Source organism: Phoenix dactylifera, chromosome 2, assembly GCF_051530095.1.
Source record: "Phoenix dactylifera cultivar Ajwa chromosome 2, Ajwa_hap1_PhDact_Kaust_v1.1, whole genome shotgun sequence".
In the NCBI taxonomy this organism is placed as follows: domain Eukaryota; kingdom Viridiplantae; phylum Streptophyta; class Magnoliopsida; order Arecales; family Arecaceae; genus Phoenix; species Phoenix dactylifera.
Genome location: NC_143191.1, coordinates 52,116,889 through 52,184,429, shown reverse-complemented (window position 1 = coordinate 52,184,429; position 67,541 = coordinate 52,116,889). Strand labels below are relative to the sequence as shown.

The 67,541-nt window shown below is 38.1% G+C and overlaps 5 protein-coding genes, 1 long non-coding RNA gene, 1 other non-coding gene and 1 pseudogene across 14 annotated transcripts; 3 read left to right on the top strand and 5 right to left on the bottom strand.

The window, feature by feature from the left end:
• Positions 1–17,705: 17,705 nt before the first annotated feature.
• Positions 17,706–17,812, bottom strand: LOC113463630 (small nucleolar RNA R71). The gene has a single exon (XR_003388252.2). It is a non-coding gene; the product is annotated as a small nucleolar RNA R71 (small nucleolar RNA).
• Positions 17,813–27,229: 9,417 nt separating this feature from the next.
• On the bottom strand, positions 27,230–38,189 carry LOC148714905 (zinc finger BED domain-containing protein RICESLEEPER 2-like). Of its 8 annotated transcripts, none has more exons than XR_016399554.1 (6): positions 37,641–38,189; positions 37,009–37,077; positions 29,969–31,106; positions 27,779–28,111; positions 27,589–27,672; positions 27,230–27,497 (listed from the first exon to the last, which is right to left on the bottom strand). XR_016399554.1 is itself a non-coding variant. In XM_089929177.1 (5 exons), exons 3-5 carry the CDS (start codon positions 28,644–28,646, stop codon positions 27,484–27,486), a joined length of 966 nt encoding a protein of 321 aa, XP_089785303.1. In that variant the 5' UTR covers positions 28,647–30,023; positions 37,009–37,077; positions 37,641–38,008; the 3' UTR covers positions 27,230–27,483. The 8 variants fall into 8 exon arrangements, 1 of the variants encoding a protein (XP_089785303.1); XR_016399557.1 differs by having other exon boundaries at positions 27,779–29,606; positions 29,969–30,023; XR_016399558.1 differs by having other exon boundaries at positions 29,969–30,023.
• A 1,118-nt stretch (positions 38,190–39,307) lies between these two features.
• LOC148714904 (mitochondrial import receptor subunit TOM20-like) lies at positions 39,308–43,476 on the bottom strand. Its single transcript, XM_088716901.2, has 6 exons — positions 43,212–43,476; positions 42,921–42,999; positions 42,635–42,804; positions 42,513–42,560; positions 41,363–41,437; positions 39,308–39,722 (listed from the first exon to the last, which is right to left on the bottom strand). The coding sequence occupies exons 1-6, from the start codon at positions 43,308–43,310 to the stop codon at positions 39,600–39,602; spliced, it is 594 nt and encodes a 197-aa protein (XP_088573027.1). The 5' UTR covers positions 43,311–43,476; the 3' UTR covers positions 39,308–39,599.
• Positions 43,477–45,957: 2,481 nt separating this feature from the next.
• Positions 45,958–48,517, top strand: LOC120109197 (leucine-rich repeat extensin-like protein 7). Its single transcript, XM_089929344.1, has 2 exons — positions 45,958–47,418; positions 47,692–48,517. The coding sequence occupies exons 1-2, from the start codon at positions 46,013–46,015 to the stop codon at positions 48,395–48,397; spliced, it is 2,112 nt and encodes a 703-aa protein (XP_089785470.1). The 5' UTR covers positions 45,958–46,012; the 3' UTR covers positions 48,398–48,517.
• A 2,000-nt stretch (positions 48,518–50,517) lies between these two features.
• LOC149768395 (uncharacterized) lies at positions 50,518–56,471 on the top strand. Its single transcript, XR_016399552.1, has 5 exons — positions 50,518–50,755; positions 50,873–50,929; positions 54,251–54,437; positions 54,734–54,842; positions 56,328–56,471. It is a non-coding gene; the product is annotated as an uncharacterized LOC149768395 (long non-coding RNA).
• LOC148703105 (uncharacterized) lies at positions 52,834–53,965 on the top strand. The gene is made up of 5 exons (XM_088724175.2): positions 52,834–53,005; positions 53,110–53,202; positions 53,289–53,390; positions 53,477–53,794; positions 53,906–53,965. The coding sequence occupies exons 1-5, from the start codon at positions 52,910–52,912 to the stop codon at positions 53,963–53,965; spliced, it is 669 nt and encodes a 222-aa protein (XP_088580301.2). The 5' UTR covers positions 52,834–52,909.
• A 3,308-nt stretch (positions 56,472–59,779) lies between the features above and the next one.
• TSPO (TSPO(outer membrane tryptophan-rich sensory protein)-like protein) lies at positions 59,780–60,600 on the bottom strand. Its single transcript, XM_008777364.6, has one exon. The coding sequence runs from the start codon at positions 60,514–60,516 to the stop codon at positions 59,965–59,967; it is 552 nt and encodes a 183-aa protein (XP_008775586.4). The 5' UTR covers positions 60,517–60,600; the 3' UTR covers positions 59,780–59,964.
• A 5,139-nt stretch (positions 60,601–65,739) lies between these two features.
• On the bottom strand, positions 65,740–66,480 carry LOC120110265 (protein RALF-like 33 pseudogene; annotated as a pseudogene).
• Positions 66,481–67,541: the final 1,061 nt, after the last annotated feature.

Sequence of the window (67,541 nt, the reverse complement as noted above, 5' to 3'; positions counted from 1 at the left end):
AAACTCAACTAGTATACAAAAATCATGCGACTGTAATTGCAAGCTCGCTACTAATTGATTGTAATCTTTAAACTTAAAATTCTCTAGCACATCTCATTGTTGCTTATCCTCTAATCTAGTTTATAAGAGCCACCAATTTCACGGACACCAAATTTACCAATGTAAATGTGATTATTGTTGTTACATATAGTATGAAATATATTATTATCATAATTGATCATATCGCCAACATTTTTTAATTTATTTTTTTCATTTCATGTTTATTTTCACCATCATTTGCTCACTTATATTGATGATTAAGTTTAAAATCATCATTTTGATTATTTTCAGAACATCAATATTTCTTAAATTAAAGTTATTTAGCCCATTATTTTTCTAATATTCTACTTATAGATAATTTAATAATTAATTGAAGCTACCAATATATACTTTTATCATTTTACTACCAGTGGTATACCCAACTTCTAAATTTGCCTTATTACTAGATATATCATCTAGTAAGTACTTAGTATATAGAAAACTATGGACTAATAAAATTAATAAATTAAGGATTTTTATTCTTCAATTTGTAGAGATATGGCTAGAGAATCAGAGCTATTCATGTAAGTGATATTACTTTGATATAATAATTCAAAAAATTATTGTTTTACAACATAAGAATAAGATGCACAATGCTTTACTGATTGACATATTAGCTATTATATATAATAAATGTGATAAAAGTGTCAATTTGAATATAGAAATATGATAAGACATGAAAGAAATTTTATAATTGGATAATAGAATCAAGTGATGATGTATCAGCTAAGATGATAAGGTTGTCTTGAATAGAGATCTAGAGAGGCCTCAACACTAGAAGTTTATTAACATGAGTTTTTTTCTTTTCTAAAAAAAATGATGGCTAAAAACTATATTATATAGATAGATATCATGAAAATGGATAAACTAAGTAGAGTTAAAGAAAGAAGTTATAAAGAATTAGTAAAACAAAATATCATATCAGTTTGAAATTAAAGAGAAAATATTATGATTAAACAGGTAGACCTTTGACTTTGTATAGACCAAAATATTTAGTTACAATGAATTAGCATAATAAAACCATAACCAATAAGATAAAGTGGAATAAAGAAAGGCAAATTGTAAAGATTTGAGCAAAATATTCTTGAGAAATTATAATAGGATTTTAAAAATATTGATGAGAAAAATTAATTAAATTAGTGTTTATGAGTAAAAAATATTAAGACTTAAGATTATATAGATACAACAAGCTAAAGCGGAGTTTGCAAAATTTAGCAGCATTAAAGAAGAATAGTAAATGATAATAAATAATGAAAAATGATTTACATAACTAGCTTTAAAGTTGCGATAAAACTTAATGTGTATGGTTATGATGGTTATTGTTATGTAAATGTATTAAACATCAACCGTTAGATATAAGTATGAATTTAGAGAATAGAGCGAACTTGGTTGAAAGTTGCAATATTAATTGCTTCAACAAAAAACTTAAAAAGGAGAGATTAGTTTTTCTTTAAATTTTTCATACTACTTGTCTATAGTTATTTGAGATAGTAGCCATTTGTAGTTCATTGAAAGAGATATTTTATTCCATTAGTGTTTATCATGCATAAGAAATTCAAAGATGGTGAACTTGGATGATGACAAGAAATTTATGCGAATTGACTTGGTAAAACTCTCCTTATGTTCATATAATTTGGAGCATATATTGAAGTCATGAACAAAATATCCATTTGAGATTTTTGAGAGTTAGTTTTTTATTAACAAAATAAGTGGATCCTGGATATATGGATACATAGAATGATGGAATTTCATGAAAAATAAAACCTAAAGTTTAAACTATATCGGTTTAATTCATGGGGCTGATAAATTATTTCTTCAGCTTAAATCATGGAGACTTTGAATATAAGACAATGATCTCATATTTTTTATTAAATAGATCTAAATTGATGTAGAGCTCATCTTTCCAAATTAGTTTAATTCGATCATGAATGATGCAAAAGAACTTTAAAAGAGGCATGAAAGAAAATAAGGAAAGAAAAGAAAAGAAAGGGTGTTATAAAATGTGCAGAATATTATGTTTTGGATGGTCATATCATCTAAATGTTCCTTCTAAAAATCTGAAACTAAAATTATAGATCGAATAAAAGGAGATTTAGAATTACAAGTGTGGCCTATGTGTATTTAATAGCTAGAACATAGACAGACACAAAAGGGAAAAAAAAATATGTGTAGTAATTCATTAGACGCATCATGATTTGTTTAAAAGTCACCATATTTGATTCGCAAAAGGACCTTCAAATATAATATGCTTTCTAAGAATAAAGAATACCAATAAGTTACCTTTTAGCACATCAATCAAAAATTTAAATTCAAAGCTATTATTATGAGCATGAAAAGGTTGAGGCAACTTTATGCAAGAAACATCAAGTGGGTACTATATTACATTTAAAATATAAGTTTAGTCATGAAAAATGAGAGGTTTTGAATGAGGTTTATGATATGTATGGCGGTGCATGATAATGGATGCAATACCAACATCTAAATCAACAAGTCTTGTTGCTTTGTTCAAATTGAAACTTGATAATTTTTCAAACATTAAAAGAGATAGTACTCAAGCATGTATTAATTGCAGAGAGGTGCAACATCAGAAAGCTTGCTTCTTTCATACAGTTTTTAAATATGAACAGACTTTGACTTACTCCTAATTAGAATTTTTGAGATAATGAGAATTTCTAGAGATGAAATTTTAGATGGAAAATGGTTTTAAATATTTTTCATAGTCTAGGATTTGATCACAAAATGTGGATTCTAGATGTTAGCTTCATTTTTCTATTGTAGCTTTGGGAAAAACCAAATTGAGTTTGATGAAAAAATGGAACTATATAAATAGTGTCTAAGGGAACCACTAGTAAAGGTAAAATGCATGTTGAATATTTGTCCATCTAATACTATCGGGCTTAACTTTAAATTTGTCGTAGGATTTCCTTTCTTCTTCTTTCTTTCTTTTTGGAAAACTTTTGAACATATATGTGAGGATATGTATGGGTATGTATTTAATCCCACATTGGCTATGTACTAGGTAGAGATCTTGGATACTTACAAGGACTAAAAAATTCGAATAATACCTTTCAGCGAGCCTTTTTGAGTGAAATTCTGGGTCATAATAAATAGTATCAAAGCTAACCCATTTTATAGTCTATGTAGACAAGGAGACATTATAACACGGATCCATTTGGATTGATTACAGAATGATCGTGATGTTTGTAATTGTATTTGAATTGATTCGGATCCTTAGCCCGACTAAGATGCTAGGACTTGTGTGGAAGTGTATTTAGTCCCACATCAGCTATATACTGGGTAGATCTTGGATACTTATAAAAGGCCAAGGAATCCAAAAAAATATCTTTTGTGCTAGCATTTTTGAGTGAGGTCTTAGGTTGTTATAATCTATATATATTGAAGTGGGTTGAGAAATTATTCCTAGTGACTACCTTTACTTGAGTAGCTTTTTTTTTTGATTAAATAAGTAGCTTAGATGTTGGCAGTAATTAGACGGCTGATACACATATTAGATAGATAGCTAAGTTTGGAGCTACTCATTGTGGGGTCTCTGGTGTGTCATAAGTTGTTAAATTTTAGGGTGAATGAGGAGTGATAAATGATGAGATGGTGCGCAATAAAAGGAATCTAGGCAAGCCTAGTTAAGTGATTAGGATGGGTACATCTATACTACGCTATATATTATTTTTTTGAATTTAAAAATTATTCTACAATCCTATCTATCATTTTTTAAAAAAATCCCTTCCACCTCTCTCGAAATAGATAATTAGTTCTTATTTAAATAATTTTCACTATTTGAAAAAAAAGAGTCAAATAATCAAAACTCCTAGCTTTTAGAAAATGAAAGAGACTTATACATTAGATTCTTATCACTTTGCTAACGGCGAGAACATAAGAAAAATGAGAAAAGTCCATTTTTTCTTTAAAAGTCAATATATAATATAAATCTAAAATTTTATAGTGTTTTTCCTTCTTGCGCATGCATCGCTCGTAATAAGATGAAGACAAGACTCAAGCCTAGGCCTTTGAGAACAATGATCGAAACAATTATTGCACTTGTTTGACGACCTCAAGCAAGGAGGCCGATCCAAATTTAATGATTGCCAATACCTAATTTTCAAAGACAGAGTGCACATGGGTGTAAGATGGCAATGTTTGTAGAAATTCTTATCCACTCATGATCATGTCCTCCATCCAAAAGATCTGACCACCTGGAAAAGCTGCCCTCTGTTCAGTTAGAACCTATAGTAAATATAAGAATCAAACTATTCCACTAGAGGCCCCATGTAATAGTTTGTATCATAATGTAGAAGCATGAGAAATAAATCTGAAGGGTCATTCTTTGTGAGCATCATTTGCTCCATAATGTCACATAAAACTTTTCCCATCAAGTATACCAAATCATTGCCCATTCCATTTATGGGAAAGGAATCTTGCATGTATGTGTCCAAATAAAGTAGGCATATTTCACTTTCCTTGGTAAACTTGTCTCATACTAGCATGATGATGATGTATATGGCTGACCTGCTCCCATTAGCCCAGGGGTTATGGCCCCTGAGCCTAGGCTTTTACATGGAACCGAGACAAAGCAAAAAGTTCAGATAGCCTTCATTAAAAAATTTTTCATGTGGGCTATTGCCTATTACGACTGCTTTGATTGTTCTGTGGGCCACCACACAACAAACTTTATATAAGAAATGCATAAAATTTATTATCATGCTGTCCGTTCAAATATCAACTCTTGATGCATACCAAGAGTTGCCAAAGTTTATGCACCACATAATTAATACCATATTCCAAAAAGACAACATCAAGCAGGCATATGACTGTGCATACATACATAAATATATGTATGTTATTAGTCCGACAAAGGTACGACGGATAGTCTATTCTAGCCTATAGCCATTACTAATGTATCCCATACATGTACGGTGGCCGTCATGTCACTAACTGTTGTATGCAACTGAAAACATTGATATGTAGGTCCTTCGTGCGTATCGAAGCATGATCGGTCATTGTGAGTGCATAGAACGACCGGTCAACTAAAAAAAGGTTACATGTATGGATCATATCAACACGAGTCGGAAATTTATATCCCTAGCTGCCATCCTACATTGGTCCAAAATGTCTGACCATAAAGTTCGATCTTATTTTAGGAGGAGAAATGCGCGTGCAATGCATGCGCAATTTATCCTTAATGACGGTAACATAGTCGAAAGCAAACGATATGATGTGAGTTATAAATGTGGGACCTAATCAACCACAAAGATAGTGCGAATTTGCTATATACCTCAAGCTATGGCATGTGATGATCACAAATGTGGGACCTAATCAACCACAAAGCTAATGTGAATTTTCTATATACCTCAAGCTATGGCATGCGATGGTTCAAAGTAGTTTGGAATGGAGAAGCTAGTGGGCTGGCTTTGAAAGAGATGGATGGCACTTGTCTGAACCCTGACCTTGGAACACATGGCAGGAATTCTTTGAAGCACAACTAGGAGGAAGGATTCCATTCATATTTTTGGGGATAAGGCTTGCAGGCTCGGCTGGGAAAAGACCAAGGCAGGTATGAACTAAGGGATCCACTTGGTCTCACAGCCTTAAAGGCTAGACAATTGGATCGAGTGGGAACTCCATGCATGTCGGCAAAGATAACGATATTTTTTCTAAAAGAAAGAAGAAAAGTTTGTGATCTGTGGAGTCACCCAAGTTGTCTATATGCAAGAATTTTACCTTCAATTTTTTCAATTGATTAATCATCAAAGTGATTTTGTGCTAACTACTCTTTTACTTTCATGATTAATAATTAAAACCATTAATCATGATGCACTAAACCGAGGATTTTTTTTGAAAAAAATGGCTGCGAATGGAGAAATAGTGAGGAGTAACTCTATTAAATTTTACGATTTTATTATTTTTTCAATTTGGGGCAATAAGCGAGCGGAAAATAGAAACATTGTTTAAGAAAATCCCTATATCGACTTCGCCATCCTAACGAAAAATTGCAACGTTTTGTAGAGTAGGATATAGGTTATTTGTCTAAATAGCTTGGGGCATACATACATACATACATACATACATATATATATATATATATATATATATATATATATACACTATTGCTAATTGGCATACAATGAGCATGCTGCAGCTAGACCCAGTTATGGGGTAGAAATATGAGGTGACCTTTATAGTTATGTTGAACATTTTATCAACAAATGTAGGAAACCATTAGTTGAGTTTCATATCTGGGGACCATAACCACCTCCATCAAGTCTTTCTCCAACTAATGTAAAGTAAATACTAGAGTTTAGCATTTCTATTTTAATATGATAAGGAGACCATAGACCCTTGAATTGAAGGGTAAATCTTTGAAGACAAAATGATGTGGATGTGAGTTGGCCTTCATCCTTATCACCATGTTACTGTCGTTTTCCGTACCTTTGGCATGTATGTCCTACTATAGATCCAATAGTTATTGTTCTTAATAAAAATCAATTTATAGGCGCAAGAGTTTGCAACCTCATCAAGATCGACTTAATTAATTACGGCGACCGACTTCCTAATTAACTGTCACGCCCCCGGCCCGAGATCGCGAGCCGGGGGTCCACGCCAACCGCCGCACACCCGTAGGAAACTCTCCCCACGAGCATGCAAGGCATCTTAACCAAATCTCAAAAATGTAACTAAATTAATTCAGCTGAAATAAATGCAATCTTATTCCATCGACTGGCCCAAATTATATAGTTTCACAGTTCTAAATACACAGTGGAACAATAAAGATAAAACATCAATTTAAATAAAGCCTAATATAGGATAACTTGTGCTTCAGTTTTTCTTGTCGCTCTCCCAATTTAAATCCCCGATAGGTTAGTTCTCGGAATCTGTAAAACAACAAGAAATTGTATGATGAGCTAGACAGCCCAGTAAGTAATAAACACCTTAACTAGTCAATTCATATAATACATAAAATATAAATACAAATTACGATGAATCAACATAATAACATAATCAATTTCTTTTCAAGCACAAATTCATTAAAATTCGTATTTTTTAAAATATCTATATACATAATCATAAATCTGATTCGAAACAAATCACATTCATCACATCAGCCTTTAACTACGACCACACTTATACCCTGTGGCTAGGCCAGAAATAGAACCGCACTTATACCCTGTGGAGTGGGCCAGAATACCGCACTTATACCCTGCGGAGTGAGCCAGAATACCACACTTATACTCTGTAGTGGGGCCAGAATTGCCAATGCATAACCCCCTATTGGCAGGGTCCGGAACATAGCCAGGCTGAGAGTTTTAAATCTGATGCACATCAAAATTCTTTTTGTAACATAATAGATATATCATAGTCCGATCTAAATATGCATACACGATGCAAGAATAGTAAATATATCCGAAAAATATTATTCCAGTTCATATATCCATTTTTCATTCAAATCATCATCTCGTAAAATTCATAAATCACATATAAATTCATTAACAATTTATTCGATGCAAAAATAATATTATATAAATGAAGAGTCTGGAGAAGGCAGTTCATTACTTACATTGAACGCAATCTAATTAATCTCACAAATCCCTCGCAGAACCTAACATCCAAAAATCATATTTTTCTTTTAAAATTTATCACAATATATATATAAAACTTAAATCTTAATATCCTTCCATGGCTGGCCCTGCAGGAGTGCCTAGCACCCCAAGTTTGGGTTCATACCCACAAACCACCCTCTTTCTTTATTATTATTAAATTATTTTCCTTTTCTTTTCTCTTTTTTTTCTTTCTTCTTTTCTCCTTTCTTTTTCCTTCTTTTCTTTTTCTTCTTTCTTCTTTTCTCTCCCGACTCCCCTTTCTCCTTTGGCGAAACAGGGGAACCGTGCCCCCTGCCGCCCCCTTCTTCTTCTCTCTCGGTCGATCCGAAGGGCGGCCGCGATGGCCGGCCCTGGCAGCAACAGGAGGTGGTGGAGCAAGCCCAGTCACCCCCGGCGACTGGCGGCGGCGAGCATGCCGACGGCTAGAGCCGAAGCCGTTTTGGACCCAAATCCGACGATTGGCCGGCTCCAATACACAACACGTCATGGCCAAGCATCAAAAGAGGAGGAGAAGAAGGCGAGGGACTCTTACCTCAGCCCCGACGAAGATCCGGCGCCTCTCTTCTTCTCCGGCGGCAATGGAAGAAGAAAGCCACTCAACGGCCCCCCCCCTCTCTCTCTCTCTCTCTCTCTCTCTCTCTCTCTCTCTCTCTCTCTCTCTCTCTCTCTCTCTCTCTCTCTCTCTCTCTCTCTCTCTCTCTCTCTGGCAACACGAATAAGAATCCCCCCCTTCTCCCTCTTCTTGGTGTGTCGGCTCTCCTTGGTGGCCTTAAGGAGAAGGAGAGGAAGCCCTAAAAACAGGGCTTCCTTCTTCTTCGGGATGGAAGGAATTCCATCATGTTGCCTCACGTGCAACGGGACTGGGCCCGATCCAACGCACGTAAGACCAAGGTTTGGGACTGGGCCGGTCAAATGGACCGAGCCCAGTTCCAGGGTCTCACATTAACCAACGATGCAGCGACATACTCGGGTTTGAGGATATGCATTTTACAATAACAATCATGGCACAAGTCATATTGACTCTCCGAGACTCGATTTCCTTTGATTGCAACATGGTTTACTTTAATACAAGACATATCAAAAGCTAGGTTTTGTCCTTACCCAACTAAAAATATTTTGCTAGGCATATATATACAATACATTTGATTCACCAAATTTTCAAGACAATGACTGCTATCAAGCTGGGTGTTTCTTTTTGAGATATATCAACAATCATAATTTCTATGCATTCCATCTAGATGCATGACTCAAATCTAGATTTTTTTTCCCCCTCAGTGTTTAAGCTTAATACATTTTGATTAATTTTTGGATGCCTAGAAGATTTATGACCAAGCTATGAAGAACAGGCAGAACTACCTTAAAACTCATTGGGTTGCTTAGTAGGTATGAAATATGGGAACAATTAGATAATTAACCATGCAGTGGCATATGACAAGTTGCCAAACTAGTAAACTTTAAAATCCTCCATTTGCATTGTGAGCAAGGTTGCATAGTTTTAAGACAAGTTTTTGCTCTTTTTTCTCTGGTTTGCACAAGGGCACCAGCCAACATGGTTGGTATGCAAGGCTTTTCAATGACATCCATGAAAGATATTTAGGAGACACGACAAGTACCCTCTTTTGTCATTCTTAATCGGTTCTAGCAAAACACTTTGACTGCAAACCTTTAGGTCAAGTGAACTAGCAAAACTGTAAAGAGTTTACTAATATTATGGAACTCCTGTTTGCGGAGAAATCCATCAACGTATTATATATCAATTGACAGAAACATGATAAAATTATATCCTACATGGCATGTACCATATGGCCATGCATGCTGCTAATTACAGCCGCTCGTTCTTATTCTGCTAACTAAAAAAACGAGCGGTTGTGATTGATAGCGTGCACCTCCATATAGTGTACACCCTATAGGATATAATTTCTTCAGAAACAATTGGCTACGCTGAAATAATAGACGAGGCAGGTTCCTCCTACCACGAGGTTGGCTATCCTCTCAAATCATTGTTTTGATAAAAATATTGTTACTCACACCTAACATTCATGCTTCAAAATTGCCCCAAATTATTCTGATAACAAATGCTGCACCATTTTCGGGCCGGAGAACTAAATTTTCCTTCCAAATTGAAAAGGAAATTAAAATTTCAAGACACTAATTATGCAGCATCTAGTTATGGCCTACAAGGATGTAGCAGATCGAATATGAATAATGTCATAAATTTTAGTTACCAGCAAAATCATTAAGACATTTAATGGTTTGCAACTATAAAGTTTAGATCATATATCATATTTAAATGGAAAACAAATATAATGTTAAACAAATAAGTAGCAAACACAATTACACTTTGACATAGTTGCAATGCAAATAGCGATTGTTATAACCACAAGATAACATCACTCTTTTGTTCACAACACAGGCTTGATGACCATGAACAGCCCTTAGAGAGAGAGAGAGAGAGGGGGGGGGGGGGGGGGGGGGGGGGGGGGGGGGGGGGGGTTAACAAGGAGCACACATATTTGACCCTTGAAAGGACCACATGTTTATCATGCTATGCTTTTTATAACTCCCCTTTCTTTGCCAACTTATTAATCTATTCCAATCCCCTTGACCCAATGATTGGATTGAGACCCATGCAGTAGAAAAATATTAACAAAGAACCGGGATGGAGCAAAGCAGCCCTTCAGTTGGACAGCCATCAGTGTTATATGTCGACATGTCCAAATAAAAGTTGTGGCCAAGATTGGAGATTAGTTCATATTGGATTAGAACAAAACAGCTAGTAGAAGAGTCATTGGTGTCCACATTCATAGGGAGACATCCATAACAGTGGACAAGTCAAAGTTGGATCCAGTCTAACTTAATCCAGAACAACGTGGAACAGGGGGCTTTTATATATATATGTGTGTGTGTGTGTGTGGTTCTCAGATGCACCACCAAAATTTAAGAACATATAAAATTATCTGATGGTGAAACATCCTGACTTTGTTCATCTCCAAATAATTCTATCCTGATCAGTGGAAGGCACTAAGAAGCTAAGAATTTCCACCAATTCCCTACAATCTACAGTAAGTTCATCAGATATTGTCCTTCTAAACTTTAACTCCCAGTTGACACCATTAAGTTCTAAAGCACATTGATCTCATTGAGAAGAGAACAAGACAATCATGTATTCATGTACGACCCAGCCCTTTAAACAATTGGGCCTGGTCCATTTGACCGGCCCAATTGAATTTGGCCCTAAACACCAAAACAAAGAGAGGTCCATTTGATTCCGCACGTGCGACTCAGGAGTTTTCTTCCTCTCGACTTCATCGGAAGGAATCCGACCAAGGGCCGGATTCCAGCCTTCCTCGAGCCTATTTAGAGCCCTCTGATCCTTTTTTTGATCTCACTGGAGAGCTTAAGTCCCTCGATCGGAGCCGTCGCCGGAATCTCTGTTCTCTTTCCTCTCCAATTGCTAGCTGTCTTTTTGCATTGCAGCGACGGCCAAGCTTCGCCGGAATCATAGGTATGAACCTTAATCTTCTAATTTTCTTTTTCCTTGTTCATAGGCCTCATTTTTAGTCAAGTCTTTGTCGGAAAAATCCGAGAATAAAAGGCCCCATTAATCTTTTGTTTTTAGATCTAAAAACCCCGGCTGTTCTTCCTTTTGCCGGCCTCCTCTGCTACCGGCGCTTGTCGCTGGAGAAGGGGGATTGTCCCTTTGATGCCTTGGGCCGTCATCGGAGCCCCACCGTTGGAGACCTTGAAGGAAGAAAGAGAGGGGCTGAAACCCCTATTTTCGGCCCTTTCTTTCTCTTCTTTTCACCGTCGGCCCTTGCTCGTCGCGTCGGCTGCCGAGGTTGGCCAAGCTGCCTCTTATCACCATCGGGGCTGCCGAGGTTGGTCGAGCTGCCTCCTATCGCTCGCTGTCAGGGCTGGCCACCACAGCCACCCATAGATCTGATCATGAAGGAAGGGAGAGACGAATCCCTTGTTTCAGAAGGAAGAAGAGAGTTTTCTCTCCTCTCCTCTCGCCTTCCTCCTCTCTCCTCTCTCTAATTCTGCCATCATTTCTCTCTCTTGATTCATGGCCAGATATGATGATCAATCTAGGATGGCCCGTGCCACTATGACGAACCAAACCTAAACCTCTGACTGAACCCGAGCTGAGATTCTCTCTCCTCTCCCTCTTTCTCTCTAGACATGCTTAGGCATTCTAGTGTAAGCTTTGCTTTTCTTATTACTTGGATTTACGTTGACCTAGTTTGGAAATCCTGAACAACCTTGATATCCGAGCGGTAGATCGGCCCATTACTTCAGCCTCAGCTAGATTTTTTGAAATTTGGCCACTATTGATCTTCACTTGATCAATTCAATTTATCTTGTTCAGACCGACCTAGGTAGTCATGCACTGTCACCTGATCAACCTGATTTGGGGGCATAGAACCGTTTTTCAGTAGTATTTGATTTTGACTTCGATTGACTTTTGGAATGATGATAAAATTTATGATATTTTAATTATATTAAAATAGGTACACCGAACCCGTGTAACTGAAGTAGAATTTTGAAGTGATAAGAGGTAAATAACCTAATGCTTCAAAGTGTATTTTCCAAATTTTTGGTAAAATGATAATTATTTGATTAAATATTAATTATATATTTGTTTTATACTTAGTTAAACGGGTCAGTCATGTTAATGTTATGATTATTTTATTATAGTACATTTAGCATATCATTTATTTTGATAATGTCGAGGAAGCCATTGAGTCCAATAGTCATTGATCCACCCAAACTAGTATAGTATTTACAATTTGCTTGGGATAACCGCTAGTTACTATAAGAGAATAGTAAGGGCAGAGCTGCTCCACCCGAAGTAGGGACAAGGGGCAAACCAATAGCATATCTTCCATCTGATTCAGAAGATAAGACCACAGTTTGAACTCGAACTATGAATGACAGAGTACCTTTTTCCCTCTTGCTTCAAAGGCAGAACTGAGACACATCCATAGGAAGCTGCTTTGACCCTTCCAGTTGATCGGTAAGAGAGCACACACGAACTGAGATTGAGGAAGTCGATGCGATGGCAAAATGTGCTATATGCTATGTTATGAAATCTAAAAATGTGACTTAGGCAAATCATAAAAAAATTATTTTATAAATATGCATTCTCAGCATGGCTATGATCTGTTCTAGCCCCACCAATGAGGATTATTTGTTGGCCTTGTCGACTTGTAATCTATGAGAAATTGGTTTCGACACCTCACTATCGATGATTAGAATAGTGATTTTTGGGACACCATGCCACCAGTGATTAAGAATAGTAGTTTTTGGCACTTTGTGCATTCTGACCCATGTCATCGGGTTATGTGACCATAGCTTGATTTCTGATTTCTAAGTTCTGTTTCTAGCATTTCTTGTGAAAACTATAGTATGTTTCAAAAAAAACTGCATTATTCGAGAAATGATTTATTTCCTAGTCAATATTTTATGCTTTTAACTAAATTATTTGGCATGCTTTGACCCGACTTTGGTCTACCATATAAGTATGCGATGTCTGTTCCACTCCGAATTTGGGGCAGGATAGATTTAGTGGTATTGGAGCTTAGGTTTAAGATGACTGGTGATTGTGATTGAAATAGTCATATCGGAGCTTAACTTTTAGGATTGTTAGGGTTCGTTAGAAAGTTTGAGAGACGGGTAGGAATTAGGCAATTTGACAAATGTCTTTATTTTTGTTATTGAAAAATTTGTGTTATCTTATGTGAATTTTATTTGAGACGCTTAATGAAATCAGAATGCTAGCTAACCAAGCTCATAGCCAAAGTATAAGTAAGCTATTTTGAGAGTTTTCTCAGTTTAGCAACTTGTATTTCAAGTTATGATTAATTAGATTTTGACTAAATTAAGTGAAGAAATATTAGTCATGGAATACTATCGCACAATGTAATTTATTGGTTAATTTGGACGTTCATTTTGATATGGAGGTACACTATGATATTACTTTTAGCTTGAAATTAATTATTTCAATGGCAAGTTAGGATCCATTCATAGAAAGTTGTTTAAGATTTGAGCTTTGAAAGATTTTTATGATACCTAATTGGAATATTCTTGGAGGTTTGAACATGTATGTGGATTATGAATGAAACTCTTATGTTGATGAAAAATATGCTTGGATATATTGCAAATAGGTTATTTTCTTATTGAAGAATTAATTGGAGATTGTAAAGTATTCATCTTGGTGGAATTATTAATAATGTTAATTATTGTCTTTGGATCTAAATAATAGATCTTATCTACTTCTATTGGAGACTATGTGATGTATATGAAACTTCAATTCAAAGTTTAGATTTATAAGTTGATCTAGGGTCTTTTGTCAATATTGTTGAGGTTTCTGATGAAATCTATATTCGCATGAAGAATTTGAATTTTAGAGGCTTACCTGGTTCTGATGGAAGATTTTTGATAAATGCTAAAGATTTTGATAAAGAAAACTATAGGAACTATAGGAGAGATAATTGAGTCGGCTTTACTCATTTGTGTTGATTTAAAACCTCCTAATTTGGTGGAGCATTAAGAAAATTCGTCTAGTTATTTTTACTTTGAGTTTGCCTTGGAATCGTCTAGTTGAACTGATAAGAGAATTTATATTCAATTATAGTAACTAGCCTATATGAGGGTTTTGAATGTATCGATTGACTTGAGGGTAAATCTACATGGATGTGCTCAAGGTAAATTAAGGGATGAGAATCAAAAGTTCCTTTTGGGCTTTACCTGAAAATTAAAATTTTGAATCTCTTTAGTTCATAATATAAGCAGTATTTTGATCAAAAGTTATTAGTGAATTTAAAGAATTTTGGTGGTTTGAATCAGAGTGCGCAACAAAAATGTAGTGGTCTGAATTATTTTTCTAAGTTGGTCAGAAGTATTATCCCTTTGATTCATGATGAGAGTACAAAAGTAAAATTTTCATATTATCTTAATTAGTATTATAGCTAATCTTTATTAATAAAATTAATTAATTAATGTTTTATTTGTGTCTGAGTGCATGTAATTCAAAAGACCCAATAATGCTGGATTTGAGCTCAATGCCTGGAAGCCCGTGCTCAACAAATCCCTAGCGTCTCATCTGAGCCTCACGTTGCCCGTCATCCGCATGCAATCCATATCACTGCGTCCAGCTGATTCAGCCAGCATTAGTGCCCGCGTCATGAAGATCCCAGCTCATCCACGTCGCCTCCGCGTATTCCACGCCTATATGGAAAGTCCAGACATTTTTTTCGTTCGCTCGTCCCATACATCTAAATTCACAAAAGCCATCCACAAATCCAACCGTCCGTGACCTCCCAGCACATGCAATCGGTTCATCCATCCCACTTCCTCTGTTTCGAAACAGAGCTTTCAGCATCAAACCGTCCCAGCCAAGAATTCCCAACGTCAATGTCTTCCGAAGCCAAACAGTCCGCGTTTCAGCCGCATTCCATTCTCCCCATCAGCCACCTGAGGAGTCTTCTCAATTTCCCAATAGTCCATGAAGCATCCCAAGTCTTCGTGGCATCTCATCCGCGTTCCAGCGGAAGAGTCCCAAGCATTTGTGGCGACGCGTTGCTTTCGGATCTCCCAGCCACACCGCTGAAGGTGTCTATAAAAGGAGTTGGGAGAGGCGAGAGGGGAGGAGGGAGGGGAGGCCACGGATCAGGAGTGGATCGACGGAGGCCATTCGGGAAGAGGAGGAGGCCAGCAGCGACGGAAGAGGAAGGAAGCCAATCGTCTGCATCTTCTCTTCCGATCCATCTTCTCAGCCGGTGGAGAGAAGGAGGAGAGGCCAGAAAGGAGAGAGGTGACCAGGGGGCCACGATTCATCATCCTTCCGGTGGACCAAAGGGGAGAAACCAGCTGGCGAGGAAGGAGAGAAGTCATCCGGTGGAGGAAAGGGAAGAAGCAAGGAAAGGAAAAGAAACAGAGTGCTCTGTTTCTGAATAAAAAGGAGAAAGGATTTATGTTTATTTTAACTTATTCGTTGCTAATCCTTTTTATAAAATTGCTTCCATCTCATATGAGTAGCTAAATATCTTTTAGCTAAGGCTAAGAAAAAGCCTAGCATTTTCTTCATGTATTTCATTTAATCATCAATGGGATTTTAATGTTTTTGATTTGATTTATGGTGCCGTAAATTTATAGAAATTATTTCAAACTTATATATTTTTTTGATTTGTTATTTCTCCCGGGTATAACAGATGCTTAGAAATCCCTGTAGTTTAAAATAAAATTACTGTAATGCTGCCCAAAAAAACTAAATCTATTTTATTATGATTAATAGATGAATTTAAGAAAAGCATGATGAAGTGTTAGGCTGAATCCTGATGCCTTAGTTATATCCTTGTCAATTCTAATATTATTTAGCCTTTAGTTTTTGTTCACTGTCAAATCCCTGTGGATTCGATCTCAGACTCACCGAGAATATTACTTTGCTACACCCTATACTTGGGGTATCCTACGTTTAATTTCTCTTTTAAAAGAGCAAGATTAAAGTCGTAGCAAGTTTTTGGCGCCGTTGCCGGGGATTTGCAACGTGCGAACGAGAACAAGGCTGCAAATTTTAATTTTTAATTTCTAGTTCTTCAATTTTTCTTTATTTTTAACACGGCTGAAATTTTAAATCTTTACAGATTCAAAGGCGACACAAAGCAGGACCAGTAACGAGGAAGATCAAGATCACATTTTTGGATTTCCGGAGTGAACGAACTCCGGCCGTGAGTATTTAAATTAATTTTCCTATTTTGTTCATACTAGTCCTATTTTAATAATTCCTATATTAAAATTTTACTCTTGTTAAAAAAAAATATAATAAAAAATAAATTAAAAATAAAAAAATAATTTAGCTAGTTTGCTTGATCAACTATTCAAATGCAATTTAATGTCATGACATAAAATGTTAAAAATCTTGTTGATTGTTGCATATAGTATAAAGCATTTGCATAAAATAATCTAAGGGCTGAACTCATTAAAAAGATAAGGTCGGGATTTCATCACTCGTCCTTAGCCCAAAAATCATCCCAGTGCATCAATATCCTAAGCCTAATTAAAATCAACTAGACGTTGGCCCCTAAGGATATTCGAGCTCAATAGGACGAAGACCACTGAAAGTTGCACCAATTTCGCTTTGTGGCCCGGTCGATGTCTAGGCAAGCTTTGTCCCTCTAAGTGATTGAAGGGAGACAGTTTCTGTTCGAGGAAAGTGGGTTTTAAGTGGGACCTTTGCTACACGCATCGTGACCCCTCCACTTACTTGGGAGCTTACCTGGTCGACTAAGGTTACTAGACCGGATTGGAGGCTTAAGTGTCCTCTTTAAACCAGTTAGGACCTGTTTAGAAATTTTAGGAAAACATTAGAAATTGTTGGGTGATGTTTTAATGCTTGTTTAATTTTAATTAAATTTTTTTTGTTAGAGTGATTGTTTAGATCTCTTTAGGTTGTACTTGTATTAATATATATATATATATATATAAATATAAAATAAAATAAAATTTCAGTATATGCTGTTGTGGGAGAGAGATAAAACGAATAGATTATTTCGAGTTGAATCAAGAGATAAAAATTTAATTGTTCAAAATTCAAATAATCAAATGGAAGATAATGGTAGTAATCAGGGAGATAATGAAGTTCAAGATGACTTACCTATTAGAATGCTTCGTGATTATCTACAACCCACTAGGACCAGTACTCCATCTTGTATGGTTATTCCTACTGCTGCGGGAGCTTTTGACATGAAACCAGGAATAATCCAATTACTCCCAATGTTTCACGAACTTGATTCTGAAAGTCCCTATTTGCTTCTGAAAGAATTTGATGAAGTGTGTTCAACACTTCATTTCAATGATGTCACTGAAGAGGTAGTTAAACTTAAGTTATTTCCTTTTTCTTTTAAAGAAAACGCTAAGTCATGGTTACACTCCTTAAGGCCTAGGACCATAGCTACCTGGCAAGAAATGACACGAGAATTTTTAAAGAAATTCTTCCCAACACATAAAACAAACACACTTAGAAGAAATATCATGAACTTTGCACAAAAAGATGGAGAAACATTTTTTCAGTGTTGGGAAAGATTTAAGGACCTTCTGCTTACTTGCCCACATCATGGATATGAAATTTAGAGGGTCATTAGTTTCTTTTATGATGGTTTATCCTCCAATATGAGACAATTTGTAGAAATGATGTGTAACGGTGAATTCATGAGTAAGGAACCAAATGAAGCCTGGGATTATTTTGATCTTTTAGCAGAAAATGCACAAGCTTGGGATACAACGGATAAAAATGAAAAATCTAAAATAGCACCTAATGCAAAAGGAGGAATATATCTTATTAAAGATGATAATGATGTCAATGTAAAAATTGCTAATCTGACTAGGAAGGTTGAAGCCATGGAATTAAGCAAAGCCAATATAGGAAAAGCACAAACTATTATTGAAAGTATATGTGGAATTTGCGAGAGTAATGTACATGTGACCAAGGATTGTCCTACAATCCCTGCTTTTCAAGAAGTGTTACATGATCAAGCAAATTTCACCACTACTTATAAAAGACCATTTTCAGAAACATATAATCCTAATTGGCGGAACCATCCTAACTTTAGTTGGAGACATGGACCCACTGCCAATGAATCTCAAGGAAATTCTGTTCCTACTCCTTATGTGCCACCACATAGGAAATCTCTTGAAGATACTTTGCAAACCTTCATGCAAGGGTAGACTCAAATAAATCAGAATACCATGCAATCACTCCAAGAACTTAAAAATTCTGTAGGTAGAATTGAGGCTCAACTCAATGTTAGGGAAAAAGGGACATTTCCAGCCCAACCTCAATCTAACCCAAAGGGTCAACATGAGGTCCATGAAGCAAGTTCATCCCAACCAAAATTTGAACAAGTTAAGTCTGTCACAACCCTTCGTAGCGGAAAAATAATTAACAAAGAAATTCCGATAAAAGATGACAAACATGAAAAATCTATTGAAAAGAAGGATGAAGATGATAATGAACAAGATGATCCAATACCCCATCACAAGATAGTTGCTCCATTCCCTCAACGCTTGCTTGCAGCTAAAAAGGGAATACCTGACCAAGAAATTCTGAAAATCTTTAAACAAGTAAAGATTAATATTCCTTTATTAGATGCCATTAAGCAGATCCCATCTTATGCCAAATTTTTAAAAGATCTTTGTACCATAAAGCGGAAGCTTTACGTACAAAAGAAAGCTTTTCTAACTGAACAGGTGAGTGCTATTCTCAAACACAACACCCCACCTAAATATAAAGATCCTGGTTGTCCTACCATATCTTGCATCATAGGAAACTTCAGGATACAACGAGCCCTTCTTGATTTAGGTGCAAGTGTTAACTTACTGCCTTATTCAGTTTATGAATAGTTAGGACTTGGTGAATTAAAACCCACCAAGGTTACTCTCCAACTTGCCGATCGATCTATAAAGATACCAAGAGGAGTAGTCGAGGATGTACTTGTCCAAATTGATAAATTCTATTTTCCAGTCGACTTCATAGTATTAGATACCCAGCCTGTCATGAACTGTACCACTCCAATACCTGTCATCTTAGGCCGCCCATTTCTAGCTACTTCCAATGCTTTGATCAACTGTCGAAATGGAATAATGAAAATGTCATTCGAAAATATGACTACAGATTTTAATATATTTAACATTTGTAAACAACCCGATAATGACAACGAAAATGATGAAATTCATGGAGTTAATCTAATCGACTCCATTGTAGAAGATGCTCTTGTCCCATCTCTTTCTTCTGATCCTTTAGAAACATGCCTAACTCATTTCGGAAATACAGATATCAACCAAAACTTTAGAGAAATCAGTGCTATATTATGTTCAGCTCCTTTGTTGGATACAGATAGGTGGAAATCTCGTTTTGAAGAATTGCCCACACGCAACAATAGTCCTTTACCATCTAGTATTCAAGCACCTAAACTTGAGTTAAAGCCTTTGCCATCTGAGCTCAAGTATGCATACCTTGGTCAAGAAGAGACTTTTCCTGGGATCATATCATCCCAACTCGAACAAAGTCAAGAACTAAAATTATTAGAAATTCTCAAAGAGCATAAGGGAGCAATAGGGTGGACAATTGCTGATATCAAGGGAATTAGTCCCTCAATTTGCACTCATAGAATCCACCTAGAAGCTGATGCCAAACCTTCTTGTCAACCTCAACGTCGATTGAACCCAAACATGAAGGATGTGGTTAGGGCAGAAGTTCTAAAACTTCTAGATGCGGGTATGATCTACCCAATTTCAGATAGTAAATGGGTAAGTCCAACACAAGTGGTCCCGAAAAAATCTGGTGTTACTGTAGTTAAAAATGCCAACAATAAATTAGTTCCAACTAGGGTCCCCACTAGTTGGCGTGTATGCATTGACTATAGAAAACTTAATTCTGTCACAAGAAAGGATCACTTTCCTCTACCTTTTCTTGATCAAATCTTAGAAAGGTTGGCAGGTCATAAATTTTATTGCTTCCTAGATGGTTATTCAGGTTACAACCAAATTGCAATTGATCCTGAAGATCAGGAAAAGACCACTTTTACATGTCCTTTCGGCACATTTGCTTACAAGAGAATGCCTTTTGGATTATGTAATGCTCCTGCAACCTTCCAAAGATGCATGCTCAGTATTTTCTCTGATATGGTTGAGCGCTTTTTGGAAGTCTTCATGGATGATTTTTCGGTTTTCGGCTCCTCTTTTGAAAACTGTGTGGACCATTTAAAGCTAGTCTTAATTCGGTGTGAGGAGAAAAATCTAATCTTAAACTGGGAAAAGTGCCATTTCATGGTAACTAGGGGAATTGTTCTCGGGCATGCCATTTCATCTGAAGGAATTGAAGTAGACAAGGCTAAAATTGACTTAATTGCTAATTTACCCAACCCAAAAACTATCAAAGATATACGCTCATTTTTGGGTCATGCAGGATTTTATAGGAGATTCATTAAAGATTTTAGCTCAATATCTAAACCCTTATGTAATCTCCTTCAAAAGGAAACCCAATTTGTGTGGTCTGAAAAATGTCAAAGAGCTTTTGATAAACTTAAAAGCTTGCTGACCTCTGCTCCCATCATGCAACCACCCGACTGGTCGCTTCCTTTTGAAATTATGTGTGATGCTAGTGAATATGCAGTTGGGGTAGTTCTAGGGCAAAGAAAAGAAAGGAAACCTTATATTATCTACTATGCAAGTAAGACTTTAAATAGTGCACAAATGAATTACACCACTACGGAAAAAGAACTACTCGCCATAGTATTTGTATTAGACAAATTTAGGTCTTACTTGATTGGATCCAAAATCATTATCTACATTGACCACGCTGCCCTTAAGTACCTTCTTTCAAAAAAGGATGCTAAGGCGCGTTTGCTTAGGTGGATCCTTCTACTCCAAGAATTTTTTCTAGAAATAAGAGATAAAAAGGGGGTAGAGAATGTAGTGGCTGATCACTTGTCCTGTCTCATTCTTCCAGATTCCATAGACAATTCACCCATAAGAGACACTTTTCCTGATGAACAACTCTTTGGGATCACGTCGTCACCCTGGTTTGCAGACATTGCAAACTTTCTTGTCACGGGTGAACTTCCGATTCATTGGAATAAATAGGACAAAAGAAAATTTCTGACCGAAATAAAAAATTTCTTCTGGGATGATCCTTATCTTTTCAAATACTGCCCAGACCAAATTATTAGGAGATGTGTACCTAATGACGAATTTATTAGTGTCATTTCCTTTTGTCATTCTGAAGCTTGCGGTGGTCATTTCTCTACTAAGAAAACAGCTGCAAAAATTTTACAGTGCGGTTTCTATTGGCCCACCTTGTTCAAAGATTCCCATAACTTTTGCAAAGCTTGTGAGCGTTGTCAAAAGTTAGGTGGGATAACTCGTAGAAATATGATGCCCCTCAACCCAATTTTAATTATCGAAATATTTGATTGTTGGGGAATAGATTTTATGGGTCCATTTCCTCCTTCATTCGGAAATTTGTACATTTTAGTAGCTGTAGATTATGTCTCCAAATGGATTGAGGCAATTCCTTGTAAGCATAATGACCATAAAACTGTTTTAAAATTTTTAAAAGAAAACATTCTTTCCAAATTTGGAACGCCTCGAGCCATTATCAGTGATGGGGGTTCACACTTCTGTAATAAGCCTTTTGAGGCTTTAATGCGAAAATATGGGATCACCCATAAAGTCGCCATCCCTTATCATCCACAAACAAGTGGACAAGTTGAAGTATCCAATCGATCAATTAAGAATATTCTTGAAAAAACGGTTAACCCAAATCGCAAAGACTGGTCTTTGCGTTTAACTGATGCACTTTGGGCTTATCGTACTGCTTTTAAAAGCCCGATTGGTATGTCTTCGTACCGTCTTATTTTTGGCAAACCGTGTCACTTACCTGTGGAATTGGAGCATAGGGCCTACTGGGCTATTAAGAGATTTAATTTTGATATGGATAAGGCTAGTTCACTACGCAAACTTCAACTTAATGAACTAGAGGAAATCAGGAATGAAGCATATGAGAATGCTCGAATTTATAAGAACAAAATGAAAGTCTTTCATGATAGAAATATTATAAGGAAAACATTTGAGCCTTCCCAGAAAGTTCTATTGTATAATTCAAGACTTCATTTATTTCCAGAAAAATTGAGATCTAGGTGGACTGGCCCGTTTATAGTTAAAACTGTTTATCCGTATGAAACCGTTGAGATAGAAAATCCAAACACCGGTAATATTTTCAAAGTAAATGGCCAACGTTTGAAGTTATTTTTAGAAAACTTTACCCCAGAGGTTGAATCGACCAATCTGGGAGATCCTGTTTATCAGGATTGATCTCTATATCTGCTAGAGATCCTCTGTTTGTATCATAATTTGTCTTTCTTTCATTTTCTGTTAATATGACAATTGGAGAGCAACAACAGTATGCAGTCATTCTATCAGGTAAATTCTCACCTTCAGCCTTATTATCCTTCATACAATCATTAATGCCATATTTCATGCATTCATGTTGCAACATTGGGGACAATGTTGAAATTAAGTTGGGGGGAGAGCTTACTGTATTTTTCTATATATTATACCAATTGTCATATCTTTCAAAAAAAAAAAATTTATTAAATATATATATATATATATATAAATAAATAATAATAATTTTTTTCATAGAATTAAACATGTGCAGCTATTAAGACAAGGAGCACATTATGAATTATTAGAGACCTATTATTAGATCCCACACAAGTATTCAATGACAATAGGAAGGTCTCAGGAGTTCACTTGTGTTACCTATTTGTTTGTTGAGCTTATTCGCAAGAGAAGTACGAGTGTCCTTGTCCTAAAGTTCATGATTTGGTTTTCACATAAAGATAGAGTTTGAAATTCCCCGCTAGATCACCTAGGTGCCTTATGTTCTGACCTTGGTTGACCTATAGTCACAATACAGTCACGTTAAATAAAAAAAAGAAGAGAGAAATAATACAGTTTATCTTCACTAAGTAACCGTGCCTCTTGCCTACAAAGCAGCGAGTGTTCGCGTAAAAAGGTGAAAATGACTGAAATAAGTGACTAGTCTGGCCTCGTGGCGTAGCCTGGTTCGAGTAATTAAGTCCGAGGGGTGTTTCACCTAATGCCTTGAGCCAACTGGATCAAGAGTCATTGACCCAAAGCTCGCTACATGGACCTTACTAGAGCCTAATGGAGTTGGACTGTTGTAGTCACATTATACATTAAAATATATATATATATATATATATATATATATATATATATATATTTTAAACATGAGTGGGTTAGTTAAACTAAAACCAAGTGACATGTGGATGACTGGTTTGACTCCATTGTTTTAGAACTATGTGTACCTGGGATGTCTAGTTGGGATTGATAGCTTCATTTTTATATGCAAACCATTCTGGACAAATAACATGTGATATTCGGAAAATTTAGTAGGTCGGAAGCTAACAAATGGTAGTTAACACTTCTGAATTTGAGTAGTGCATCTAGAACTCAAAGGGTACCCAATTGTGGTGGAGGTATAGGTATTCTGAAACGTCACATTTACATTTGCCTTAAGGGTTGCCATGTTTTAAAGTATCTTTTAACTTAAAAACGATGTTTGTGGGTAATATCACTGCAAACCCTCACGAGACAACACTCATCCACTAGGGTAACCTAAGGGTTTAACGGCTTGTTGCACATGCTAAGTGCAATCGTAATGCTCTACGAAAGTGAGTATTTATTTTAATTCATGCATATTGATATATATTAATAAAATAAACAATACTTTTGCACCCTCATTTTATCATTTTCACACTAAATTGCTAGAGACTAGCAATAAGCTAGTTGGGGAGTGTGATGAGAGTACAAAAGTAAAATTTTCATATTATCTTAATTAGTATTATAGCTAATCTTTATTAATAAAATTAATTAATTAATGTTTTATTTGTGTCTGAGTGCATGTAATTCAAAAGACCCAATAACGCTGGATTTGAGCTCAATGCCTAGAAGCTCGTGCTCAACAAATCCCTAGCGTCTCATCTGAGCCTTACGTTGCCCGTCATCCGCATGCAATCCATATCACTACGTCCAGCTGATTCAGCCAGCATTAGTGCCCGCGTCATGAAGATCCCAGCTCATCCACGTCGCCTCCGCGTATTCCACGCCTATATGGAAAGTCCAGACGTCTTTTTCGTTCGCTCGTCCTATACATCTAAATTCACAAAAGCCATCCACAAATCCAATCGTCCGTGACCTCCCAGCACATGCAATCGGTTCATCCATCCCACTTCCTCTATTTTGGAATAGAGCTTTCAGCATCAAACCGTCCCAGCCAAGAATTCCCAACGTCAATGTCTTCCGAAGCCAAACAGTCCGCGTTTCAGCCGCATTCCATTCTCCCTATCAGCCATCTGAGGAGTCTTCTCAATTTCCCAACAGTCCATGAAGCATCCCAAGTCTTCGTGGCATCTCATCTGCGTTCCAGCGGAAGAGTCCCAAGCATTTGTGGCGACGCGTTGCTTTCGGATCTCCCAGCCACACCGCTGAAGGTGTCTATAAAAGGAGCTGGGAGAGGCGAGAGGGGAGGAGGGAGGGGAGGCCACGGATCAGGAGTGGATCGACGGAGGCCATTCGGGAAGAGGAGGAGGCCAGCAGCGACGGAAGAGGAAGGAAGCCAACCGTCTGCATATTCTCTTCCGATCCATCTTCTCAGCCGGTGGAGAGAAGGAGGAGAGGCCAGACAGGAGAGAGGTGACCAGGGGGCCACGATTCATCATCCTTCCCGTGGACCAAAGGGGAGAAACCAGCTGGCGAGGAAGGAGAGAAGTCATCTGGTGGAGGAAAGGGAAGAAGCAAGGAAAGGAAAAGAAACAGAGTGCTCTGTTTCTGAATAAAAAGGAAAAAGGATTTATGTTTATTTTAACTTATTCGTTGCTAAACCTTTTTATAAAATTGCTTCCATCTCATATGAGTAGCTAAATATCTTTTAGCTAAGGCTAAGGAAAAGCCTAGCATTTTCTTCATGTATTTCATTTAATCATCAATGGGATTTTAATGTTTTTGATTTGATTTATGGTGCAGTAAATTTATAGAAATTATTTCAAACTTATATATTTTTTTGATTTGTTATTTCCCCCGGGTATAACAGATGCTTAGAAATCCCTGTAGTTTAAAATAGAATTACTGTAATGCTGCCCAAAAAAACTAAATCTATTTTATTATGATTAATAGATGAATTTAAGAAAAGCATGATGAAGTGCTAGGCTGAATCCTGATGCCTTAGTTATATCCTTGTCAATTCTAATATTATTTAGCCTTTAGTTTTTGTTCACTGTCAAATCCCTGTGGATTCGATCTCAGACTCACCGAGAATATTACTTTGCTACACCCTATACTTGGGGTATCCTACGTTTAATTTCTCTTTTAAAAGAGCAAGATTAAAGTCGTAGCAATTCAGCAAGTTTTAAAAACAAAAGACTTGATTTGTTTTCTTGCGGAGTAAGATTTTCTCGATAAACGAAAGAAAAATATTTTGATTTTTTGGATATCACTGCACTATCATAGGTTCTTCAATTTTATATCGTGCTAAGAAAATTCTTAGCATCTTAAGACTAGCATTAATGGATCATCGATTTTTGACCTTGGATCTAGAATAGTTTGGTGTAGACCCATTTTCTCCTAAATCTGAAGATTGTACTTCTTCAATTAATATTAAGCCTCTATTGAATTGAAAGAGATTAAGGTTATCTATCGACCTTGATGAATATTCTATTAGGGGTGGATTAGAGTTGTTTATGATCCAGTCTTGTGATAGAGCAGATAATTATGAGCGAAGTTAAGAGAACAAAGGAGATTGTACATTATGAAGTGTATTTGATGCTAAAGCTTTCTTCTATTTCTGTGAAGCCGATTACGATCTCTAAGTGGAATTAATCAAAAGCAATTAATTTCTTGGGTAAAGAATTATGGCATTTAAATCCAAAGTTGGAAGGTTAGTCTTCTTTTGAAAGAGATTAAAAGAGCATGCTACGGATCATAGATGGAAAGGATCAAGTTTTGAGATGCCTTGAGTTTGTATGTCAAAATCTTGTGAGCGGGCATTTTGAGAGGGAGATTGTTTAGGAGCTCGAGGATGATATAATGGCAGCATACTTTCAAAGTTTCAGGCTTCAAGTAAGTTAATTTCGAGGATGAAATTAATTTAAGGGGGGAGAATGTAAGACCCAGCCCTTTAAGCAATTGAGCCTGGTCCATTTGATCGGCCCAATTGAATTTGGGCCAAAACACCCCCCTCCCCCCAATAAAAAAAAAGAGAGGTCGCAGGTGCTCAGCACGTGTGACAAGGGAAGAAGACTCCTCTTGACCTTATCGGAAGGAATCTGGCCAAAGGCCTAGATTCCAACCTTCCTCGAGCCTATTAGAGCCCTCCGATCCTCTCTTTGATCTCACCGGCGAGCCCAAGTCCCTCAATTGGAGTCATCACCGGAATCTCCGCTCTGTTTCCTCTCCGATCGTTGGCTGCCTTTTTGCACTGCGACGGCCAAGCTTCGCCAGATTACAGGTATGAGCCTTAATCTTCTTCTCCTCTATTTTCTTGTTCATAAGCCTCTCTCTCAGTTAGAGCTGATCAAAACCCGGGCCGGGCCAGGCTCGGGCCGGGCTCTACAGCAAAAATTAGGCCCGATGGCTATGCCTAGACCCGGCCCGGCCCGACTGTCGTGCTTAAATTTTTGTCCAGGCCCGACCCAACCTTATAAATCTGGTCCCAGGCCCGACCCGACAGGCCCGACCCGACAGGCCTGATTTTTTTTTTTTTTTGGAATCTAGAAATGGGCCAAAATGGCCTAACAGCTTAATGGGCTCTCTAAAACTGGATGTATTTTTCTATCTTTATTTTGTTTCTCCAATGGTCAATTAGTTAATGTTAAGCATATAAGTAGCCTATTTCAAATAGATAGTGTTGGTGGTGGTTTCAAACTTTGAAATTTGGATATATCTATAAACATTAAAAAAGAAAAAATTTGCATCTTCAAGCTAATAGAAAGAAAATAAAATGTATGAAACACTATTATCCAGCTGAAAATTACAACCCAACAATAAAAACTACAAACTTAGACAATTACAAATTTAGACAAAATACAAATTATATTGTCCCATTAACATTATAACAAACATGCATCTTTGTGCATTCAAAAGTAAATGTAATCATAATTCTTGAAGCCACTTCCATAATAGAAACTGCAGAAGAACATCCTTGCATCTTCTAACTCTCAAAACCTACAAACATAAAATTGAAACATTAGCAATTGTTAATAATTGAACATGAATAATTATTAGAGTTATTAATAGAATATCTAAATGACCGAACCATGTAATCCCTCTTCCATCTCTTCCTCGTCATCTTCATCCTCACTAGATTCTTCCATGTTAGCTCCCAAGACACCCGATTGTCCTAAAAAAATGTAAAAACAAATAAATATGAAACAAAAAAATTAGTTTTTATTCAAATATATATTAGAGAAAAAAATAGAAGAACAAGCAAAGATTTAAAGAATTACCTAATGAGAAGCCCTTTGCTCGCAACCAATCCTCATAACATGTAATAGCTTGAATTGTCTTTGGTGAAAGTGAGTTTCGCCAAGGATTTATCAACTTTTTACCCATACTGAAGGCAGACTCTGAAGGGACTGTTGATATGGAAATGGCCAAAATATCACAAGCCATCGATGCAAGCTCGGGAAAACGACCTGAGATATCTCTCCAATATACTAAAATATCCAAATCGATGTGCAGCCCAAGATTTTGCTCCTCCAAGTAAATATCTAATTGTGACTTCCCATGATCAAGCTTTTGTTTTTTACTCAAAAATAATCCATAATCTTCAAAACTATCTGCATCATGGTTACCAACATCACTGCCACTAGAAGTTCCAATCTTGGGAGAAAAGACTGAAGTTGAACGCAGCATATACTCCTCAAATAAATCATACAAAGTATTCTTAATATTCTGAACCATCTCCCTTGCACTAATTTTCCCATAAAGTTTAGAATAACAATATTCAACTAACTCTAACTTGCAACTGGGATCCAAAATTGTAGCACAAGATAAGATCAAACTATACTCAGACCAATACTTGTTAAATTTAACTTGCATCTCTCTAACCATATCAACCATAAAATCATATGGGCCATTAGCAGTCTCTATCAATTTTCTATAAATCTCCCACACCCCCCTAAAATAAATATTTGCTGTTGGATGCTTACTAGCAGAAAATTGATTAGTCACATCATAAAACACTTTCAAAAACTTATGAAGATTAGCTACTTTTTTCCACTCTTCTTCAGAAAGTGCAAAGATTCCAAATTCTCTATCACGCTGTCCCCAGTGATCTAAAACTGCCTTGAAATAAACAGCACGGTCCAGCATTAAAAAAGTAGAATTTCATCTAACACAGCAATCATAACGCAATCTTTTTCTGGTATTCAAATGAAAACTTTTTTCAGCAATTTCATAAACCCAACCTTAAATCTTTTCATGGAGCACCACTGGATTCCCAAAGTCCCGTCCTAACTCCACATTCCATTCTCTCTCTCTTACCTAGAACACCCAATTCTCTTATTCTCTATCTCACCTCTCATAAGTAGCCTCACCCCTTCTCCAACCTCTACATCTTCTTTTTCTTGATCTACACTTAAATTTAAACTTAGTTTGTCTTCCAACAAACCATAGCCTTGCCCAGGAAAATGAATGCCACCACTGCAAGCCACCATTAGATCAGAGCAACTACAACCCTAAGCCAATGAATGCTACCACTACTGCATCCGAAAGCGAGCAAATTTGTTTCTCATTCAAAACACTAGCTTTGCCATGCCCTCTCCATTGACAAGATCATACTGCAGGAATAGCCAGTGCTAACAATAGCCCTATGGCCCTACCGCTTGCTAGACTCATCTCCAACAACCCATTCTTCTGTTCCTTCCCCCATTTCCATCTTTGTTTTCTTAGTCATGATTCTTTCTGATCAATTGGGCTTAACGAGTTGGTTTTAGTTTTGTAAAATAAAGGGGCCAAATTTTTGGCTGCTCATTTCAATGCAAAGGTATCTGGACCGGGTTCGGGTTAAGGGGGGTTCTGATCCAAATCATACCCAACTTGGCCCAACCTATTGTCAACCCTAATTTCCCCATCATTACAAGATCTCTGTTGTTCAACATCAAAAGCATTAAATCAATATTTCTTCCCTTGGGAAAAATTATTTTAGAAAGAGAGAACTTCTTTTCAACTTATTCAAGGCTCCTTCACAAGTCCTTTGCTAGTACCACTAATTCAATATCTTTGCTTTGTCCTTGACAGAAATGGTTGTGATAAGGTATTAATGCAGATTCCCTAGACATACCACATCAACAAGCAAGCTCATCAATTATATCATAACCTGAATATGATGATTGGGCTATAAATGTAGCATGCTTACTAGTTACTACCCTTTAAACAGCCATAAAATTGACATGAACCAAAGAGGAAGTTAAGGAATATCACTCAGATCTTGTCAGAAACTAATGACTTGAGAGAACCCAGATCTTTCAAATACCAACGATTTGGAAAACCATGTATTAATTTGAGATAACTATACATACATATATAGACACATAAGATGTACATACTTCCTCTATATATGTCTGTGAAAAATAGATAGGTTTTTTGGGTGAGTATGCATGCACAGACATAAGCACATATATTGTCAAACATACCTTATTCGCTATTTCAACATAAAGATGTTCATCACTAAATGGAGCCATGAATATCCTACAAGATATAGCAGAATAAAGAAGTGAATAACCAACTCATCAAACAAATGATAAGAAGTATAGAGGGCAAGTAAACTGTAGAGGACTATAGTAGGTTCGTCAATGAGCTAGTAGATATACCAAGAACTTTGAAACTTTCACCAAATAATCTCAAATTCAGTTTCAATGGGAAATCATGGTTATAAAGGTAAAGAAGAGATGAAAGGGACAAAAAGTTTTGGAAATGATCCAGATAATATAAAAGATTCCAGTTCATTGCTTCACTGAGTGCATAATCACTCAAGAGCCAGCTACCATTTCTTCATACAATGGAGTTCTTCAGGCAGATACCAGTGCTTAGAGAGATTTTATAATAGTTCAAGGAACAATCAATGTTTGATTAGATAGCAACAAATTTACTGAAAAGTTAGGACATTTAAGCCCATTGTGATGACACACATAAATATTACGTGTACGGCAGCAGCATTACAGCACGACTACATGATCTCATAAAAAGAGAAACCCATACCAAGGATTAAACAGAAGAATAAGTAATGACAACTCAATACTAAAGCAAAAATAGAATTAGAAAATATCAGGAATGTGAACTGTCATATGGTCTGACTATAATTGAGTAAACTTAGCAACTATACTGGAGCAATGTTAAAAAACAAATACAAGGTCCCAGAGATAGCAGCAAATTAAGCACGTGCAAACATAGGAATAGTGACATGACAATAGAAAAGGTATCAAACTAATAATACACATGAGAATTGCATTTTATATAATCAGAGACTGATGTTTAATTCTTTAATTATTTCAGATTTATTCCAAATGAAACAATTTATGGAGGATGATACAAACCTATCTATTTTTCTACATCCCCCCTCACCCACCCAAAAAACAGAGAAACATATATAAAGCTGTCACCATCTATGTGATAACTAGAGGCTCTTGCACACTCAATCTAACAAATTTGAGTACTTGGAAAGCAATCCATAATGTTGGGTTCACTGGGAACTCTCATGAATCTGTGCACTTCACCCAGTTCTTTATCAGGCCATATGTTGATATTCTCGTGCATCCCCACCTCCTTCTGGATCTATTCACAAAGTCACAAAACTACCTTCAGCAACCATTAGGCATACTAAAGTAATACAATGAATATAAAAAGGGTTGTTCGAGATACTAATTGCATGTAGCGCATGTAGCTTGTGGGACTGCAAACCATATTATATTACGTGTAGCCAACTACACGTAAGAGAAATATCACATTCAAAGTGTACATATGGGGTTTCTTCTTGCAATTAGTGGATAATAATATTCATATTCACCCAACCCTTGCTCCTCAAGATTCAAAACCAATACATGTAGATGTCAAACAAATCAACGAAACAGAATTTCATGAGAAATTTCGAATATTATAGAAAAACTTCCTATTAATTTGGTGTCAAAAGCACCTCGTCAATTTAACCTTAATCCAATGGGAAAAAATCAAAAAAAAATTAGTTGTTTAGCAACTTAACATACAACACACAATTATCTAGGAACATTTCAGGAATTATTTTAATCTTTTCCTATGACTTTGTTGAAGTCTGCTCATCAATAAGATATCTCCCATATTGTCAATACTTCTAATACTCCAGTCTGCCACATATTTCCTGATTTTTTTGAAGAATTGCTACACACTAATTCTTAGATAATAAATCAAAATTCCTGTATTTATACCACACATACAGACATAACAAAGTACATAACTAAGTTGAGAATAAATCAATATAAATTGATGGTGAGGATGTGTTCCAATGATGATCAATGCCATCTACAATCTTGTAATTTAGAGTGACATAAATGACAGCAAGGTATTGAGTGTAATGTGATATGCATTACGGTCATGGGAATCAGGAGGGCACTAACACATGTAGAGTGATGTACAAAATGAGATTCAGGTATCAGGATCAAGTTCAGAATGAACAATGTTGCTAAGATCGGCATCGACACATAAATATTAGAGGGGGCTAGATTGGATCAGATCCTGAATTGTATCATAGATCGTAAGAATTTTTTTTTTTCTTCTGATTTCTCTCAGAAATTTCTAAATATAAAAGAATGAGAGAACTGAAATACCACTCAACCATAAAGTGGATGAATGGAGAATACGAAGCATACATACAACAATTCTAGTATTCACAAATTTAGAACCATATATAGTATTTTTAGTGAAACAAACATTCTGTTTGATTACTCAAGATATTTATGTACTAATTCAATTTAATTACCTTTTTATGCAGAATGCTTGAGAATAAAAAAAGATGAGACTTCCACACATGGCTGTAAAAATACAAAAACTTGCATCTTATTTTTAACTCTACGAGCTCCAATAACAGACTTGATAATTTTACATTTTGAAATTTGGCAATAATTAATTTAAGAACCATATAATGAAAGAAATTATAGACCTACACATGATTTAATATGTAAATAACATGATCAAATTGGATTCCAAGATCTAAACAAATATATAGTCCATCATATGGATCTAAATCTTGTGATCCTAAACTAATCCTAATCCTAATCCAAGGATGGGATCCATGGAACAACGTAGATCCACCTCTGTTCCCGTGGCTTATGCAGCACAAGGCAAGCCAAGAGGCAGGGACATGACGACTGTTCAGTAATTTTGTTGCAAAGAATTTGGCCAGTATGCTTCAAACTGTCCCAAAAAATTCTGCAACTACTGCAAAAAGGATGGCCATATCATCAAGGAATATCCTACCCGACCCCCAAGAGATCTGAAACAGCATATATTGCCTCAATTGGCTCTTCTAGTACTGGTAGTTCTGTGGATACAGCACCTCTGACACAAAGTGCTCCTGCTTTTGTTCAACTCGTGTCCCCTTAAATGATTCAACAAATGATCATTTCTGCATTCTCCGCTTTAGGACTCTCAGGTAAACCTTTCTCTATATCACCTCCTTGGTACTTTGATTCTGGGGCTTTCCATCATATGACAAACAATGCTAATTCCCTTACCAATGCAAACAAATATTCTGGAAATCTCAAGATTCATACTGCTGATGGCAACTATTTACCTATCACGGCCACTGGTGATGTTTCTCCTTCTCTAACCGATGTCTTTGTCTCTCCTAGCCTTACCACTAATCTTGTTTCTGTTGGTCCAGTTGATTGACAATGATTGTAAAGTGAAATTCTCCAAATCTGGTTGTGTTGTGTAGGATCAACAATCAGGGAAGATGATCGCGAGGGGGCCTAAAGTAGGATGTCTTTTCCCTCTCCAATTTTCTTTGTCTCCATGTTTCTCTTTACCCTTTGTCACTTGTAATTCTGCTCATGTTGATTACCGAGCATGGCATAAACCTCTCGGACATCCAAACTCTAATGTACTTCATGACTTGTTGAATTCTGGTTTACTTGGGAATAGAGAATCACCATCTCTTAGTGCTGTTCAATTTGATTGCAAATCTTGTAGGCTTGGCAAAAGTAAAATTCTGCCATTTCCTACTCAAACACCACATGTAGTCCAGCCTTTTGATCTGATACATAGTGATGTGTGGGGTATGGCACCGGTTACTTCTCATGCTAATTACAAGTACTTCGTCACTTTTATTGACGACTATAGTCGTTTCACGTGGATTTATTATCTGCATTCAAAAGACGAAGTATTTTCTATTTTAAGTTTTTTCATGCACATATTCAGACTCAATTTTCTGCCAATATCAAAATCCTTCGCTCTGACAATGGGGGTGAGTACATGTCTCATTTGTTTCAGAAATTTCTGCAAACTAATGGCATAATCTCTCAACGGTCTTATCCTTCAACCCCTCAACAAAATGAGGTGGCTGAAAGAAAGAATCGTCACCTTCTCGATGTTGTCCGCACCCTCCTGTTAGAGTCATCTGTGCCCTCTCGGATCTGGTGTGAAGCTCTCTTCACTGCTGTCCACCACACCAATAGATTGCCTTCTCCCTTATTGAACCACGTCTCTCCTTTCACTCGGTTATTTGGTCACACTCCAAATTATTCTAACCTTCGTACCTTTGGTTGTGTGTGCTATGTTCATCTTCCTGCACACGAATGCATAAAACTCATGGCTCAGTCAATCCAATATGCTTTTCTAGGATATTCTGTCCACCAGAAAGGTTTTCTTTGCTATGATCCAAATCTGCGTCGTATCCGAATTTCTAGAAATGTGATCTTTCTAGAAAATCAGTATTTTTCTTCCACTCACCACGATCCTATTTCTCCTTCGTTTTCTGTTCTGCCTATGTTTACTAACTCTTCTGCAGCTCCCGTCCCTCCTAAGCCTCTCCTTGTGTATCAGAGACGTTCCATTGCCGCATCAAAACAAACTTCAGCACCTCCCGAGCCCCCTCAAGCTCATTCTCTGACTGCTGATCCTATTCCAGCAACTGCACCTGCTTCTCTTAGACACAGTACTCGAGTTAGTAGACCCCAAGATAGGTTTGGTTTCACCCCTCCTTTATACTTGACAGCAACCTTGTCTTCTATTCCTATTCCCTCATCTTATAAACAGGCAATGGAAATGAGTATTGGTGGAAAGCTATTGAAACAGAACTTCTCGCACTTGAAGAAAACCAGACCTGGGATGTTGTTCCATGTCCCCCATCCGTGAAACCCCTTAGCAGTAAGTTGGTGTTTTCTATCAAGCTTCATTCTGATGGATCCATAGACTGTCACAAGGCCCGGTTAGTGGTTCTTGGCAACAAGCAAGAGTATGGACTAGACTACGATGAGACCTTCACACTAGCAGCCAAGATGACCATCGTGCGAACCATACTCGCCCTTGCTGCATCTCAATCATAGCCTTTACATCAAATGGATGTAAAGAACACATTCCTACACGGTGATCTCAAGGAGGAAGTTTACATGAAACTTCCCTATGGTATGCCTACTTCCTCACCTAATGATGTTTGCAAACTAAAACGCTCTTTGTATGGTTTGAAGCAGGCATCGAGAGTATGGTTTGAAAAGTTTCGATCCACTCTCCTTGGCTTTTCTTTCACTCAGAGTCAGTATGACTCCTCCCTTTTTCTACAGAGAACATCTAAGGGCATAGTTGTCCTCCTTGTTTATGTGGACAACATCGTTGTCACTAGTTCCGATATGGAGGCCATCTTTGAGATTCAGAAATTGTTGCATTCTATTTTCCACATGAAAGACCTTGGCCAGCTCACCTACTTCTTGGGGTTAGAGGTGCATCATCGGCCTCAAGGTATCATCTTGAATCAGCACAAGTATGTTCAAGATTTGGTTCAGTTAAGTGGACTCACAGATACTACTTCTGTTGACACCCCCATGGAAATTAATGTGAAATATCGACGTGATGAAAGGGAGCTTCTTGAGGATCCTACTTTCTATCGGAAGCTGGTTGGTAGTCTTATCTATCTAACCATTACCCGACCGGACATCTCTTATATTGTCCACACCGTCAGCAAGTTCATAAAAGATCCTCGGCATCTCCACCTATCCGCAGTCCGACGCCTCATTCGATACATCCTTGGCACACCTAGTCGTGGCTTATTTTTTCCTACTGGTTCTTCACTCTAGCTACAAGCCTACTGTGACGCTGATTGGGTCGGATGCCCGAACACCATAAAATCTACTACCGGATGGGTTCGTTTTGACTTCTTCCGAGACGTGTCGAAGAAGAAATTGTAGGGTCGTCGTATCTCAGAGGAGGATTGCTGGAAGACCCGTACGTGGGGACAAATACTTCTTTGGGACAGCGTCTACACGCTTCGACCTGCCTTCAAACATGCTACTTTCTTTTACCTTTATTTTTAATTTAATATTAGTAGATTTGTAGGATTTGAAATTCTATAATATAAATTTATTAAATGCATAGATTTATTTTGTGCTAGATTAGATTTATTTTGCATTAAAATAGAATTATTTGGATGCCGAATAATATACATGTATATTATTTCCTTTAAGATTTTCCATTAATTGAATTTATAGATTTATTTGTTTATTTAGATGAAATATTGCTAACAGCAGTACTATCTCAAATGCATAAAAAGAAAGACAGTGATTCTTATTATGGTGTCATGAGCTTTAATTAGACATGTAAGCAACGATTGAGGTGGGCATGCCAATACGTGCCATGTGTTGGCACATTCATGTGCTAGGGCACATACCATGCTGGGGAGAAGTAACACCAATAAATATGCACTGCAAAACTTTTCTCCTAATAAATGTGAGCAACAATATCATAAAAATATTATCCCTGTGCACCAATATATGTCAAGGGTCCAATGTGAAACGTGGCTTCTCTCCCTTCCAATCTACCTCCATGTGCATAAGAGTGCCTGAAATGGTTTCTAGTTTACACATGTTGCAAAGTAATAAAAAAGCAGTATGAAACTGAAGATAAAACCATAAATTCATGTCCAAGATCAAATTCGAAGTACTTCTTTATCATCCTTTTTTTCCCTCCCACCCTCCCCCTCAGACCTCATTTGATAGTTTTCAAGTCACAAGAAGGAAGAATTTACTTGCTTTTGGCTGTTTGTACATTTGTTTAGTGCACTTGAAATTCTTACAATATCTTTTCAGAAAAAAATGAAGAGAAAAAGAAAAGAACAGAATTGTTACAAGTTGCAATGCACAATCATTGGCAAACTAAATATTTGTTGATTTATTGACATAAACAAGCAAAGTAACGAAAAATCATGTGATCACAGATATCTATTAGATACTCTTTTCAGTTTACTGCATGTGATCCATTCATAGCCATCCACAAATTAGTCACGTACATCAAATGCAAAATAAAGGAATAAACAGAAGAAATTAAAAAAAAAGGGCCGAGCTTGCCCACAGAAAAATGAACGGTAAAAGAGCCTAAAAGAATGAGAACTTCTTGGCAATTGAGACATCAAATCAAGTACCCTGAAAAGTCGGATAATCATAAAAGACTACGTTTGAACAATAACACTTCAAGAAATACACAGGAATCTGCGCACCTTCTCTGCATCACTGGCTCTTGACTCCTCAACAACACACAGCAGTTCCACTGGGCCTAATTTGAAAACCTGAAAGAAGAATTAAACAAAAACGTCAAATAAATTGTCATGGAGTATACATGGCACTGCATGAAAATCACATAAAAAAAAGAAAAAGAAAAGAAAGACTGAAAATAATGGTAATGAACAGCCTGACAACATTATATAGCCCAACCTTCCAACATTCTGAATGATAAAACCAATCTTGGATCAATAATGGGAATTTTTATGGAAGTTTCGACTTCCAAATCCCATGGAGATATCAAAGTCGAAAAACAAAGACCTCGCAACTAATTATAATTTCTATCGTTCAATAGCAAAAAGAAAACCAGAAGAAGGAATAAGTGGAAGAAAAAAGAGTCATAGTAAAAAGAAATTAATGGCCAGAGACCACCATAATATCTAAAATTGACAAAATCCGAATGAACCAAACAATCTTGGATCAAGAACGGAGATTTGATGGAAGTTTCAAACACCATCGAAGTATGAATGCCTTTTCGTACCTAACATCGAAGTAGACAGCATATAATATCTGCAATTCCTAACATTTCGACTAAAAGAACCAATCTTGGATCAAGAACAGTGGCGTTAACCTGGGCACCCCCGAGATCCACGTGGAGAAAGGCTTCGAGAGAGCCCATGTAGTGGAAGCGGAGCTGAGGACCGCCGGAAAGACCGCCGGAGACGAACCGAGCAGAGACGACGGCGGAGAAAGCCAGCGAAAGGTCGTCGACAAAGATGGGAGCGAACTCGTCCGCCAAAGAAGCCTCCATTCCTCCATCTCCTACCCTCTCTCTCTCTCTCTCCCAACCGAGCACGGGGAGTTGAGGCTGGGGTTTTGAGGGGAGGCTTTTCGAGCGAGAAGAAGCGCGAAGGAGGCGTCCAACGGATGAGATATCGATCGCCGGGACCTGCGATCGCTGCTACGTCGATTTTACCAATCGCTTGGAACGGGCGTAAACTCCGTTTTACGTTTATATATCAAACCACGGGAGATAGCCAGTCTGGCAAGGACCTCGAATGCCAGCTTCAAAGGGAGAGGAAAAAAAAAATCGAGTTAAACAAGTTTCACTAATTTATAAAAATCAGTGACAAAAATGTAAAAAATACAATTTTATAAAAATACTACCCTGAATGCCAATCTTTATATGCTATTTCACTTATTTATAAAGACAAAATTATAAAAGTTATATATATATATATATATATATATATATATATAAGCCCAAGTTCATGGCATTATTGATCTTGTAGCGATCACAAATAAAAATACTAGAAATTTCATGTAATTTATTTCAAACCATACTTCAAATTTTCTGCAATTTGATATTAAATAAAAAAACAAATTCACAATCATCAATCGTCAAATTAAGATCGATCGCTTCCGAAATGTGCTTTCATAGTGTGACATAAACTTTCAGCGCCGATTTTTTCTTTGGCCCTTTGGGCAGCCCTGGAGTTGTTCCTCTCTCAGCCGCAGCCTCTTCCTCTAATTGAAGTCACACCCTCGACGTTAAGTATAGGGCGGCTGCGGATGCATCAATGAAGTAATGGGTGGAATTTACAAGCCCAATAAGAGATACTTAATATAGAGATTGGCCTTATTATCTTTTATGAATTGAGTAAAAGAGCTACCTGATTGGCTTGGGGACAAATCAAAGTCATGATAAACCCTCTTTCCAAGCCAAGATGAAAGGCTACTGCTCGATCTCGATATGTTTGGTATATACATAGCATAGAGAGGACTGGCTAGAAGATTGAGGGCACACAACAACTGATATTGTCATACCAACATAGAATGTTTTAGGAAGGGAGAACATCCAACAAATCCATGAAAGAAATGCTATGAATTGAAGATTGCTCGACTGCAATATGTAAGCCATGTTTCACTTTTGAGTGGGCAAGTGTTGGATTTTTACCTGGCCTGTGCAACAAGAATAGGTTTGTCGTTCTCCACGCCATCCTTGCGAACAATGAATTGATACCATAGTGAATTGCTATCATTGTTGCCCATGCAACAAAATATCTTGTTTGAGAAACTTTTCATTATTGCCTCAGATATGCATGAGAAGGGAGAAGGGGAAGAAATGGAGTCAAATAGCAAACCAAATTTTTTTTTTCTTTTCTCCCCCTAGAAGCTGCAACATTCGCATCCCGCAGCCACCCTTTGCACCACATAGAATAATTAAAGCTATTTCAGAGGGATGAAATCTAAATACCTCCCTTGTAATCCTTGCAACATGGCTCGAACAGAAACAAATGGAGAAAAAAATATGCATATGATGTATATAATTTTTAAGCAAGCAAAGGTAAAAAGTGCCTCTTTTGATCCAAGCAAAATTTACAAGTCAAAAATCTACACCAGACATTTCTAGAACATCCTGTATTTAGCCCTGTAAGCAGGTAATGTCGGCATGTTATTAAGCAACTACAACTATGTGCTAATTTTCCATGGGGCCAGCCTTGAAACTCCCTGATCTAATTGAATCTCAAAGCTGAGATCTCAAACACCAGACAACTTCATGATCATAATGACACGACAGCTGGCTGCTTCACCTGGGAGGTGGAGGGACATGAGATTTGGCCATGCCAACCCATGCAATAATGCCAACTGCAAGAATTACCCATCCAAGTATGTCATACTTGAGATCACTGTTTTTCTTTTTCTTGGATGCCTGTAATAACATATAAATAATCATTTCGTGAGGTGCTTGCACAAACTCCAAACCAAAAAGTAGAACATGTCGACTTGCAATCAACATTACCATATAGCATTCTTCGCTAACAGAAGCAATTCGGAATAAGGAGAAATAACCACATGATCGCAAGAAATAAGGAAAATCAATCATGCCCATATGATATATGATGACAAAACATGTATTGTAATTTGATGCAGAATGGTAATCGATGGCCACCAAGTTGGTACATATCAAGGTGCATGAATCTCACGATATACCTAGACAGTCAGGTGCGATGTACCAGATTGTAAAATGAACCACGATAATTTATTGTTGGTGTATATACTTGTGGGGATATCGGTGGATGAGGCCGGCCTTGTTCATTCCAGAAGATCAAGCAAGTTGGGCCAAAGAAAAGGAGAAAACTACTTTCTTTCTTCTTTTGACAAATCAAAAGGTTATTGTAATTAAGAAACAATCAGTTTTTGCTTCATAATATAGCTATACTGGATTCCTTTCTATCGGCTTCCGCATACATGCATTTCTGGAACCTTGACCTCTATAAAACAAGAGATTACAAACTCTCTGATTCACAGTATCTTATCGTAGTCAATGAGATATCCAACTATAGCCTTGAGATTAAACGACATTTAACCGTCTCCTAAAAAATCAACAAAGGGAGAACTTTTATGTCCAAGGGCAGATGCACAGGCTTATGGTAAGCTGATAATGCATTCACACATCCAAATGTGTTCCATAAAGCATCTAGAAAATGAGCAGGTACTTAAAAATTCTTGTACTGGTAAAAAACTAGGATATGTTTATTTTTTTTCTATTTCAGATTTCCAAAGAATATGAAGACAGCATCTTAAAATTTTGAGATGATGATCTACCAGTAAAAAGATCCAATATAATTGACACGTACTAAGATATCAACTACAGCATCCAGCAAACAAAGTTCTACAATTAGCAACAGAAAAGTAGATGATACCCATCTCATTCAACAAATGTAGACTGCAAACAAATTTCGCTAAAAAATAATGAAGAATTCTCTCACGAGACCCTTTTAATTGGTGTGTCTAGAGTTCAAACCAAGGTTCGCAATACCGATTTCCATAGCTGTACTGGTACCATGTTGGTACAATGTCACTGCAATCGATTTGGCATACTGACACTCAGTATGGTTCCCATACTGAGTATTGGTTTGGTATTGGCATAGTATGATACACCTAGTACAGGATAGTATGCACCATTACGGCAAGCCATGGTTTAAACAAAGTTTAACAACGAAACTTGGCCATATGGACAGAAATATGTATGAACAAAAACAAGAAACCAGATTTAGTGGCAGTGTCCATAATCTGGAAGGCTAAAGGCCATGAACTTTGTTCGAAGTTATTTGACTCATTTCATGAATATAAAGCAGACCCAGAAAAAACAACATGGATAAGCAGCTTGTTAGCAACAATAGATTGTCGGTTAATCAACCACACCAGGTTGGGAATGTGAAACATGGAAGGTTAAAGGACAAAAGCACATGTAAGATATTATAAGCATTTGCTAAAAGCATAGAGTAAATAATGAAGCTTCCTCGTTTCAATTTGCCCTGTCCATCTTCGGTATCATAAGAATTTTACCTTCATGTTTGATCCTCCAGCTGCAGATTGTTGGTTACCCATCTGCCTTTGGATCTCTAAATGCAGCTCAGGTGCCTGAGAAAATAAGTAGAACCTTACATTGCAAGTAATAAAGGGTAACTACAAAAATAAGGTATCATAATGATATTTATAAAGGAAAAAGAAAACACAATGAAGCAGGAGTCGATAACAAACCTATTGAAGTTAATTAACTTTTAAATTAACAATACAATTTGGGCCTGTTTGGGAAAATCCAGCAGGATAGGCTGGGAAAAAGGAGTGGGGGTGGAGAAGTAGAATGATCTCTCATCCTGCTTTGCTCGATGGAAGAGGAAAAACTTTTCACACTTTTTTTCTGTAAGCATGTGTGTGTTTGGGGTGGTGGGTGCTTTGGCTATTGGGAGGACTCATCCTCCAGAAACTGGCCACATGAGCCAGGGGAAAAAAAAAGGCCATAAGCTCACCTTCCGCTCCATCCACACACAAGCTTATGCAAACCATTCCACACCTTATGCATCAACCAAATGCTCAAACCCACAAAATCCCATAAATCAGCAGAGATTCAGACCATATTAGATATGCATTGATGTCAATAATCGATGTTACATTGAACTTGATAGTCAGAGATAGTCATGACAAATACCCTCAGCAGATTTCTTCTGTCAGTCACTGCAGATATTGTTGGACGCCAATGACAATTCATTACCCGGTTTCCTACTGTTCTATTCCCAGGCAATGCCCTGTGACATGTTGACTTATCAGATTGCTTCGACATTTGGCAATAAGTAGAACTAGCTTTGATTGTTTATGTTCACCCCATGACCTACCTATACTACCCTCAACTCCTACTGAACCAACCCCACATTTAGGTTGAAACAACTCAAAATCAAGATCAACCCAATTGATCTTACCCTTTCATTTCCTCCAAGATCAGGGAAAATCTGAACCTATTGATAGCTTCAAGTGTCTAAAACAGTTTTCATGCACTGAGTTACAAGCGCTTATTGCTTAAGTTGATACATTAAACTGATCAGAAAATATCACCAGTATGCTCCTAAATCAATATAACTTGAAAGGGATAAATGAATCAAGTAAGCATACAAATTTCTCGAGAAGTATAACTATTGTGACTTTAAAAGGTGAAACATACCTTCGTCGACAAATCTAGAGACTTCATATATAGCTCATTTCCTGGATCCTGCAAGAAACCAGATGCCCATATCTCAATAACGATACACATGACTCCACTGGAACCCACTTCAAGACAATTACCTCCTCCAGAGCTTTCTGGAAAGACTGAGTTGCCTTCGCAAAATGAGCCTTGGCCATCTCATGATCAGGAGTGTAGAAAGCATGAGAAGTGTGGGCATTGCCCAAGCACCAGAGCGTGTCGTGCTTTGTCGGAAAAATAACCAAAGCTTCCTCCAATTTCGAAATAGCATCTAAAAATAGGAAAGAAGCTTTTCGATGATTCAAAATATATTTTTTTTAACCAATTCACATAATAATGCTGTAGCTGTTAATTGGAAATTAGCATCTAGATCACAAAAGTTAACACCTTTTACAAACTTTATTGAGTCCGGGCCACTCTGAAACTGCGACAACTCAAGAAGCGCCCCTCCCCACCTCGTGAGATTCTAAAAAATAAGACAGAACAATGAATTATCAAACAAATTAATATTTTTTCGACAGCATTCCACGCAGGCAACTAAGCACTCAAGAACAGAGCAATCTAGGGTTCAAAAGAAGCGGAAAAGAACGTGCATCAAGGTCTGAACTTTCCCTGGATTAAAGGACCAGAGAAATCGGAGGAAGTGTTGGAAAGGAGGTCGGAGAAGGAATCCTTTACCTCGGCGTCCAGGGGGTTCTTGGCATACGCCGCCTCAGCGGTCTTGCGGGCGTGCTCGAAGAAGACGATGCGATCAAAATCGCTTTGAGGCAATTCCATGGTTTCGATCGCGCTCAAACTCTCTCTCCTCTTTCCTCGTGATTCCTCTCTCTTGCTCTCTCGATCTCGCGGTTAGGGCTCGGAGAGACAAGAGGGAGAGATAGAGAAAGGGCAACCCGCCCTATCGAACAAGGAATCGAGTCGAAAAGGCTGGAAACGTGGGAGTGAAGCTGAGGTGGTGGAGGCGGCCGGCTTCACTGTGTGGAGCCGGAGTGCAGAGAATTGGGCCCCACTCTATGATATCGTGTTCGATTGGGTTCAGCCTGACCTGACCTAACAACTTGTTTGACTTGGCCCAACCTGATTCGATCCCATATCTAATTACCCTTTAGGCGTATTTGGTTTACGGCCGAAATTGAAATCGAAATCGAAATTAAAATGGTCATATCCTCCTCTTATGCATTTGACTCGTGACCGGATCGGAATTAGGATGGGATGTGAATACTACAAAAGAGTAGGGATTAGATTTTGGAGGATTGAGGTATTGCCATTTTTCTATAGAATTGAAATGAAATTTAGAATTCCTAAACCAAATGATTAGAACGGGAGTCACTCATTAACATTTCAATTTTAGAGTCTAACTACCCCCAACCAAATATACCCTATGTCTCTATCATAAATAGAAAAACAAAATCCGAATTCTCTATCTAAATTGAGGGTGCGAAAAGAATGATCGATCTTGGTTCATGACGTGGACTATTGGATCACACATTGCACAGATCTTCAAGCACTCCGAACATTTTTATTCATCCATCTGCATGGATCTCAAAGTGACTACTATATGATCCAAAAGCGGATACGCGTGAAGGAAGGTGAATCCTTCTTTCACACAAAAGATACACCCCCAACCCCACAATTGATTTGAGGACAATAATCTCTCTCTCTCTCTCTCTCTCTCTCTCTCACTCAGTTAGTGTATAAAAGTGATTAAATTTTTAATTCTAAAAACTCTAATTTTGTCGAAATTCAAATATCTTTATAATATTTTTAATTTGTTTTCAAAAGAACTTAAGTATGCTATGTTTTTTTTTTATAAACGAGGGAATTGTAATATTTTTTTATAGCATAACTCTAATTGCAAAAGGTATTATCAGATTTTAATGTTAAAACATGACATTGAGTTGAAATTTGAAGAGTGGCATATCTTCTACGACCAACAACATCGTAATGTTAGCTTTTACCTAATCTAAGTTCCAATTAATCCTGATTAAACTCTAGCAACAAACATAATGATGAACCTGATCTAGATTAGACATGCCAATTACTTCATGAATTTGATTATGATCTTATGTCATGCTCAAAGTGGGAACAAATTAAAGCAAGTCCAGCAAACATAGGATCATTTTAATGGTATGAAACAACACGAGTTTCTAAGTCATATTGTGAGATTCATAATATGAGCGGTGCTTCAATCCTAGCACCTATATAACATGGAGATGGATTCTCCCATTTCACGCCACAAGCAATAAGTCATTATAAGTCTTTCACTTTGTTTTGATCGCATACTATAAACACTTCACGAGGAGAAATTTTTGCCTACACTGCATTCAACAGCATGGCCATGCATGCAGCCAACGACGGCCTTTAGTTCCTACGATGGTGCACCGAGATACATGCTTAATGAATGGAGCTCAGAAAATTGGCAGCTATTATTGGTTGCATGCACCACCATGAGGGTCTCTCATGCTTGGCACATGAAGCCAGATCCTCATCTCCATGGATCTGAAATCAACATGATAAATATCAACTGATATTAGCTAATCTATGTGCTCCTATGTGCAATTATGCATCATTAAATAAAATGGTTAGCATGCCGGATTTTCTTTCTTTCTATTTTTATGACAAATAGCCGCTGATCCAATTCGTTGGCCAAAAATATCATATTTGTATCTCTTGCAATTTGATAAGCTTTTTAATCTCCTATATTGTTGGAATTGTGAATAAAAAGCGCAGTTTACATAGACCAATCATGCAATGGTTATTTAAGGGACTGCATAGACAAAATATTGCAGCACTCTTGATTGATTGGAGGATGGATCTTTATGAAATATAAACTAGGTATTTTCTTGGGAATTTGTTTCACCAACCCTACCACATGTTAGTTGCTGATGCTAAGAGCTTTCCATGGTTGAAATAACAGGCCCTAACCCTCCATAAGTTCTGGGTGGTGAAGAACAATAGGCATGCATGCTGGGTTTTGTGAGTATGATTGAAACAAATAACCATGTCACCTTTAAAAAAAACTTGCAGCTTTTCAATCTTTTTCCAACACTGGTCTAAAATAAAATAAAATAAAATAAAATCTCTTTAAATAAAATAAAATATAATATTTCTTGAGGTCTGTGTTCTACCTACGACATCTATTAGACTAAGCCAGACAAGTTGAGATAAAGTGGAGGCCAACCTATGGGGTCCGAAAGTGGTGCAAGCCCGTTCAAGCTTATTCATTTTTGCCCATCCATTACACTCCGTGGGAATTGCTATGTATCCGTTTCTCACGTTGGTCACTTGCAAGCGGTCCATATCAACCTACCATATCAAACCAACTAAAGAAAACTAACTCCACCTCCAAATGAGGCCAACCATCCGCAAACATCCCTTGTTTTTCCTTCTATAACAACCTGCGTCTCCTCTCCAATCTCCATTCCCTTTAAGCAGCCTTGGGTTCTCCAAGGGTGGTGTCACTCCTCAAACTACCCAATATGGAGGCCTTAGGCCGCTCCCTACCCTTCCTCTTCCTCCTCCTTTTCTCCTCATCCCTTATCTTTTCATCATCAGCCCTCTCCGATGCCGAAGCAGCCTTCATCGCTCATCGCCAGCTACTTACTCTTCGAGAGAATGGGGACCTCCCTGACGATTTCGAATTTGACATCAAGATCGGCGTCCGCATTGCCAACCCTCGCCTTCGCCGCGCCTACATCGCCCTCCAAGCATGGAAGAAAGCCATCTACTCTGACCCCCTCAATTTCACCGGCAATTGGGTCGGCCCCGAAGTGTGCACCTATAATGGTGTCTTCTGCTCCAAGGCCCTTGATGATCCTAATGTCACCGTTGTCGCTGGTGTCGACCTCAATGGTGCCGACATTGCTGGCTATCTTCCTGTCGAGCTTGGCCTCCTCAATGACATTGCCATCTTCCATATCAACTCCAACCGTTTCTGTGGCGTCATCCCAAAGAGCTTCTCCCGCCTCGCTCTCCTCCACGAGCTCGATGTAAGCAACAATCGCTTTGTCGGGTCCTTCCCCATGGTTGTCATTGGCCTACCCAATCTCAAGTACCTTGATCTTAGGTTCAATGACTTTGAGGGCCCCATCCCATCAGAGCTCTTCGATAAGGAGCTCGATGCCATCTTCCTCAATGACAACCGTTTCAACTCCCATATCCCTGAAAACTTCGGTAACTCGACAGCCTCCGTCATCGTCCTCGCCAACAACAAGCTTGGAGGGTGTATTCCAACTAGTGTTGGAAGAATGGGAGCTACCCTCAATGAAATGGTCTTGATGAATAATGGGCTGGTTGGCTGCTTACCATGGGAGATTGGATCATTGGGCAATGCAACAGTGTTCGATGCTAGCTGGAACTCATTAATTGGAGTGTTGCCCAAGAGCTTTGTCGGGTTGACCAAAGTTGAGGCATTAGATTTTTCGCACAACATCCTCACTGGCATCGTACCAGAGAGTCTTTGTCGACTACCAAGCCTCATCAACCTTACGTTCTCATATAATTTTTTCAAAGGTGAGGCTAAGGAGTGCATGCCAGGAGCAAGATCGGATATTGTGTTTGACGACATCAACAATTGCCTTCCAAAGAGGCCAAAGCAAAAATCTGCAAGGATGTGTGCACCAATTGTGAATCGTCCAGTGGATTGTAGCCGATTTAAGTGTAGAGCTTCTCCCAGCATCCCCTCAAAGCCATCACCATCTCCGAAGCCGACGAAGCCATCTCCATCTCCGAAGCCTGTGAAGCCATCGCCATCTCCGAAGCCAGTGAAGCCATCGGCTCCAAAGCCAATGACACCAACACATCCATCTGTTCATTCACCACCACCAGTTCAGTCATCACCTCCACCATCTCCAACAACAGTGCACTCACCTCCACCTCCACAAGAAAAGGAAATAGTTGTCCCCCCAGTATACTTCCCACCACCAGTTCAATCACCACCCTCACCATCTCCAGTGTACTCACCTCCACCTCCATCACCAAGTGACACTCCTATAGCTCCATTGCATTCTCCTCCGCCACCGCCTTTGGTGTTCTCACCACCACCACCACAATCCACGGAGGCACCTGATACACGTGTTCACTCACCACCACCGCCGACTCAATCTCTTCCCCCTCCAACACCAATAAGCTCACCACCACTACCAGTGTATTCCCAACCTCCTCCAGTACACTCAGCACCCTCTCCAATAGCCCAGTCTCCACCTCCTCCAATCTTCTCACCACCTCCTCCGGTGAACTCACCACCCCCACCTAATGTCCCTTCCCCACCTCCTCCAATGAGTTCACCACCCCCACCAATTGTTGTTCACTCACCACCACCTCCACATGTCCAATCACCACCTCCACCTGTCCACTCACCACCGCCACCCATCTTCTCACCACCCCCTCCAATTCACTCACCACCCCCACCAGTGGTCCATTCTCCCCCACCTCCAATCCAGTCACCACCGCCACCTATCTTCTCACCACCCCCTCCAGTTCACTCACCACCCCCACCAGTGGTCCATTCTCCCCCACCTCCAATCCAGTCACCACCACCACCTATCTTCTCACCACCCCCTCCAGTTCACTCACCACCCCCACCAGTGGTCCATTCTCCCCCACCTCCGATCCACTCACCACCGCCGCCACTAGCATCTCCTCCACCACCGATGCATTCACCCCCACCACCAGTTGCTTCTCCACCACCATCACCTATCTTCTCCCCACCACCACCTGTCTTCTCTCCTCCTGCACCAGTCTCCTCACCTCCACCACCACCAATTTCATCTCCTCCACCGCCTCAAGATGACTTCATCCTTCCACCAATTAGTGGAACAAGCTATGCATCACCGCCTCCACCAATCTACGCAGGCTATAACTAGATTTAGTTAGCCCTCTGTTCTCTGAGAACCACAACTTCTCTTAGCAAATTGTTACGAGAAAGCAATCTCCCACAATTTGTCATATTATAACGGAGCACTTGGTTTTTACTTTTTTATATATGGCCATTCAAAGGAGGGGGCAGGGCAAGGCAACAACTTGTAAATCTATCATTTCTTCGTTAAATGAATCTTATTTAAATGTTCATATTTACTCTGGAAAAATATGTGATTGTGAATTCTACTGATTTTTTTTTAGGGAAGACTTATTTTAGAACCAATCCTCCCTAGTTAGTTTACATAAACTTTATTTTGTCATGCATGCATTTATAGTGTGCTTTTCGAATAATAGATTGATGACAGCACAAGTATGTTTTATGCTTCATATGAGGTCATTGAGGGTAGCAATTAGGGCTCGTTTGGTTCGCGGGAAGCATTTTCCTTTCTAGGAATATGATTCCTGGGAAACAAATTCCTAGGAAGAGGATGCCTAGGAAAGTATTTTTGGCATGTTTGGTTGACCATGGGAAAGTGACAAATTTCCAAGGTGCTTATGTTTGGTTGGCCATCCACTTTCCTAGGAAAGTTATATATAATTCCTATTATGCCCTTAATAAAAATTAGGTTTTTAATGCCTCTTTAATGCTTCTTTAATACTGAAGGGACTTTTTGGGAAAAAGTAAAAATGAAGTGATTCCCGCCTCATGGGAAAGTAACTTTCCCATGTTTCTCATGGGAAAGACTTTTCCATGAAATGTGGGAATCACATTCCCATGGGAATACAACTTTCCCTTCTCTCTCCTTTGAAAACTCCAACCAAACAAGAGGCATCTCATTACTTTCCCGTTGACCACACTTTTCCCCCTTCTTTTCCCGCGAACCAAACGAGCCCTTAATGGGAAGGGAAGCAAATAGAATGATGCGAGCACTTTGAGCGTGACTAAGATAATCGCATGATATTGCACATACCTATGTTACATTACTACCAGCTAGCTAGTCAAAGGTTATGTTCTCGTCGAAGTTCAGATGACTAACGAGAAGTTACTTTTCTAGAACTGTGGCAAAGATGTGTCTATGCCGAGACCGAGAAATACTGGCTAACACTAGTTAATGGGGTTTTCATCTCAGTAGATGCATCATAAACCAAAGCACTTATAATCACAACTTTCCTTGGGAATTTTTATTTCTATCATCTGGGAATGCATGTGATCAGAATTTAACTGATCTATAAGCATTGTCTGAACTATTTGCTGTGGATCACTTTATGATACCTTACTCTCCAAGTTCATATTAAGTGCAAACTTTGGTGTTATTATTAGAAGTTTTTTCTAGTGTTTTCTCATAGCTTTCATTTATATGTTAGCTAGCTGAGGTTTTCCTTTCCCTTTTTCTGGAGACCCTCTAGCAATTTGGATGCCTTTCCTAGTAGGGGCTATCTTTGTATCATCTTAATGACTTCTTCATCACTGTCCTTAATTGGTGCAATTTCCATGCTAGTTCTACATTTCTTTCAAATTCCTTATCTTCTTATTTTCGTCTCTTCTACTCACACATACATATGTTAACATGTCCGGGGTATCAAAGGATTGCTTGTCACTGCTGCTGCCACTGATCACCAACAGTTAGATGGTCATTCTACGTGAGAACATTCTTGCAGTTTCTCCTTGATCTCCTCTGGTGGTGGTTCACATATTGGTTTTGTTCCGAGTATCATGGTTGATGTGGATCACTACAGGAAACTAGGCCTTTCCCGACTTACTTTTACCGACGCTAGGGGAAAGCGTCGGTAAAGGTTGGCTCACAGCCAACCTTTCCCGACGCTTTGGTACAATGACGCTATAAAGCGTCGTTATAAGTTTGAGAAACAACGACGCTTATAAGCGTCGTTAGAAACCTTACACTACAACGAATGGGAGTTTTGGGGACTGTGTTTTCCCGACGCTAGGGAAAGCGTCGGGAAAGTTTGGCCTAGCCCAACCTTTGCCGACGCTTTTAATAAGCGTCGGTAAATCCAAAGAAACGACGACGCGTTGATGCGTCGGTCAAATATTTAGAATCTACGACGCTTAAAAGCGTCGTTAGGAAACATTAAACCCCCCCACCGCCCCGTCTCCTCCATTTTCTATCGGTCGAGTCAGTCGATGCCCTAGCTCCATCGCCGTCTTCTCAGCTCCGTCGCGATCCGTGGCTTCCCCGCTGCCGTCTTCCTCCTCCTTCTCCTCCTCCTCCTCCTCCTCCTTCTCGTCCTCCTCCTCTTCTTTGTTTTCAGGGCTTGCAAACTGATCTCACCTCCATCCGTAGCCTCGATCGGCGATCGAAGATTCCGCTTCTCCGCCGCCGTCGACCTCGCCGTCGTCTGAGGTAAGCCTCCTCCTCCTCCTTCTCTTCCTCCTCCTCCTCCTCCTCCTGTTTGTTTTCTTCTTGTCTTTAACGCTCGCCCGGCCCCCTCTCCTCATCCTCTCTCGGTCGATGCCCTAGCTGCGCGCCGACATCAAACCTCCATCCCGAGCCCTAGCTACTCGGCGGTCGTCTGAGGTAAGTGATCCTCATACTCTCTTTTAAGATTCTTGACAACCTTTCTAGAATTACTGAACTAGATAGTCACTAGTTTCTGGTGATTTACAGCCGTCAAAAGCATTATAGCATAATCTGGAACCATAGTGTTTTTGGTTTTTAGCATCAAAAGACTTGAAACTAGTTGATTGCTTGTAAAATGTCAAAGGACTAATAGAGTTGAAGATTACATGTCTGATGCTTTCAAGCTGACAGACTTGTAATTGCCCCCTTTCCTTTACATCCTGTTTCTGAAGAGAAACTAGCATGATTTATAAAATAATATATAACTCTTACTTTGATATCTATACTGAACTGGTTGTCTTAAATTGATTGCTGTTGTGATAAATTGTGCTCATTCAGGTTTAATTTTGTCATGTCCGGTTTCACTTGATGCATCCCTGAACTTGTATGAAACTAAGGATTGTTTTGGCCCTCGCCTAGCCAAGTGATAAGGATATCTCCTATGGTTTGGGTCTATATGGTTTGTTGGATCCTTCACATTTACATTCATGGCGCACATGAATTGGATATTTTTCTTGCAATCATTAACTGTTTTATCGGAATTAGTCGAGGAAAAATGTCTGATCGTAGATCTATTTGGATTTTTGTGTTTATGCCAATACTTGGGTGCAGTTTTTAGATGCTTTTTGAGAACTTTTTTAAGATCTTCTAGGCAGCATATGGGTCGGGAACAGAACTGGCATGAGGCTTGAAATCAATCAGCATTTTGGAAATAGGTATGAGCATAAAATACTTTTTCCAGTCAAACTTGTTTATCCCAGGATAACTATTCTAAAAAGGTTTTGGTTCTACATCATAGTCCTATTGTTCTTGAAAATCCAGTTCATTCCAGAAGGGAGAAACTAGTTATTTTTCACTATCATCTTCTTTGTTTATTAAAAACAACTGATTTTCACTTCTGGCTACAGATTTACACTTCTTACTAGGAGAATGACAATTTCAATATCCTCTCCTCACATCAAATTTTACCTCTTATTGATTTCGCTCTGTGCAGTCTTTCATTCAAAGCCAGTTTAAATTCCATTTTTTTTTCCCGGTTATAGTTTAAACATCTGATAAACCTTAAACAAGTCCACTTTCTCTGAAGACTTTACTTTGGTTGTCACGACGACCATTTATAAGAATGGATTTATTTCCTTCCACCTGTTTGATCTATACATAACAAAATATCTAGGTGAGCATATATATTAGAAATGAACAACAATAGGTTACTTGCATCTTTTTGAAAACCTAGAATAATATTGTACTTTGCAAGTGATAAAAAAATTGCTAATGATCCAAAAAATGACTCAAAAAGATTTTATATTTTGATTTCGTATTGGTGATTCATACCCTAATTTCGTTTAATATTTTTTTATGTTACTTGCAGTTCAATCAGTATTTTAATAGAATGGACAAAAGTTGGATAAATAAGTCGAGATCCAGTGCCGAATATTTGAATGGAGTTCAGAATTTCGTTAAATTTGCTTCTGAGAAATCTGAAATGAATGGGAATATTTTTTGTCCATGTCAAAAATGTGTAAATTGTTATGCTATCGCTCCACAAATTATTGAAGAACATTTGGTATGGAATGGTTTTCTGAAGGGTTATACAGAATGGATATTTCATGGAGAGTCTAAATTGTCGTCTTCATCTAACCAACCCTTAGTTATAGAACACACTGCTAGTATTGGATCTAGTAACACAGACAGAAATCCTGTTGTAGAAGATGATATGAGGGGCTTACTCAGAGATGCTCTTGAACATAATATTAGAAATTTAACAGATTTTAGTGGAGAGCAAGAAGGAGCTCCAATAGGTGATGAGCTACATTTTTGACTTTGATGTAGACAAAATTTGTCCTTCCTGCAAATAGTCATGATTGGGTGCTGAAGTCCGTCAACCGCAAATGGAAAGAATATAAGGCGAAGCTAAAGGCGGATTGGAAGCACGAGGGCATGACTGAAGAGGAGGTGGCCCGTGTTTGTCCTCCAGATGTAATCTCTCATCAGTGGAGGGAGCTTGTCCACTACTGGTTTTCCGAGAGAGCTCAGGTTGTGTATATTTTTTCAATACCTTAGATTGTATTTACTATTATTATTTAGATTAGAAATTTATACATTTTATGCATTACATTGTTTATTGTTTTTCGGGGAAGACATATTCCAATATTGGTAGAGCTGCTCGAGCATCACAGACTGTTCCTCACACTTCAGGCTCCATGAGTTATGCGAGGCGTAGAGCTGAATTCGTAAGCTTTCTTGAAATAATTTAAATTTATTTTAAATTATTCTATCATATAGCATGAATACTCTTGAAATATACTTTTTGTTGTAGATGGATGATAATGGGAGGGAGCCTGGTAGGGTGGAGTTTTATAGGATGACTCACACCCACCGAGATGGCAGCTTTGTCCGGGAGGAGTCAAGAGATATAGTTGTATGTATTCATCTTTGGCTTGTGCTGTATTTTTTTTGGTTTTATTATTGGCATACATTAATTTTAATTTTTTTTGAGAGATATAGGATAGGGCAACAAATCTTATTTCGGAGCGCGTCGGGGGGTCATCATCATCCGACGCGACCCATAATATTGAAGCTGAAGTGCTCGCTGAATTGATGGGCCAAGAGCGTTATGGTCGAGTGCGGGGTTACGGCGTTGGAGTTACCCCCACTCAGTTGTCTTCAGTGGGCACATATACAAGAAATGCCAGAGAATCTAGTAACACTGCAGAAGTTCGTCGGCTTCAAGCAACTATTGATGAGTTGAAGCAAAACCAAGCAAATTTGCAGTCTCAGCTTACGAATATTTCTTCCATGTTACAACGGTTTCTTCCTTCTCAGGTAATTAACTTTATTATATTTCAATACTTTACATATTATCAATTATGATATATGGGTTGATGTATCACATTATTCCTAACTTTTATGTTTTCTCTTTCTTTTTTGTTGTAGATTCCTGATTCTTCAAACGCTACTAGACATGATGATGATGGAGCTGAATTCCGTCCCTGATGCATTCTAGATTATCTTTTATGAGTTTGATATGTATATGTTTCTTATTTTTCAGAGTACATTGTAATTTGCTTTTTCAGAGTACATTGTAATTTGTATGGCAGCTTTTCTGATACATGAGTTAAAAACATGGAGTTTTAATCAGATATATCAATATTCATATTTTGACTGATCTGAGTATTTGTGTCAATGTATCAATGTAATACAGGTTCATATTGTTATAATATATGTTTTGTAATTTGTATTTTATAATACTGATTATTGTTTTATTTTTTTTTAAATCAGGAATTCCTTGGGAACTGGAGGGCTGTGCCTACTAGTACTGGTAATTAAGCTCCTCTAACCTCTCTATCACGCCCTTCTGCGTCCCCTTTTGACAGGATGGCCTCTCATCATATCCAAAATGAGTTAGCTATTTGCTGAGGCTTTATGTAGTTTTGGATCACCAAAAAGGGTGGCCTTCCGTGAACTGGTTAGTTTTCTTGATTCTATTGTGATGTGTTGGTGTGTTGATTAGATATCCTTTTGAGTTCTTCTTGGTTAGTTTTCTTGATTCTGTCGTGATGTGTTAGTGTGTTGATTAGATATCCTCTTGACTTCTTCTTAAATCTCTCCTTCCACATGGTGAGCTTGTTACTAATTGAGACCCTAATTTAGTTTGGATGCAGAGGGTCTACAACTCTAGATCTAAAAAGGTGGTCTTTAGTGTCCAATTTTGTTTACGCTGTGTAGTTATTCGTTTATTAAATCCTCTCTTGTGTTTGGTAGGGCTGATGAGATGCAACAAGAGCTGTAGGCTAAGATGGATCAAGCGAGGCAACTTCACAGAACAAGAGGAGAAGCTCATAATCCATCTCCAAGCTCTTCTTGGCAATAGGTAAAATATCAGCAAACATGCCTTAGATCCCGAAAAAAAAAAACTTTAGAATATATGAGCTTTCTTTGCACAATTTGAGTCAACTTATAAATTAATATATGTTCTTATCATATAATATGAAGTACTTTGGTCCTAGGCTCACTGTGGTTTATGCCTATATTGGTGTGTTAGAAATTAGTTTCTTTTGGGTGGTAACTCTGAGGAAACTAGTGAACTTTACTCGATCTTATATGCCCGTATTTTTTTCTTTATAGGCTTTCTCGGGAATGAAGGCTTTCCGATTTTTTATATTATAAATAGTTTTCCCCCAGGATAATTAGAATGTTTCAGAAATTAAAAATTGTCTTTGTTGAGTTATAAAGCCCAGGAATCAGAAATTTGTGAAGTGTTGCTAAAATATCAGCCTTAGAAGAGGTTGTGTGTTGGATTCCCCGAAGCAGTAATCAGATTAAACCAGTTGTTTGGCTCTTTTTTTTCTTTTGCTAACACTTCAATTAAATTTTCTCAGACCCAAATCCAACCCAAATGTTGGAGGAAGCCTGAAAATTGTGAGGTGCTTCTAGCGCCCTTTTGAGAGAACTAATATAAGGATTGCTCAAATATCAGCCTTAAAAGATGATGTGAGTGCTTGATTATTAAACCCTCTCCATGCTAGTCTAATTCTGTATCTTGGATCACAATTAATCTTTTATACCTGGAGTGACGAAGCTGCATGGCTCGGAAACTGCGAAGTAGTAGCTGTAGGTCCAACTGATTGCTTGCAGTGATACATTAAATGATGGTGGGTTCACTGCTTTGAGCTTTACCGCAAGTCTGTGAGTAAGAATCAAAGAGATTGCTAACCAGACAGGGAGTTCAATCTATAGCCTGGTGAAGTAGTCATGAAACTTGACCCCACATTTGATGATTTATAGGGATTTGAGAATCCGTTTACATAGTTATACAAAATATAAGAAAGAATCTTTTGTGGTTTTCTGGTTCTAATTATTGGACTGCATTTTATATGCAATGGGACCTAGTATAAAGCTTCTCATTTGTGCAATCTTATTTCCATGACTCTTCCCCCAAACTGCAATTATATGTTAACGAGGTTGGCCAACAGGCCTAGTTTTAGGATATATTGAGCCAGGCCTTGAAATATGCATATTGAAAAAATTGAGTTTCTCAGCCCACTCCCGGCCTATTAGAAAGCAAGAACATTTGTCATTGTGCAGTACTGAGGACTAGCAGCAGAGAGGCGCTGTTAAAGCATTGCAGTTCCACTGTATTGTTTGCATTGCTTTGAGCTGATATAGGCAGAGGTCTAACCATTGCTTTTTAACACTTGCCTTCTAGGCTATAGTTGCAAGAAACTTTGTCAAATTACTGTGGATATTCCATGTGATAATTAGCAAACAAGTTGTTCACAGGGCAAGAAGTCATGTTTATTTCATTGCCTATGTAAACTGTTATGCTGCAGCTTAAGTTTTGTTATTTTGAATGCAGAATGGGATCCGTGGGGTGTTCCAGATGATTACGAATGTGAAGTCATTGAGGACGATACTCCAATTCCGAAACATGTTCCTCAACACCGACTTGCTCCACTTCCAGAAGAGTTCTACAAGACGCTGGAGGCGGTAATGTCGAAACCTGCTCCAAAGGATGAACCTTCCACTCAATCGAAGGCTTAAAATTATGATGTTGTTTGGCTTGAACAAATTTTCATATTTGGAGCTATTGTCATGCCTCTTGGTTGCTGGCTTGCTGCTGTGGCTTTTATGTCAATGTTTGTCATGGATAAACTGGCTTCCTCTTATGAGAAAAATAATGATAAGAAATACCTGCTGCTGATGTATCTTTAACTGATGAACCTTCATTGCCTTAAATTTTTATTGCCATGGGTTGAAAATTTATGCATGACTTTGGTAGATGTGGTAGTTATGATTTTGCTTATTCTGTGAAATGAAAATTTTGTTTTGATGGTCTCAAGTGCTGTAAATCCCGAGAAAGCCTATAAAGAAAAAAATACGGGCATATAAGATCGAGTAAAGTTCACTAGTTTCCTCAGAGTTACCACCCAAAAGAAACTAATTTCTAATTGCTCTCTGTACACGGATTAAAGAGGTCCATGATGCTTGTGCCGACGCTTTATAAAGAAGTCCCTGATGCTTGTGCCGACGCTTCGAAAGCGTCGGCAATTGAGCAATTTCCGACGCTTTAAAGCGTCGGGGAAAACTTAATCTGGGACAACGCTCGGAGAAAATCAGGAATTGCCGACGCACATAAGCGTCGGTAAATCAGGATGGCCGACGCAAAAAAGCGTCGGTAAAAAAGGAAGTGGCACCACCGGCAATTGAGGAATTTACGACGCTTAAAAGCGTCGGGGAAACCGACATCGCCGACGCTATATAAGCGTCGGTAAAGCGATGTTTTTGCCGACGCTTTACTCAAGCGTCGGCAAAAACTTTTCCCACTCTGGTATATCCGACGCTTTGCCAACGCTTGGCTTTGCGTCGGGGGTATTTTAGCCGACGCTAATTAGCGTCGGCAAAGCTCCAAAAATACGTCGGGAAAGGTCCTTTTTCCTGTAGTGGATGCTTACTGTGGAAAATAATGACAGAATGAGACAGTAAATTCTGAAAATTCCCTAAGATACAGTGAAAGAGAATTCGCAAGAAGAATTTGTTCCTGTGATTTTTCTTTCTTTCTTTTTTTTGCTGCTTTATATGACTTTTTATTTGCATGCAAAATACTATTTCTGCCAATGCCTTGTTGATTTCCCCACTCTTTCTTTCTGTATACTTGCTTCCCTTCAATTCTTATCTCCTTGCTGCTTTGGTGCCTGCTGCTCATTGTGTCAATGTTTGTTTCATATGCTTTGGTCTTCAATTGGATGTTGCTGATGATTACTGCAAAATGCTTCATGTTCTACTTTCTATGGATATTTCCAACATACTGATTTGGTACAACTGTGGTTGCTCTTATTTCTCAAACTCCAAAGTTACCCATGAATCTCTTCTTGAGATCTTACCACCGAACTGACCTTCTGCGCTCTTCGAAACCTTTTCTGATTCGGCAGAATGGTAGTTTTCAATCTCATTTGAGTAGGTGAGAAGTATCGAGCTTTCATCCGATTTCTTCAGCTCAGGGATCCTTGGGACCACCATCAAACCGAGTCCATAGGGAAGACATATACTTCAGTCATGCCCTAAATGGCGAGTAATTTTTTTAAATTATAGTGCTGCTTTAAGATGTCATGGTGGATGTGGGCCTATTTGTGTGTGAACATGGATCCTTCTGCAGGTTCTTCATGCTTAACTTGACAGAACTGCAATAGCAGTTCTAAGCTTTATATATTTTCCTTTTATCTCATGAAATCTCACCACATCATCATAATCTTGTAGAGGGGCATAATATGATCACAGCTAAATGCTTCAGAAGAGAGGATGATGAAGCTGCATATTAATCTGGCACAGTTCAGAGTTACACTGGGCAACAAGAGGAATAATTTGGAATAAGCGTGGCATTAGTTGTGTTCTACCACCAAATTATCTTCTTTTTTTTTTGCTAGGAACCAATTTATCTTTTATAAAAGTGGCTGATGAAACAATGTTGTCCTCATCATTTGGGTCCACTATTTGGTTGATGCAAAGTCTTATAACCCAGATCTTGCTTTTCTGAGCTTTCTATTGGGAGGTCTATTTTAAGAGATATTGGCCGTATGAAACTATCTCAACCAAAATAATATTTTGCAGCGGTAGTATTGGTAATGCGTACCTCCTGCCATAATTGTTTAAGTATTTTGATTAGAGTTTATCCAAAAAAACTTGAAGGTGAAGGAGTGTTCTAACCTATGCCTCCGCAAAAGCCATAAAACCAATGGATATCACAAGCTTAAAAAAAAAAAAAAAAACTAGGCTAGAGACCCTTATCAGATAACCAAAACATCGTTCGCTAGTTTCTTTTCATCAAGAAAACTATCTTAAACGTAACTATATTTAGTGGATAGTTGCCTACCATCCAAAGTCATTCAACAACTAAACCTTATAGACCACATAGAAACGTGCCCAACATTTGTCAAATCATGTAAGTACTTAATTTGTGGGCACAATTGAGAAAACAGAAAAGAAGGATCAACTTGAGAGATCAAAGATGATCTCTTCCTTCAAAGAAAAGAATTAAAGATGGGAATTCAGATAACAAATAGAAGGAAAGGAGGTACAGAAATCACTACAACTTGGGTTCATGCAAGTCAGGCTTTTGGGCTGAAGGCAATGCTGGTTTTACTACATTACACCCACTCTATTCATCTATTATGCTCTTGAATTTCTACTATCATGTAGCAGTTTCGCAGAAGTGATTAAAACATAGAAATAGGTTACACAAAGATATAATAATTTCTTGCTCATCCCAATAAGAACTTGCATATAATAATTATCCGAAGATGCTAATTTTTAATCTTTGGCATCATATTTAAATATGTAAGCATCAAAATAACAACTTACGAGGCTCGTCATCTTGTTATTTATCTATAGTTCTTGCTATCTACTTTCACTAAATATCAGGATAATCTTTGCTAATTGTACATAAAAGGACTTCCTCGGCCAGTGAAGTGCCTGTTAGGTTATTTTGCACTATAGTCCAAAACATTATGATAATTAAAGTGCCGGCGTATCGAGCTCCCTTTCTCAGAACAAAAAAAAAGAAAAAAATTTGGCGTCACTCCCTTCCTTTACCCTCCCTTTCTTTTTTATTAAAAAAAATCTGGTCTTAGAGAATTATCTCCAATTCCATCTATCTCCTTCAAATTTGGACATAGTTATAATGGCCAAACCACGTTTTTACTTTTTGTAAAATTTAACTTTAAATTTACATGCATCCAATTTTGTCGAGGTGCATACCCACCATCATTAAAGCATGAGTCTAAATTTTGGATCAGCATGTCATAAAATGACCGTTTGAATAAATTAAGAGTGAATAACTACACTCGAGGCAATTTCTTGTGCACATTATAAGTTCGCTAATTACAATTAATGAAGGAAATGTAGCAGACATAGAATTAACACCAACATAAAATACATTTTAATCAGCTAAGAAAACTTTGTATAGGAGATTCAAAAAAAAGTGTACACAAAGGCAAACTTTATATAAGCTTATAATTGAACATTGCAAGGAAGGAGACCCAAGCAAGACATGGCTTGACGAGATTGCCAGCAATCGGATTCACCCGGTGGAAGCTCTGAGAGCAAGCAAAGAGAGTGGCGAAGAGGGTGATGCAGACCGCCAGGCCCATCCTAGTGGCGCCGAGCCGAAAAACAAGAGGGCCCCAGAAGAGGCCCAATAAGAGCTGAGCCACGAAGAGGGGCAGGGTGGTGGGCTGGCGGTGGAAGCCACCTTCAGCCCAAACAAGCCAGGCTGAGAGGCCCATGAGGCATGAGGTGGAGATGGAGGCAAGATGGAAGGCCCACATTGGCAGGTGCCAGAAGGGCTTCGAGACGGTGGAGGCAGCGGTGCCGGAGATGTAGGTGGTGAGGGCCGTGAGGATGAAAGGGACGGCGATGGCGATGGCGAGTGAGCGGAGGCCTCGCTTGGCCATGGCCAGCTTCTTGGCCTTTTTATTCTTCATAGTGGTGGTGTTGGTGGTGGTAGTGGTGCGTTCATCTTTGGGCCGGTGTTTCAAGCTTTGGGAGGCCATGGGAGAGAAGGAAGGGAGGGAGGGGAGGTGGTGAAAAAGGAGAGAAGGGGAGAAGTGGAGGAAAAGGTCATCGAGGCCATGTTATAAAGGAGCTAGTGTTACTCTGGGGATGACACATGTAAGAACAAGGGGCAATATGGGTTCGGAGAGGCGTAGCACGTGTAGGAGTGGGTTGCCAGCGATGCATGGATGGATTTGGTCCAAGTCGGGTGTCTAGATTGTATAAATTAATGGGACAATCTTATCGAGTTCAAATTCTCTTCGGTATAATTTTTGCACTAAAAAAATTTATATTCTCATAGGTAGCCACCATATCTAGAGTATGATAAGGCACCGTTAGTGTGATGCATGGTACATTGTGGCTGTAAGGACCCGTGCGGGCGTGTGTTTAGTCCCACATCGGTTATTCGCTGGGTAGATCTTGGATATTTATACAGGATCAAGGAACCCAAATAATAACTTTCGGCTAGCCATTTTGGGTGAGGTTCTGGGTTGTTACAAATGGTATCAGAGCGGATCCAGCCCATAACCTATATGAACTAGGAGACACTGCAGCACAGATCCATTGGGGCTGACCACGGGCCAATCGTGGTGTTTGTGATTAGATTTGAATAGATATGAACCCTTGGCCTGACGAGGACGTCAGGGCTTGAATGGGGGGAGTATGTGAGGATCCGTGCGGGCGTGTGTTTAGTCCCACATCGGTTATTCGCTGGGTAGATCTTGGGTATTTATACAAGATCAAGAAACCTAAATAATAACTTCCGGCTAGCCATTTTGGGTGAGGTTCTGGGTTGTTACAGTGGCGATGAAGAAAAACCGTCCATCTCTGCAATAGATGACATGGTGAATATCCATGATGGTATAGAATTCTACGATGCAAAAGTAGCATGGTTGAGAATCCTCCGGTGATTGGTGGGTCCCTCCTTTGCAATTGAGTTGGGCTGGTGAGAAATGAACCGGATTCACTTTGTTCTTATCACTCATCAGGCAATATACACAAAGAAAGGTACATGGAAACTGATTGCTGGATCGGTTCATCTATTAAACATGGCAAAGCCATGTAATGCAAAAAGTGGTTTCATGGACGTGACACTTAGATGCCCTTCTTAGCTTGCATACAACTTTGAGACTTCTAAGCTACTGCTTAGAGGAGAAAGAAAGATCAAAAAAAAAAAAAATTGAGCACTGCCAACACAGAAAGTTGGGGTCACATTTTTGCTAATGATGTGAGCTTTTGCCAATGGATAGAAGTTTTATTAATTATTCACCACCACGAACAAGAGCTTTCATCAAGATATGGATATACTAATGAACATGTTCATTATGAAACAAGATCTTAAAGGTTCAGTTACTACTCAGTAAATATGTGTCAGATACTACTCAGTAAATATGTGGTTATGTGCGGGCGTGTGTTTAATCTCACATCGATTATTCGCTGGGTAGATCTTGCGTATTTATACAGAATCAAGAAATTCAAATAATACCTTCCGGCTAGCCATTTTGGGTAAGGTCTTGAGTTGTTACAAATGGTATCAGAACGGACCCGGCCCATAACCTATGTGGACTAGGGAACACTGCAGCTCGGATCCATTGAGGCTGACCACGGGCCAATCGTGGTGTTTGTGATTAGATTTGAATAGATTTCAATACTTAGTCTGACGAGGACGTCGGGACTTGAACGGAGGGAGTATGTGAGGACCCGTGCGGACGTGTGTTTAGTCCCACATCGGTTATTCGCCGGGTAAATCTTGGGTACTTATACCGGATCAAGAAACCCAAATAATACCTTCCGGCTAGCCATTTTGGGTGAGGTCTTAGGTTGTTACAGGTTATATTAGAAGAAATGAATTATGTAGATATAAAATTTTGGCTAATCCTTCAGTGAGAAGCCTTCTTCTGACAGTTGTGCCCTATCTTTCAATTATATTTCCGGCTTTTCAATCGAGTGGGTAATGCTGGCTCGAACTCGATCTTGATCATGAGTTCAAATATGAAATCTAGACATCTGAATCCATTTGTGTCAGGATCTAAGAACATCTAAAGCATACCAACAGAAATATAGCTCAGATTTTTGTATCTGAAGTAATCATATTTAATGCTCTGAATCAAACTGCAACTGAACCTCATGGTTCAGCTTATCCCGTAGTGTTAAAAGACTGCATGTGGCCTTCTATGATTCAGGAGAAGTGGCCCTGAGACTGCTGGGTAACTAAGTTCCTTGCAATGCCCTACCAAAAGGGCCATCTCTTGGAAGGAGGACCACAGACCAAAAAGATCAATCCAATTAATTGTCTCCTGCCATCTTTTGGACTATTCTGTGGATGGATTCTCTTTCATATTCCTAAATTGATTGGTGATCACAGGTAGCCTGTCTCTCAGTTTCATGAGGGAGAGGGATAGATTTGACTATACTCGAATGGATCTTCACTTAGATTCGATCAAATCTATATCGAAAGATAAAGGTTCCATATCGATGAATGATATAGCGGCTCAGGGAAATAAAGAAATGGTGAACAGTGGCTTGATGCACTCCTGGCTGAACTGGGTAAATAATGGCCAGCAGTTATGGAATGGGTCTGTTACATGGGGAAATATGAGATCATGCATTATTGAATTCTTGCTTGATTCCAATGTCGAACTCCTACAAAGAGATATGCTTGTTCTTTAGGTTTGAATGGAAACATTAGAGCCCAAAAGGAGCCTCATCATATAAATATTTATATATGTGACAGCCATCCACTTTTTTTTCATAGGAATCTTCCTGCCATTAAGGTCTCATAGCACATGGACATTATTTAATTACAGAACTTGGGTGTTTTAGGTTTGAAACACTCCTACCCACAATGCAAGTTGTAATCTTAAATTGCAGGATATCAATGTCCTGCCAAAACTCCAGCTGGCTATGGCTGGTACTTGTTGGAAATCCATAGAAATCAGATAAGAAACAATTTGAGAAGAGGCATGAGAAATATAAACAAAAAGTTTTTTTTTTTAATTAAAGGCCGTTCTAGAAGTAGTTTATTTCAAAGTTCATAACTGTGATATTAATATTTTCTTATTAGACACCATCTTCCATTGCAAAGGAATTTGTACAAGAGTGGGTGGGTACCAATGGATTAGTGTATTGCAACTCCCCTTGTTGTGATTTGAGGTAGAAACAAGCTAATAAAGACAGAAATAAAAGCTCTAAGTGGACTAATAAGGTTTGAATTATAGGAAATTGAAAACGATGTCGCAGCAACCATTCAGAAAAAGAGGAAATCTTAAAATGAAGAGAGCATTTACTTTCTCAAGCTCTAATTACTCGATGATTTCCCGACTGGTGTCGAGTCTCTATCATTGTAGCTTTCCTCCATGGGTAATTGCCCTAGCCCCATATAAGTTCTTGATAGTTTCAATTAATTTGAGTTAAAATGACATGAGTTAGTTTTTTGTTTTTTTACATCTATCTTGTAACATTAGGAAAGCATGAATTCTTCAATTTAAAATCATAAGCATTTTTTTATTTATCATATTATAACAAGATGTAATGAATTGTCGACAAATATTGAGATAGTAGTTGAGGAAGTGATTATAGATTACTTACCATAGATGAAGAATGTATAGTGGTTCATGATCCAAAGGCATCTTGATCTCCTAGGTTATTTACAGTAACGATATCTGCATCTATGTATATATATATATATTTTTTTTTAAGATCGAGAGGGGCTAATCCCCATGCACCCCAACCCTCGAGGCTGACTCCAACAGTAATTGAATCCTTGTCCCCTTCCCAAGTAGAATGGTTTGGTGTTAAAATCAAATCTTATACACCATCAAAGTCTTCTCTATCCTACATTGCAATCTAAATATTAGTTTCATCTTTGGCTAATACTTAAAACCAATCTTCATGTGCAAACTATTTCAAACAGTTTCCTCTCACTTACACACCATCTTAAAAAGAGGGCCAACTTGGGGAAGTCAAAAGAAATCACTCGTGAATGGTTAATAATATATAAAAAGATTTTTTTTTCACATGAATACCCCATTAAAAATTCAAATTTACGTAAATACTTTCTTAAAATTTATATTTATTTCTGTATTCTCATAAAATACTATTTTTGCACAAATGCTCCTAATATAACTGTTCTTCTAACACCGTTAATAAAAATCATATTTATTTTAATTAAAAATAAAATAAAATTTTGAAATTTTGTTTTTGTCCCCATCACAATTGTCGTATAAATATTTATTTTTATACATCTGCCATTTAAGGATATTTAAGTTATTTTAATTTGAAACCGTTAATTTTTTAACAGCGTTAGATGGCACGGATATATATGCAAAAATAAGAATACAAAAATAGAATAGCAAAATAATTATTCTACAAGAATATATATATATATTAATATTAATTTTGAAAAAATATTTGTAAAAAATTGATATTTAGAAGGGTAACCCTGTTAAAAAAAAACTCTATATAAAAATCCAATCAAGGTAGGAGAGAGAGTGAGTAACAAAACCATAAAAATTTATAAAAGGTAGCCAGTCCACATCACCCATTATTGGAATTCAAAGTCGTGGAAGAGTTCATCTCTCTTTCTCTTTTTATCTCTCTCTCTTTTTTTAACAGGCCCTACTATAGTTTCCCCCGTGCACATCACATGGGTGGTTACTGACGTTAGAATTAAAGTTCACCCATCCCACCGAATCACAGCCGTTAGAACTCTGATAAAAAAGTACTTCTCTAATAATTTATACAGCAAAGTTTTAGATGCTCTTATTACCGTTTCCTTTCCCTTTATTTTATTTACCCCCTTTTGGCCTCCCATTCCTTCCTTCCTTCCTATGCTTCCTTCTCTTTTCCTTTTTCTTTGACAAGTAGAACAAGAGACGCCGACCAACCACCCAAATCAACAGCAACACTCTAATTCCCTACCAAATGAACTTTAATTAAGCTACTTAATTATCATTACCGACACCCAAAAACCAAAAAAAGTAGAAGAATCCTCTTAATTCCATTAAACCAATTTATACCAACCAGTAACTCTAATCATAATTTTCTAAGATAACATTTGTTTTATAAACAGAAAATTCAACAATATTTTACTTACATAAATCACAATATGAGCATTGGTGGTTCAACAAAAAAAAAATCATGAAAGATTAGCACTCACAATTTTTTTTTTTTTTACATTGATGGCATATAAAGCATGGTTACAAATACAATACAACAACAGCAGCAACAATAGCAAGCAGTATCAATTATTTATATAGTTTTGAAGAGGAGAACAACAACAACATCACATACCAAATTAATCTCTCTCTCAAGTTTTTTTTTTTAGCGAAGAACGGAGAACAGGGGGAGAGAGAGAGTTAGCGCCGGCAGCGGGTTATGGCAGAGCAGCCGCGGTTGTAGGGGTTGGCCTGGGCGCCGGGGCGGCAGTTGTAGTAGGAGGCGCCGCGGCGGGAGCAGGGGACGTTGTTGCGCTTGAGGGCGTTGTAGGAGATGTAGTTGGAGGTGGCCAGCATGCGGCGGGCCACGTCGGAGCTCAGATCGAACTCCTCCCCGGCGAGGCACTCCGCTATGGTCCCCTGGCACGTCGACAGCCCCGGGATCCAGCTCAAGGGCGCCGCGCCTTCCCCTACTCCGCCGCCGGAGTGGGAAGCGCCGGTGGCGAGAAGGAGGAGGAGGAGGGAGAGAAGAAGAAAAGGAAGTTCCGCTCGTCTCGCCATGGAGTGGTCGTGGCGAGGAATGCAGATGAAGTGTTTGCTTTAATTCCTCTCCTTCCCTCTCTCTCTCTCTTAGAAGAAGGGGAAAAAAAGGTCTTTTTATTTTCTACTGGTATCTCTCTCTTTACCTCAGCTCCAAGCAAACAGAGGGAGAGGGGAATGGAAGAGGGTGTCTGGGGGGAGAGAGAGAGAGAGAGAGAGAGAGAGAGAGGAGGGGATTATAAGGGCTTGGAGTTGGAGTGTGATTAATTGGGATTGGTATTGTGGGGGAATTACAAGGTGTGGCCTTTGACTTGGAGGGCAGAGGGGGTAGAATGAAGTTCACTGCACTGGCGAAGGAGGTGGAGAGAGAGAGTGTAGTAATTCTTTTTCTATTGTCTTCTACTCTTATGTTTGTAGTTTGTACTAGCTAGTGGACAAATTCAGTGACCGTTACCTATTTGTATTTATTTTTGTATTTGTCCACTAAATTTATTTGTCCTTCTGTGTTTTTTTTCATATTCACTTTGTCAAGGAAATTATTTGTTAAAGGTTCTTGTGTCTAGATATATGACATTTGTTTCAATTAAATTAATCAATAAGATATCATATGGTTGTGTTGCCTAGAAAGATTCAATTACATGCTACATTTCGAATGCTTACAATTGAAATTAAAATTATAGAAAAGGGCCAATTAAAATTATAAAATTATTTGGTTGTATACAAATAAAAATTGCAATTATAATCACAAATTTTTTATTTGGTTGTTTGATGTAGCAAGAGATATAGTTATCCTTTTTTTATTATAATATAATATTTATAATATTATTTTTACAATTATAACAGAAAAATGAAATACTGTCGCAACACAATTGCATTTAAGACTTATAAATTTACATTTAAGATGAAAGACCAGATCTCTAGATTGCAATCCATCTATGGGCACAATTTCTTTATGTAGGGAAACACATCTATTAGGTATATGAAAAAATTATTGTGTTTATATAGCACTAGAATTGCGTCATGCATGTGCATGCATACATGGGAGATTGTGATTAAATGTGATTTCATGAAAAAATTATTTACTAATTAGGCTTAAGAAAGAGGGGTTAGGCGACCTGCCGTATTTATTTCTTTTCAATTTTGAGTCTCTCTCTAATTATAAAATATTAGTTTTAACAAAAAGTTTTAAATGCATAAGCAATCTAATTAAAAAGAAAACTTAGAAACTCTATAGCATTCTAAAACTTCAGTAAAAGATAAAGCAAAAAGATATTAAGAAAAATAAAAAAAAATTGTGGGCAATGGGCCCAAGATGCATATAGTAAAAG

Coding starts and splice junctions, on each gene's coding strand:
- TSPO (XM_008777364.6), bottom strand. CDS start 60,516: ATGGCCTCCCAAAGCTTGAAACACCGGCCCAAAGATGAACGCACCACT.
- LOC148714904 (XM_088716901.2), bottom strand. CDS start 43,310: ATGGAATTGCCTCAAAGCGATTTTGATCGCATCGTCTTCTTCGAGCAC. Junction 43,000..43,211: donor AGAACCCCCTGGACGCCGAG/GTAAAGGATTCC, acceptor CTTATTTTTTAG/AATCTCACGAGGTGGGGAGG. Junction 39,723..41,362: donor CTGGAGGATCAAACATGAAG/GTAAAATTCTTA, acceptor ATGTTATTACAG/GCATCCAAGAAAAAGAAAAA.
- LOC148703105 (XM_088724175.2), top strand. CDS start 52,910: ATGACTGAAGAGGAGGTGGCCCGTGTTTGTCCTCCAGATGTAATCTCT. Junction 53,203..53,288: donor CGAGGCGTAGAGCTGAATTC/GTAAGCTTTCTT, acceptor TTTTTGTTGTAG/ATGGATGATAATGGGAGGGA. Junction 53,795..53,905: donor AACGGTTTCTTCCTTCTCAG/GTAATTAACTTT, acceptor TTTTTGTTGTAG/ATTCCTGATTCTTCAAACGC.
- LOC120109197 (XM_089929344.1), top strand. CDS start 46,013: ATGGAGGCCTTAGGCCGCTCCCTACCCTTCCTCTTCCTCCTCCTTTTC. Junction 47,419..47,691: donor TCACCTCCACCTCCACAAGA/AAAGGAAATAGT, acceptor GTATTCCCAACC/TCCTCCAGTACACTCAGCAC.
- LOC148714905 (XM_089929177.1), bottom strand. CDS start 28,646: ATGCTGGACCGTGCTGTTTATTTCAAGGCAGTTTTAGATCACTGGGGA. Junction 27,673..27,778: donor AGCAAAGGGCTTCTCATTAG/GTAATTCTTTAA, acceptor ACATTTTTTTAG/GACAATCGGGTGTCTTGGGA.